Below are 72,089 nucleotides of genomic sequence, written 5' to 3'. Positions count from 1 at the left end.
TTCGTCAATGTGAGGGAGCGAGGGCTGCAGTAAAGGAGGAATAATGCATCGGATAAGAGATACTCGGTACCCCAAAAAAATCCTATCGTTTCCGTAGAAACGTATCTCGATTTAGAAGGACAATGCAGGGAATCCAGAGTGTTTCATATGGACGCAAATTGTGTATTAATTCGTCAATGTGAGGGAGCGAGGGATGCAGTAAAGGAGGAATAATGCATCGGAAAAGAGATACTCGGAACCCCAAAGAAAATCCTATCGTTTCCGTAGAAACGTATCTCGATTTAGAAGGACAATGCAGGGAATCCAGAGTATTCCATATGGACGCAAATTGTGTGTTAATTCGTCAATGTGAGGGAGCGAGGGATGCAGTAAAGGGGGAATAATGCATCGGAAAAGAGATACTCGGAACCCCAAAGAAAATCCTATCGTTTCCGTAGAAACGTATCTCGATTTAGAAGGACAATGCAGGGAATCCAGAGTATTTCATATGGACGCCAATTGTGTGTTAATTCGTCAATGTGAGGGAGCGAGGGATGCAGTAAAGGAGGAATAATGCATCGGAAAAGAGATACTCGACTCCCAAAAGAAAATCCTATCGTTTCCGTAGAAACGTATCTCGTTATAGAAAGATAATGCAGGGAACCCAGAGTATTTCATATGGACGCAAAGTGTGTGTTAATTCGGCAATGTGAGGGTGCGAGGGATGCAGTAAAGGAGGAATAATGCATCGGAAAGGAGATACTCGGAACCCCAAAGAAAATTCTATCGTTTCCGTAGAAACGTATCTCGATTTAGAAGGACAATGCAAGGAATCCAGAGTATTTCATATGGACGCAAATTGTGTGTTAATTCGTCAATGTGAGGGAGCGAGGGATGCAGTAAAGGAGGAATAATGCATCGGAAAAGAGATATTCGAAACCCCAAAGAAAATCCTATCGTTTCCGTAGAAACGTATCTCGATTTGGAAGGACAATATAGGGAATCCAGAGTATTCCATATGGACGCTAATTGTGTGTTAATTCGTCAATGTGAGGGAGCGAGGGATGCAGTAAAGGGGGCATAATGCATCGGAAAAGAGATACTCGGAACCCCAGAGAAAATCCTATCGTTTCCGTAGAAACGTATCTCGATTTAGAAGGACAATGCAGGGAATCCAGAGTATTTCATATGGACGCAAATTGTGTGTTAATTCGTCAATGTGAGGGAGCGAGGGATGCAGTAAAGGAGGAATAATGCATCGGAAAAGAGATACGCGGAACCCCAAAGAAAATCCTATCGTTTCCGTAAAAACGTATCTCGATTTAGAAGGACAATGCAGGGAATCCAGAGTATTTCATATGGGCGCAATTTGTGTGTTAATTCGGCAATGTGAGGGAGCGAGGGATGCAGTAAAGGAGGAATAATGCATCGGAAAAGAGATACTCGGAACCCCAAAGAAAATCCTATCGTTTCCGTAGAAACGAATCCCGATTTAGAAGGACAATGCAGGGAATCCAGAGTATTTCATATGGACGCAAATTGTGTGTTAATTCGTCAATGTGAGGGAACGAGGGATGCAGTAAAGGAGGAATAATGCATCGGAAAAGAGATACTCGACTCCCAAAAGAAATTCCTATCGTTTCCGTAGAATCGTATCTCGATTTAGAAAGATAATGCAGGGAACCCAGAGTATTTCATATGGACGCAATTTGTGTGTTAATTCGGCAATGTGAGGGAGCGAGGGATGCAGTATAGGAGGAATAATGCATCGGAAAAGAGATACTCGGAATCCCAAAGTAAATCCTGTCGTTTCCGTCGAAACGAATAAAGATTTATAAGGACAATGCAGGGAATCCAGAGTATTTCATATGGACGCAAATTGTGTGTTAATTCGTCAATGTGAGGGAGCGAGGGCTGCAGTAAAGGAGGAATAATGCATCGGATAAGAGATACTCGGTACCCCAAAAAAATCCTATCGTTTCCGTAGAAACGTATCTCGATTTAGAAGGACAATGCAGGGAATCCAGAGTGTTTCATATGGACGCAAATTGTGTATTAATTCGTCAATGTGAGGGAGCGAGGGATGCAGTAAAGGAGGAATAATGCATCGGAAAAGAGATACTCGGAACCCCAAAGAAAATCCTATCGTTTCCGTAGAAACGTATCTCGATTTAGAAGGACAATGCAGGGAATCCAGAGTATTCCATATGGACGCAAATTGTGTGTTAATTCGTCAATGTGAGGGAGCGAGGGATGCAGTAAAGGGGGAATAATGCATCGGAAAAGAGATACTCGGAACCCCAAAGAAAATCCTATCGTTTCCGTAGAAACGTATCTCGATTTAGAAGGACAATGCAGGGAATCCAGAGTATTTCATATGGACGCCAATTGTGTGTTAATTCGTCAATGTGAGGGAGCGAGGGATGCAGTAAAGGAGGAATAATGCATCGGAAAAGAGATACGCGGAAGCCCAAAGAAAATCCTATCGTTTCCGTAGAAACGTATCTCGATTTAGAAGGACAATGCAGGGAATCCAGAGTATTTCATATGGACGCAAATTGTGTGTTAATTCGTCAATGTGAGGGAGCGAGGGATGCAGTAAAGGAGGAATAATGCATCGGAAAAGAGATACTCGGAACCCCAAAGAAAATCCTATCGTTTCCGTAGAAACGTATCTCGATTTAGAAGGACAATGTAGGGAATCCAGAGTATTCCATATGGACGCAAATTGTGTGTTAATTCGTCAATGTGAAAGAGCGAGGGATGCAGTAAAGGGGGAATAATGCATCGGAAAAGAGATACTCGGAACCCCAAAGAAAATCCTATCGTTTCCGTAGAAACGTATCTCGATTTAGAAGGACAATGCAGTTAATCCAGAGTATATCATATGGACGCAAATTGTGTGTTAATTCGTCAATGTGAGGGAGCGAGGGATGCAGTAAAGGAGGAATAATGCATCGGAAAAGAGATACTCGACTCCCAAAAGAAAATCCTATCGTTTCCGTAGAAACGTATCTCGTTTTAGAAAGATAATGCAGGGAACCTAGAGTATTTCATGTGGACGCAAATTGTGTGTTAATTCGGCAATGTGAGAGAGCGAGGGATGCTGTAAAGGAGGAATAATGCATCGGAAAAGAGATACTCGGAACCCCAAAGAAAATCCTATCGTTTCCGTAGAAACGTATCTCGATTTAGAACGACAATCCAAGGAATCCAGAGTATTTCATATGGACGCAAATTGTGTGTTAATTCGTCAATGTGAGGGAGCGAGGGATGCAGTAAAGGAGGAGTAATGCATCGGAAAAGAGATACTCGGAACCCCAAAGGATATCCTATCGTTTCCGTAGAAACGTATCTCGATTTAGAAGGACAATGCAGGGAATCCAGAGTATTTCATATGGACGCAAATTGTGTGTTAATTCGTCAATGTGAGGGAGCGAGGGATGCAGTAAAAGAGGAATAATGCATCGGAAAAGAGATACTCGGAACCCCAAAGAAAATCCTATCGTTTCCGTAGAAACGTATCTCGATTTAGAAGGACAATGCAGGGAATCCAGAGTATTTCATATGGACGCCAATTGTGTGTTAATTCGTCAATGTGAGGGAGCGAGGGATGCAGTAAAGGAGGAATAATGCATCGGAAAAGAGATACGCGGAACCCCAAAGAAAATCCTATCGTTTTCGTAAAAACGTATCTCGATTTAGAAGGACAATGCAGGGAATCCAGAGTATTTCATATGGACGCAAATTGTGTGTTAATTCGTCAATGTGAGGGAGCGAGGGATGCAGTAAAGGAGGAATAATGCATCGGAAAAGAGATACGCGGAACCCCAAAGAAAATCCTATCATTTTCGTAAAAACGTATCTCGATTTAGAAGGACAATGCAGGGAATCCAGAGTATTTCATATGGACGCAAATTGTGTGTTAATTCGTCAATGTGAGGGAGCGAGGGATGGAGTAAAGGAGGAATAATGCATCGGAAAAGAGATACTCGGAACCCCAAAGAAAATCCTATCGTTTCCGTAGAAACGTATCTCGATTTAGAAGGACAATGTAGGGAATCCAGAGTATTCCATATGGACGCAAATTGTGTGTTAATTCGTCAATGTGAAAGAGCGAGGGATGCAGTAAAGGGGGAATAATGCATCGGAAAAGAGATACTCGGAACCCCAAAGAAAATCCTATCGTTTCCGTAGAAACGTATCTCGTTTTAGAAAGATAATGCAGGGAACCCAGAGTATTTCATATGGACGCAAATTGTGTGTTAATTCGGCAATGTGAGGGAGCGAGGGATGCTGTAAAGGAGGAATAATGCATCGGAAAAGAGATACTCGGAACCCCAAAGAAAATCCTATCGTTTCCGTAGAAACGTATCTCGATTTAGAAGGACAATGCAAGGAATCCAGAGTAATTTATATAGACGCAAATTGTGTGTTAATTCGTCAATGTGAGGGAGCGAGGGATGCAGTAAAGGCGGAATAATGCATCGGAAAAGAGATACTCGGAACCCCAAAGAAAATCCTATCCTTTCCGTAGAAACGTATCTCGATTTAGAAGGACAATGCAGGGAATCCAGAGTATTTCATATGGACGCAAATTGTGTGTTAATTCGTCAATGTGAGGGAGCGAGGGATGCAGTAAAGGAGGAATAATGCATCGGAAAAGAGATACTCGGAACCCCAAAGAAAATCCTATCGTTTTCGTAAAAACGTATCTCGAATTAGAAGGACAATGCAGGGAATCCAGAGTATTTCATATGGGCGCAATTTGTGTGTTAATTCGTCAATGTGAGGGAGCGAGGGATGCAGTAAAGGAGGAATAATCCATCGGAAAAGAGATACTCGGAACCCCAAAGAAAATCCTATCGTTTCCGTAGAAACGTATCTCGATTTAGAAGGACAATGCAGGGAATCCAGAGTATTCCATATGGACGCAAATTGTGTGTTAATTCGTCAATGTGAGGGAGCGAGGGATGCAGTAAAGGGGCAATAATGCATCGGAAAAGAGATACTCGGAACCCCAAAGAAAATCCTATCGTTTCCGTAGAAACGTATCTCGATTTAGAAGGACAATGCAGGGAATCCAGAGTATTTCATATGGACGCCAATTGTGTGTTAATTCGTCAATGTGAGGGAGCGAGGGATGGAGTAAAGGAGGAATAATGCATCGGAAAAGAGATACTCGGAACCCCAAAGAAAATCCTATCGTTTCCGTAGAAACGTATCTCGATTTAGAAGGACAATGTAGGGAATCCAGAGTATTCCATATGGACGCAAATTGTGTGTTAATTCGTCAATGTGAAAGAGCGAGGGTTGCAGTAAAGGGGGAATAATGCATCGGAAAAGAGATACTCGGAACCCCAAAGAAAATCCTATCGTTTCCGTAGAAACGTATCTCGATTTAGAAGGACAATGCAGGGAATCCAGAGTATATCATATGGACGCAAATTGTGTGTTAATTCGTCAATGTGAGGGAGCGAGGGATGCAGTAAAGGAGGAGTAATGCATCGGAAAAGAGATACTCGGAACCCCAAAGGAAATCCTATCGTTTCCGTAGAAACGTATCTCGATTTAGAAGGACAATGCAGGGAATCCAGAGTATTTCATATGGACGCAAATTGTGTGTTAATTCGTCAATGTGAGGGAGCGAGGGATGCAGTAAAAGAGGAATAATGCATCGGAAAAGAGATACTCGGAACCCCAAAGAAAATCCTATCGTTTCCGTAGAAACGTATCTCGATTTAGAAGGACAATGCAGGGAATCCAGAGTATTTCATATGGACGCAAATTGTGTGTTAATTCGTCAATGTGAGGGAGCGAGGGATGCAGTAAAGGAGGAATAATGCATCGGAAAAGAGATACGCGGAACCCCAAAGAAAATCCTATCGTTTTCGTAAAAACGTATCTCGATTTAGAAGGACAATGCAGGGAATCCAGAGTATTTCATATGGACGCAAATTGTGTGTTAATTCGTCAATGTGAGGGAGCGAGGGATGGAGTAAAGGAGGAATAATGCATCGGAAAAGAGATACTCGGAACCCCAAAGAAAATCCTATCGTTTCCGTAGAAACGTATCTCGATTTAGAAGGACAATGTAGGGAATCCAGAGTATTCCATATGGACGCAAATTGTGTGTTAATTCGTCAATGTGAAAGAGCTAGGGATGCAGTAAAGGGGGAATAATGCATCGGAAAAGAGATACTCGGAACCCCAAAGAAAATCCTATCGTTTCCGTAGAAACGTATCTCGATTTAGAAGGACAATGCAGGGAATCCAGAGTATATCATATGGACGCAAATTGTGTGTTAATTCGTCAATGTGTGGGAGCGAGGGATGCTGTAAAGGAGGAATAATGCATCGGAAAAGAGATACTCCGAACCCCAAAGAAAATCCTATCGTTTCCGTAGAAACGTATCTCGATTTAGAAGGACAATGCAGGGAATCCAGAGTATTCCATATGGACGCAAATTGTGTGTTAATTCGTCAATGTGAGGGAGCGAGGGATGCAGTAAAGGAGGAATAATGCATCGGAAAAGAGATACTCGACTCCCAAAAGAAAATCCTATCGTTTCCGTAGAAACGTATCTCGTTTTAGAAAGATAATGCAGGGAACCCAGAGTATTTCATATGGACGCAAATTGTGTGTTAATTCGGCAATGTGAGGGAGCGAGGGATGCAGTAAAGGAGGAATAATGCATCGGAAAAGAGATACTCGGAACCCCAAAGAAAATCCTATCGTTTCCGTAGAAACGTATCTCGATTTAGAAGGACAATGCAAGGAATCCAGAGTATTTCATATGGACGCAAATTGTGTGTTAATTCGGCAATGTGAGGGAGCGAGGGATGCAGTAAAGGAGGAATAATGCATCGGAAAAGAGATACTCGGAACCCCAAAGAAAATCCTATCGTTTCCGTAGAAACGAATCCCGATTTAGAAGGACAATGCAGGGAATCCAGAGTATTTCATACGGACGCAAATTGTGTGTTAATTCGTCAATGTGAGGGAACGAGGGATGCAGTAAAGGAGGAATAATGCATCGGAAAAGAGATACTCGGAACCCCAAAGAAAATCCTATCGTTTCCGTAGAAACGTATCTCGATTTAGAAGGACAATGCAGGGAATCCAGAGTATTTCACATGGACGCAAATTGTGTGTTAATTCGTCAATGTGAGTTAGCGAGGGATGCAGTAAAGGAGGAATAATGCATCGGAAAAGAGATACTCGGAACCCCAAAGGAAATCCTATCGTTTCCGTAGAAACGTATCTCGATTTAGAAGGACAATGCAGGGAATCCAGAGTATTTCATATGGACGCAAATTGTGTGTTAATTCGTCAATGTGAGGGAGCGAGGGATGCAGTAAAGGAGGAATAATCCATCGGAAAAGAGATACTCGGAACCCCAAAGAAAATCCTATCGTTTCCGTAGAAACGTATCTCGATTTAGAAGGACAATGCAGGGAATCCAGAGTATTTCATATGAACGCAAATTGTGTGTTAATTCGTCAATGTGAGGGAGCGAGGGATGCAGTAAAGGAGGAATAATGCATCGGAAAAGAGATACTCGGAACCCCAAAGAAAATCCTATCGTTTCCGTAGAAACGTATCTCGATTTAGAAGGACAATGCAAGGAATCCAGAGTATTTCATATGGACGCAAATTGTGTGTTAATTCGTCAATGTAAGGGAGCGAGGGATGCAGTAAAGGAGGAATAATGCATCGGAAAAGAGATACTCGTAACCCCAAAGAAAATCCTATCGTTTCCGTAGAAACGTATCTCGATTTAGAAGGACAATGCAGGGAATCCAGAGTATTTCATATGGACGCAAATTGTGTGTTAATTCGTCAATGTGAGGGAGCGAGGGATGCAGTAAAAGAGGAATAATGCATCGGAAAAGAGATACTCGGAACCCCAAAGAAAATCCTATCGTTTCCGTAGAAACGTATCTCGATTTAGAAGGACAATGCAGGGAATCCAGAGTATTTCATATGGACGCAAATTGTGTGTTAATTCGTCAATGTGAGGGAGCGAGGGATGCAGTAAAGGAGGAATAATGCATCGGAAAAGAGATACGCGGAACCCCAAAGAAAATCCTATCGTTTTCGTAAAAACGTATCTCGATTTAGAAGGACAATGCAGGGAATCCAGAGTATTTCATATGGACGCAAATAGTGTGTTAATTCGTCAATGTGAGGGAGCGAGGGATGCAGTAAAGGAGGAATAATGCATCGGATAAGCGATACACGGGACCCCAAAGAAAATCCTATCGTTTTCGTAGAAACGTATCTCGATTTTTGAAGGACAATGCAGGGAATCCAGAGTGTTTCATATTCACGCAAATTGTGTGTTAATTCGTCAATGTGAGGGAGCGAGGGATGCTGTAAAGGAGAAATAATGCATCGGAAAAGAGATACTCAGAACCCCAAAGAAAATCCTATCGTTTCCGTAGAAACGTATCTCGATTTAGAAGGACAATGCAGGGAATCCAGAGTATTCCATATGGACGCAAATTGTGTGTTAATTCGTCAATGTGAGGGAGCGAGGGATGCAGTAAAGGGGCAATAATGCATCGGAAAAGAGATACTCGGAACCCCAAAGAAAATCCTATCGTTTCCGTAGAAACGTATCTCGATTTGGAAGGACAATGCAGGGAATCCAGAGTATGTCATATGGACGCCAATTGTGTGTTAATTCGTCAATGTGAGGGAGCGAGGGATGCAGTAAAGGGGGAATAATGCATCGGAAAAGAGATACTCGGAACCCCAAAGAAAATCCTATCGTTTCCGTAGAAACGTATCTCGATTTAGAAGGACAATGCAGGGAATCCAGAGTATATCATATGGACGCAAATTGTGTGTTAATTCGTCAATGTGAGGGAGCGAGGGATGCAGTAAAGGAGGAGTAATGCATCGGAAAAGAGATACTCGGAACCCCAAAGGAAATCCTATCGTTTCGGTAGAAACGTATCTCGATTTAGAAGGACAATGCAGGGAATCCAGAGTATTTCATATGGACGCAAATTGTGTGTTAATTCGTCAATGTGAGGGAGCGAGGGATGCAGTAAAAGAGGAATAATGCATCGGAAAAGAGATACTCGGAACCCCAAAGAAAATCCTATCGTTTCCGTAGAAACGTATCTCGATTTAGAAGGACAATGCAGGGAATCCAGAGTATTTCATATGGACGCAAATTGTGTGTTAATTCGTCAATGTGAGGGAGCGAGGGATGCAGTAAAGGAGGAATAATGCATCGGAAAAGAGATACGCGGAACCCCAAAGAAAATCCTATCGTTTTCGTAAAAACGTATCTCGATTTAGAAGGACAATGCAGGGAATCCAGAGTATTTCATATGGACGCAAATTGTGTGTTAATTCGTCAATGTGAGGGAGCGAGGGATGCAGTAAAGGAGGAATAATGCATCGGATAAGCGATACACGGGACCCCAAAGAAAATCCTATCGTTTCCGTAGAAACGTATCTCGATTTAGAAGGACAATGCAGGGATTCCAGAGTATTTCATATGGACGCAAATTGTGTGTTAATTCGTCAATGTGAGGGAGCGAGGGATGGAGTAAAGGAGGAATAATGCATCGGAAAAGAGATACTCGTAACCCCAAAGAAAATCCTATCGTTTCCGTAGAAACGTATCTCGATTTAGAAGGACAATGTAGGGAATCCAGAGTATTCCATATGGACGCAAATTGTGTGTTAATTCGTCAATGTGAAAGAGCTAGGGATGCAGTAAAGGGGGAATAATGCATCGGAAAAGAGATACTCGGAACCCCAAAGAAAATCCTATCGTTTCCGTAGAAACGTATCTCGATTTAGAAGGACAATGCAGGGAATCCAGAGTATATCATATGGACGCAAATTGTGTGTTAATTCGTCAATGTGAGGGAGCGAGGGATGCAGTAAAGGAGGAATAATGCATCGGAAAAGAGATACTCGACTCCCAAAAGAAAATCCTATCGTTTCCGTAGAAACGTATCTCGTTTTAGAAAGATAATGCAGGGAACCCAGAGTATTTCATATGGACGCAAATTGTGTGTTAATTCGGCAATGTGAGGGAGCGAGGGATGCAGTAAAGGAGGAATAATGCATCGGAAAAGAGATACTCGGAACCCCAAAGAAAATCCTATCGTTTCCGTAGAAACGTATCTCGATTTAGAAGGACAATGCAAGGAATCCAGAGTATTTCATATGGACGCAAATTGTGTGTTAATTCGGCAATGTGAGGGAGCGAGGGATGCAGTAAAGGAGGAATAATGCATCGGAAAAGAGATACTCGGAACCCCAAACAAAATCCTATCGTTTCCGTAGAAACGAATCCCGATTTAGAAGGACAATGCAGGGAATCCAGAGTATTTCATATGGACGCAAATTGTGTGTTAATTCGTCAATGTGAGGGAACAAGGGATGCAGTAAAGGAGGAATAATGCATCGGAAAAGAGATACTCGGAACCCCAAAGAAAATCCTATCGTTTCCGTAGAAACGTATCTCGATTTAGAAGGACAATGCAGGGAATCCAGAGTATTTCACATGGACGCAAATTGTGTGTTAATTCGTCAATGTGAGTTAGCGAGGGATGCAGTAAAGGAGGAATAATGCATCGGAAAAGAGATACTCGGAACCCCAAAGGAAATCCTATCGTTTCCGTAGAAACGTATCTCGATTTAGAAGGACAATGCAGGGAATCCAGAGTATTTCATATGGACGCAAATTGTGTGTTAATTCGTCAATGTGAGGGAGCGAGGGATGCAGTAAAGGAGGAATAATCCATCGGAAAAGAGATACTCGGAACCCCAAAGAAAATCCTATCGTTTCCGTAGAAACGTATCTCGATTTAGAAGGACAATGCAGGGAATCCAGAGTATTTCATATGGACGCAAATTGTGTGTTAATTCGTCAATGTGAGGGAGCGAGGGATGCAGTAAAGGAGGAATAATGCATCGGAAAAGAGATACTCGGAACCCCAAAGAAAATCCTATCGTTTCCGTAGAAACGTATCTCGATTTAGAAGGACAATGCAAGGAATCCAGAGTATTTCATATGGACGCAAATTGTGTGTTAATTCGTCAATGTGAGGGAGCGAGAGATGCAGTAAAGGAGGAATAATGCATCGGAAAAGAGATACTCGGAACCCCAAAGAAAATCCTATCGTTTCCGTAGAAACGCATCTCGATTTAGAAGGACAATGCAGGGAATCCAGAGTATTCCATATGGACGCAAATTGTGTGTTAATTCGTCAATGTGAGGGAGCGAGGGATGCAGTAAAGGGGGATTAATGCATCGGAAAAGAGATACTCGGAACCCCAAAGAAAATCCTATCGTTTCCGTAGAAACGTATCTCGATTTAGAAGGACAATGCAGGGAATCCAGAGTATTCCATATGGACGCAAATAGTGTGTTAATTCGTCAATGTGAGGGAGCGAGGGATGCCGTAAAGGAGGAATAATGCATCGGATAAGCGATACACGGGACCCCAAAGAAAATCCTATCGTTTTCGTAGAAACGTATCTCGATTTAGAAGGACAATGCAGGGAATCCAGAGTATTTCATATGGACGCAAATTGTGTGTTAATTCGTCAATGTGTGGGAGCGAGGGATGCTGTAAAGGAGGAATAATGCATCGGAAAAGAGATACTCAGAACCCCAAAGAAAATCCTATCGTTTCCGTAGAAACGTATCTCGATTTAGAAGGACAATGCAGGGAATCCAGAGTATTCCATATGGACGCAAATTGTGTGTTAATTCGTCAATGTGAGGGAGCGAGGGATGCAGTAAAGGAGGAATAATGCATCGGAAAAGAGATACTCGACTCCCAAAAGAAAATCCTATCGTTTCCGTAGAAACGTATCTCGTTTTAGAAAGATAATGCAGGGAACCCAGAGTATTTCATATGGACGCAAATTGTGTGTTAATTCGGCAATGTGAGGGAGCGAGGGATGCAGTAAAGGAGGAATAATGCATCGGAAAAGAGATACTCGGAACCCCAAAGAAAATCCTATCGTTTCCGTAGAAACGTATCTCGATTTAGAAGGACAATGCAAGGAATCCAGAGTATTTCATATGGACGCAAATTGTGTGTTAATTCGGCAATGCGAGGGAGCGAGGGATGCAGTAAAGGAGGAATAATGCATCGGAAAAGAGATACTCGGAACCCCGAAGAAAATCCTATCGTTTCCGTAGAAACGAATCCCGATTTAGAAGGACAATGCAGGGAATCCAGAGTATTTCATATGGACGCAAATTGTGTGTTAATTCGTCAATGTGAGGGAACGAGGGATGCAGTAAAGGAGGAATAATGCATCGGAAAAGAGATACTCGGAACCCCAAAGAAAATCCAATCGTTTCCGTAGAAACGTATCTCGATTTAGAAGGACAATGCAGGGAATCCAGAGTATTTCACATGGACGCAAATTGTGTGTTAATTCGTCAATGTGAGTTAGCGAAGGATGCAGTAAAGGAGGAATAATGCATCGAAAAAGAGATACTCGGAACCCCAAAGAAAATCCTATCGTTTCCGTAGAAACGTATCTCGATTTAGAAGGACAATGCAAGGAATCCAGAGTATTTCATATGGACGCAAATTGTGTGTTAATTCGTCAATTTGAGGGAGCGAGGGATGCAGTAAAGGAGGAATAATGCATCGGAAAAGAGATACTCGTAACCCCAAAGAAAATCCTATCGTTTCCGTAGAAACGTATCTCGATTTAGAAGGACAATGCAGGGAATCCAGAGTATTCCATATGGACGCAAATTGTGTGTTAATTCGTCAATGTGAGGGAGCGAGGGATGCAGTAAAAGAGGAATAATGCATCGGAAAAGAGATACTCGGAACCCCAAAGAAAATCCTATCGTTTCCGTAGAAACGTATCTCGATTTAGAAGGACAATGCAGGGAATCCAGAGTATTTCGTATGGACGCCAATTGTGTGTTAATTCGTCAATGTGAGGGAGCGAGGGATGGAGTAAAGGAGGAATAATGCATCGGAAAAGAGATACTCGGAACCCCAAAGAAAATCCTATCGTTTCCGTAGAAACGTATCTCGATTTAGAAGGACAATGCAGGGAATCCAGAGTATTCCATATGGACGCAAATTGTGTGTTAATTCGTCAATGTGAGGGAGCGAGGGATGCAGTAAAGGGGCAATAATGCATCGGAAAAGAGATACTCGGAAACCCCAAAGAAAATCCTATCGTTTCCGTAGAAACGTATCTCGATTTAGAAGGACAATGCAGGGAATCCAGAGTATTTCGTATGGACGCCAATTGTGTGTTAATTCGTCAATGTGAGGGAGCGAGGGATGGAGTAAAGGAGGAATAATGCATCGGAAAAGAGATACTCGGAACCCCAAAGAAAATCCTATCGTTTCCGTAGAAACGTATCTCGATTTAGAAGGACAATGCAGGGAATCCAGAGTATATCATATGGACGCAAATTGTGTGTTAATTCGTCAATGTGTGGGAGCGAGGGATGCTGTAAAGGAGGAATAATGCATCGGAAAAGAGATACTCAGAACCCCAAAGAAAATCCTATCGTTTCCGTAGAAACGTATCTCGATTTAGAAGGACAATGCAGGGAATCCAGAGTATTCCATATGGACGCAAATTGTGTGTTAATTCGTCAATGTGAGGGAGCGAGGGATGCAGTAAAGGAGGAATAATGCATCGGAAAAGAGATACTCGACTCCCAAAAGAAAATCCTATCGTTTCCGTAGAAACGTATCTCGTTTTAGAAAGATAATGCAGGGAACCCAGAGTATTTCATATGGACGCAAATTGTGTGTTAATTCGGCAATGTGAGGGAGCGAGGGATGCAGTAAAGGAGGAATAATGCATCGGAAAAGAGATACTCGGAACCCCAAAGAAAATCCTATCGTTTCCGTAGAAACGTATCTCGATTTAGAAGGACAATGCAAGGAATCCAGAGTATTTCATATGGACGCAAATTGTGTGTTAATTCGGCAATGTGAGGGAGCGAGGGATGCAGTAAAGGAGGAATAATGCATCGGAAAAGAGATACTCGGAACCCCAAAGAAAATCCTATCGTTTCCGTAGAAACGAATCCCGATTTAGAAGGACAATGCAGGGAATCCAGAGTATTTCATATGGACGCAAATTGTGTGTTAATTCGTCAATGTGAGGGAACGAGGGATGCAGTAAAGGAGGAATAATGCATCGGAAAAGAGATACTCGGAACCCCAAAGAAAATCCTATCGTTTCCGTAGAAACGTATCTCGATTTAGAAGGACAATGCAGGGAATCCAGAGTATTTCACATGGACGCAAATTGTGTGTTAATTCGTCAATGTGAGTTAGCGAGGGATGCAGTAAAGGAGGAATAATGCATCGGAAAAGAGATACTCGGAACCCCAAAGGAAATCCTATCGTTTCCGTAGAAACGTATCTCGATTTAGAAGGACAATGCTGGGAATCCAGAGTATTTCATATGGACGCAAATTGTGTGTTAATTCGTCAATGTGAGGGAGCGAGGGATGCAGTAAAGGAGGAATAATCCATCGGAAAAGAGATACTCGGAACCCCAAAGAAAATCCTATCGTTTCCGTAGAAACGTATCTCGATTTAGAAGGACAATGCAGGGAATCCAGAGTATTTCATATGGACGCAAATTGTGTGTTAATTCGTCAATGTGAGGGAGCGAGGGATGCAGTAAAGGAGGAATAATGCATCGGAAAAGAGATACTCGGAACCCCAAAGAAAATCCTATCGTTTCCGTAGAAACGTATCTCGATTTAGAAGGACAATGCAAGGAATCCAGAGTATTTCATATGGACGCAAATTGTGTGTTAATTCGTCAATGTGAGGGAGCGAGGGATGCAGTAAAGGAGGAATAATGCATCGGAAAAGAGATACTCGTAACCCCAAAGAAAATCCTATCGTTTCCGTAGAAACGTATCTCGATTTAGAAGGACAATGCAGGGAATCCAGAGTATTTCATATGGACGCAAATTGTGTGTTAATTCGTCAATGTGAGGGAGCGAGGGATGCAGTAAAAGAGGAATAATGCATCGGAAAAGAGATACTCGGAACCCCAAAGAAAATCCTATCGTTTCCGTAGAAACGTATCTCGATTTAGAAGGACAATGCAGGGAATCCAGAGTATTTCATATGGACGCAAATTGTGTGTTAATTCGTCAATGTGAGGGAGCGAGGGATGCAGTAAAGGAGGAATAATGCATCGGAAAAGAGATACGCGGAACCCCAAAGAAAATCCTATCGTTTTCGTAAAAACGTATCTCGATTTAGAAGGACAATGCAGGGAATCCAGAGTATTTCATATGGACGCAAATAGTGTGTTAATTCGTCAATGTGAGGGAGCGAGGGATGCAGTAAAGGAGGAATAATGCATCGGATAAGCGATACACGGGACCCCAAAGAAAATCCTAACGTTTTCGTAGAAACGTATCTCGATTTAGAAGGACAATGCAGGGAATCCAGAGTGTTTCATATTCACGCAAATTGTGTGTTAATTCGTCAATGTGAGGGAGCGAGGGATGCTGTAAAGGAGGAATAATGCATCGGAAAAGAGATACTCAGAACCCCAAAGAAAATCCTATCGTTTCCGTAGAAACGTATCTCGATTTAGAAGGACAATGCAGGGAATCCAGAGTATTCCATATGGACGCAAATTGTGTGTTAATTCGTCAATGTGAGGGAGCGAGGGATGCAGTAAAGGGGCAATAATGCATCGGAAAAGAGATACTCGGAACCCCAAAGAAAATCCTATCGTTTCCGTAGAAACGTATCTCGATTTAGAATGACAATGCAGGGAATCCAGAGTATTTCATATGGACGCCAATTGTGTGTTAATTCGTCAATGTGAGGGAGCGAGGGATGCAGTAAAGGGGGAATAATGCATCGGAAAAGAGATACTCGGAACCCCAAAGAAAATCCTATCGTTTCCGTAGAAACGTATCTCGATTTAGAAGGACAATGCAGGGAATCCAGAGTATATCATATGGACGCAAATTGTGTGTTAATTCGTCAATGTGAGGGAGCGAGGGATGCAGTAAAGGAGGAGTAATGCATCGGAAAAGAGATACTCGGAACCCCAAAGGAAATCCTATCGTTTCGGTAGAAACGTATCTCGATTTAGAAGGACAATGCAGGGAATCCAGAGTATTTCATATGGACGCAAATTGTGTGTTAATTCGTCAATGTGAGGGAGCGAGGGATGCAGTAAAAGAGGAATAATGCATCGGAAAAGAGATACTCGGAACCCCAAAGAAAATCCTATCGTTTCCGTAGAAACGTATCTCGATTTAGAAGGACAATGCAGGGAATCCAGAGTATTTCATATGGACGCAAATTGTGTGTTAATTCGTCAATGTGAGGGAGCGAGGGATGCAGTAAAGGAGGAATAATGCATCGGAAAAGAGATACGCGGAACCCCAAAGAAAATCCTATCGTTTTCGTAAAAACGTATCTCGATTTAGAAGGACAATGCAGGGAATCCAGAGTATTTCATATGGACGCAAATTGTGTGTTAATTCGTCAATGTGAGGGAGCGAGGGATGCAGTAAAGGAGGAATAATGCATCGGATAAGCGATACACGGGACCCCAAAGAAAATCCTATCGTTTCCGTAGAAACGTATCTCGATTTAGAAGGACAATGCAGGGATTCCAGAGTATTTCATATGGACGCAAATTGTGTGTTAATACGTCAATGTGAGGGAGCGAGGGATGGAGTAAAGGAGGAATAATGCATCGGAAAAGAGATACTCGTAACCCCAAAGAAAATCCTATCGTTTCCGTAGAAACGTATCTCGATTTAGAAGGACAATGTAGGGAATCCAGAGTATTCCATATGGACGCAAATTGTGTGTTAATTCGTCAATGTGAAAGAGCTAGGGATGCAGTAAAGGGGGAATAATGCATCGGAAAAGAGATACTCGGAACCCCAAAGAAAATCCTATCGTTTCCGTAGAAACGTATCTCGATTTAGAAGGACAATGCAGGGAATCCAGAGTATATCATATGGACGCAAATTGTGTGTTAATTCGTCAATGTGAGGGAGCGAGGGATGCAGTAAAGGAGGAATAATGCATCGGAAAAGAGATACTCGACTCCCAAAAGAAAATCCTATCGTTTCCGTAGAAACGTATCTCGTTTTAGAAAGATAATGCAGGGAACCCAGAGTATTTCATATGGACGCAAATTGTGTGTTAATTCGGCAATGTGAGGGAGCGAGGGATGCAGTAAAGGAGGAATAATGCATCGGAAAAGAGATACTCGGAACCCCAAAGAAAATCCTATCGTTTCCGTAGAAACGTATCTCGATTTAGAAGGACAATGCAAGGAATCCAGAGTATTTCATATGGACGCAAATTGTGTGTTAATTCGGCAATGTGAGGGAGCGAGGGATGCAGTAAAGGAGGAATAATGCATCGGAAAAGAGATACTCGGAACCCCAAAGAAAATCCTATCGTTTCCGTAGAAACGAATCCCGATTTAGAAGGACAATGCAGGGAATCCAGAGTATTTCATATGGACGCAAATTGTGTGTTAATTCGTCAATGTGAGGGAACGAGGGATGCAGTAAAGGAGGAATAATGCATCGGAAAAGAGATACTCGGAACCCCAAAGAAAATCCTATCGTTTCCGTAGAAACGTATCTCGATTTAGAAGGACAATGCAGGGAATCCAGAGTATTTCATATGGACGCAAATTGTGTGTTAATTCGTCAATCTGAGTTAGCGAGGGATGCAGTAAAGGAGGAATAATGCATCGGAAAAGAGATACTCGGAACCCCAAAGGAAATCCTATCGTTTCCTTAGAAACGTATCTCGATTTAGAAGGACAATGCAGGGAATCCAGAGTATTTCATATGGACGCAAATTGTGTGTTAATTCGTCAATGTGAGGGAGCGAGGGATGCAGTAAAGGAGGAATAATCCATCGGAAAAGAGATACTCGGAACCCCAAAGAAAATCCTATCGTTTCCGTAGAAACGTATCTCGATTTAGAAGGACAATGCAGGGAATCCAGAGTATTTCATATGGACGCAAATTGTGTGTTAATTCGTCAATGTGAGGGAGCGAGGGATGCAGTAAAGGAGGAATAATGCATCGGAAAAGAGATACTCGGAACCCCAAAGAAAATCCTATCGTTTCCGTAGAAACGTATCTCGATTTAGAAGGACAATGCAAGGAATCCAGAGTATTTCATATGGACGCAAATTGTGTGTTAATTCGTCAATGTGAGGGAGCGAGGGATGCAGTAAAGGAGGAATAATGCATCGGAAAAGAGATACTCGGAACCCCAAAGAAAATCCTATCGTTTTCGTAGAAACGCATCTCGATTTAGAAGGACAATGCAGGGAATCCAGAGTATTCCATATGGACGCAAATTGTGTGTTAATTCGTCAATGTGAGGGAGCGAGGGATGCAGTAAAGGGGGAATAATGCATCGGAAAAGAGATACTCGGAACCCCAAAGAAAATCCTATCGTTTCCGTAGAAACGTATCTCGATTTAGAAGGACAATGCAGGGAATCCAGAGTATTCCATATGGACGCAAATAGTGTGTTAATTCGTCAATGTGAGGGAGCGAGGGATGCCGTAAAGGAGGAATAATGCATCGGATAAGCGATACACGGGACCCCAAAGAAAATCCTATCGTTTTCGTAGAAACGTATCTCGATTTAGAAGGACAATGCAGGGAATCCAGAGTGTTTCATATGGACGCAAATTGTGTGTTAATTCGTCAATGTGTGGGAGCGAGGGATGCTGAAAAGGAGGAATAATGCATCGGAAAAGAGATACTCAGAACCCCAAAGAAAATCCTATCGTTTCCATAGAAACGTATCTCGATTTAGAAGGACAATGCAGGGAATCCTGAGTATTCCATATGGACGCAAATTGTGTGTTAATTCGTCAATGTGAGGGAGCGAGGGATGCAGTAAAGGAGGAATAATGCATCGGAAAAGAGATACTCGACTCCCAAAAGAAAATCCTATCGTTTCCGTAGAAACGTATCTCGTTTTAGAAAGATAATGCAGGGAACCCAGAGTATTTCATATGGACGCAAATTGTGTGTTAATTCGGCAATGTGAGGGAGCGAGGGATGCAGTAAAGGAGGAATAATGCATCGGAAAAGAGATACTCGGAACCCCAAAGAAAATCCTATCGTTTCCGTAGAAACGTATCTCGATTTAGAAGGACAATGCAAGGAATCCAGAGTATTTCATATGGACGCAAATTGTGTGTTAATTCGGCAATGTGAGGGAGCGAGGGATGCAGTAAAGGAGGAATAATGCATCGGAAAAGAGATACTCGGAACCCCAAAGAAAATCCTATCGTTTCCGTAGAAACGAATCCCGATTTAGAAGGACAATGCAGGGAATCCAGAGTATTACATATGGACGCAAATTGTGTGTTAATTCGTCAATGTGAGGGAACGAGGGATGCAGTAAAGGAGGAATAATGCATCGGAAAAGAGATACTCGGAACCCCAAAGAAAATCCAATCGTTTCCGTAGAAACGTATCTCGATTTAGAAGGACAATGCAGGTAATCCAGAGTATTTCACATGGACGCAAATTGTGTGTTAATTCGTCAATGTGAGTTAGCGAAGGATGCAGTAAAGGAGGAATAATGCATCGGAAAAGAGATACTCGGAACCCCAAAGAAAATCCTATCGTTTCCGTAGAAACGTATCTCGATTTAGAAGGACAATGCAAGGAATCCAGAGTATTTCATATGGACGCAAATTGTGTGTTAATTCGTCAATGTGAGGGAGCGAGGGATGCAGTAAAGGAGGAATAATGCATCGGAAAAGAGATACTCGTAACCCCAAAGAAAATCCTATCGTTTCCGTAGAAACGTATCTCGATTTAGAAGGACAATGCAGGGAATCCAGAGTATTCCATATGGACGCAAATTGTGTGTTAATTCGTCAATGTGAGGGAGCGAGGGATGCAGTAAAAGAGGAATAATGCATCGGAAAAGAGATACTCGGAACCCCAAAGAAAATCCTATCGTTTCCGTAGAAACGTATCTCGATTTAGAAGGACAATGCAGGGAATCCAGAGTATTTCGTATGGACGCCAATTGTGTGTTAATTCGTCAATGTGAGGGAGCGAGGGATGGAGTAAAGGAGGAATAATGCATCGGAAAAGAGATACTCGGAACCCCAAAGAAAATCCTATCGTTTCCGTAGAAACGTATCTCGATTTAGAAGGACAATGCAGGGAATCCAGAGTATTCCATATGGACGCAAATTGTGTGTTAATTCGTCAATGTGAGGGAGCGAGGGATGCAGTAAAGGGGCAATAATGCATCGGAAAAGAGATACTCGGAAACCCCAAAGAAAATCCTATCGTTTCCGTAGAAACGTATCTCGATTTAGAAGGACAATGCAGGGAATCCAGAGTATTTCGTATGGACGCCAATTGTGTGTTAATTCGTCAATGTGAGGGAGCGAGGGATGGAGTAAAGGAGGAATAATGCGTCGGAAAAGAGATACTCGGAACCCCAAAGAAAATCCTATCGTTTCCGTAGAAACGTATCTCGATTTAGAAGGACAATGTAGGGAATCCAGAGTATTCCATATGCACGCAAAATGTGTGTTAATTCGTCAATGTGAAAGAGCGAGGGATGCAGTAAAGGGGGAATAATGCATTGGAAAAGAGATACTCGGAACCCCAAAGAAAATCCTATCGTTTCCGTAGAAACGTATCTCGATTTAGAAGGACAATGCAGGGAATCCAGAGTATATCATATGGACGCAAATTGTGTGTTAATTCGTCAATGTGAGGGAGCGAGGGATGCAGTAAAGGAGGAGTAATGCATCGGAAAAGAGATACTCGGAACCCGAAAGGAAATCCTAACGTTTCCGTAGAAACGTATCTCGATTTAGAAGGACAATGCAGGGAATCCAGAGTATTTCATATGGACGCAAATTGTGTGTTAATTCGTCAATGTGAGGGAGCGAGGGATGCAGTAAAAGAGGAATAATGCATCGGAAAAGAGATACTCGGAACCCCAAAGAAAATCCTATCGTTTCCGTAGAAACGTATCTCGATTTAGAAGGACAATGCAGGGAATCCAGAGTATTTCATATGGACGCAAATTGTGTGTTAATTCGTCAATGTGAGGGAGCGAGGGATGCAGTAAAGGAGGAATAATGCATCGGAAAAGAGATACGCGGAACCCCAAAGAAAATCCTATCGTTTTCGTAAAAACGTATCTCGATTTAGAAGGACAATGCAGGGAATCCAGAGTATTTCATATGGACGCAAATTGTGTGTTAATTCGTCAATGTGAGGGAGCGAGAGATGCAGTAAAGGAGGAATAATGCATCGGATAAGCGATACACGGGACCCCAAAGAAAATCCTATCGTTTCCGTAGAAACGTATCTCGATTTAGAAGGACAATGCAGGGAATCCAGAGTATTTCATATGGACGCAAATTGTGTGTTAATTCGTCAATGTGAGGGAGCGAGGGATGCAGTAAAGGAGGAATAATGCATCGGAAAAGAGATACGCGGAACCCCAAAGAAAATCCTATCGTTTTCGTAAAAACGTATCTCGATTTAGAAGAACAATGCAGGGAATCCAGAGTATTTCATATGGGCGCAATTTGTGTGTTAATTCGGCAATGTGAGGGAGCGAGGGATGCTGTAAAGGAGGAATAATGCATCGGAAAAGAGATACTCGGAACCCCAAAGAAAATCCTATCGTTTCCGTAGAAACGAATCCCGATTTAGAAGGACAATGCAGGGATTCCAGAGTATTTCATATGGACGCAAATTGTGTGTTAATTCGTCAATGTGAGGGAGCGAGGGATGCAGTAAAGGAGGAATAATCCATCGGAAAAGAGATACTCGGAACCCCAAAGAAAATCCTATCGTTTCTGTAGAAACGTATCTCGATTTAGACGGACAATGCAGGGAATCCAGAGTATTTCATATGGACGCAAATTGTGTGTTAATTCGTCAATGTGAGGGAGCGAGGGATGCAGTAAAGGAGGAATAATGCATCGGAAAAGAGATACTCGGAACCCCAAAGAAAATCCTATCGTTTCCGTAGAAACGTATCTCGATTTAGAAGGACAATGCAGGGAATCCAGAGTATTTCATATGGACGCAAATTGTGTGTTAATTCGTCAATGTGAGGGAGCGAGGGATGCAGTAAAGGAGGAATAATGCATCGGAAAAGAGATACTCGTAACCCCAAAGAAAATCCTATCGTTTCCGTAGAAACGTATCTCGATTTAGAAGGACAATGCAGGGAATCCAGAGTATTCCATATGGACGCAAATTGTGTGTTAATTCGTCAATGTGAGGGAGCGAGGGATGCAGTAAAGGGGGAATAATGCATCGGAAAAGAGATACTCGGAACCCCAAAGAAAATCCTATCGTTTCCGTAGAAACGTATCTCAATTTAGAAGGACAATGCAGGGAATGCAGAGTATTCCATATGGACGCAAATAGTGTGTTAATTCGTCAATGTGAGGGAGCGAGGGATGCAGTAAAGGAGGAATAATGCATCGGATAAGCGATACACGGGACCCCAAAGGAAATCCTATCATTTCCGTAGAAACGTATCTCGATTTAGAAGGACAATGCAGGGAATCCAGAGTATATCATATGGACGCAAATTGTGTGTTAATTCGTCAATGTGAGGGAGCGAGGGATGCAGTAAAGGAGGAATAATGCATCGGAAAAGAGATACTCGACTCCCAAAAGAAAATCCTATCGTTTCCGTAGAAACGTATCTCGTTTTAGAAAGATAATGCAGGGAACCCAGTGTATTTCATATGGACGCAAATTGTGTGTTAATTCGGCAATGTGAGGGAGCGAGGGATGCAGTAAAGGAGGAATAATGCATCGGAAAAGAGATACTCGGAACCCCAAAGAAAATCCTATCGTTTCCGTAGAAACGTATCTCGATTTAGAAGGACAATGCAGGGAATCCAGAGTATTTCATATGGACGCAAATTGTGTGTTAATTCGTCAATGTGAGGGAGCGAGGGATGCAGTAAAGGAGGAATAATGCATCGGAAAAGAGATACGCGGAACCCCAAAGAAAATCCTATCGTTTTCGTAAAAACGTATCTCGATTTAGAAGGACAATGCAGGGAATCCAGAGTATTTCATATGGGCGCAATTTGTGTGTTAATTCGGCAATGTGAGGGAGCGAGGGATGCAGTAAAGGAGGAATAATGCATCGGAAAAGAGATACTCGGAACCCCAAAGAAAATCCTATCGTTTCCGTAGAAACGTATCTCGATTTAGAAGGACAATGCAGGGAATCCAGAGTATTTCATATGGACGCAAATTGTGTGTTAATTCGTCAATGTGAGGGAGCGAGGGATGCAGTAAAGGAGGAATAATCCATCGGAAAAGAGATACTCGGAACCCCAAAGAAAATCCTATCGTTTCCGTAGAAACGTATCTCGATTTAGAAGGACAATGCAGGGAATCCAGAGTATTTCACATGGACGCAAATTGTGTGTTAATTCGTCAATGTGAGTTAGCGAGGGATGCAGTAAAGGAGGAATAATGCATCGGAAAAGAGATACTCGGAACCTCAAAGAAAATCCTATCGTTTCCGTAGAAACGTATCTCGATTTAGAAGGACAATGCAGGGAATCCAGAGTATTTCATATGGACGCAAATTGTGTGTTAATTCGTCAATGTGAGGGAGCGAGTGATGCAGTAAAGGAGGAATAATCCATCGGAAAAGAGATACTCGGAACCCCAAAGAAAATCCTATCGTTTCGGTAGAAACGTATCTCGATTTTGAAGGACAATGCAGGGAATCCAGAGTATTTCATATGGACGCAAATTGTGTGTTAATTCGTCAATGTGAGGGAGCGAGGGATGCAGTAAAGGAGGAATAATGCATCGGAAAAGAGATACTCGGAACCCCAAAGAAAATCCTATCGTTTCCGTAGAAACGTATCTCGATTTAGAAGGACAATGCAGGGAATCCAGAGTATTTCATATGGACGCAAATTGTGTGTTAATTCGTCAATGTGAGGGAGCGAGGGATGCAGTAAAGGAGGAATAATGCATCGGAAAAGAGATACTCGTAACCCCAAAGAAAATCCTATCGTTTCCGTAGAAACGTATCTCGATTTAGAAGGACAATGCAGGGAATCCAGAGTATTCCATATGGACGCAAATTGTGTGTTAATTCGTCAATGTGAGGGAGCGAGGGATGCAGTAAAGGGGGAATAATGCATCGGAAAAGAGATACTCGGAACCCCAAAGAAAATCCTATCGTTTCCGTAGAAACGTATCTCGATTTAGAAGGACAATGCAGGGAATCCAGAGTATTCCATATGGACGCAAATAGTGTGTTAATTCGTCAATGTGAGGGAGCGAGGGATGCAGTAAAGGAGGAATAATGAATCGGATAAGCGATACACGGGACCCCAAAGAAAATCCTATCGTTTCCGTAGAAACGTATCTCGATTTAGAAGGACAATGCAGGGAATCCAGAGTATATCATATGGACGCAAATTGTGTGTTAATTCGTCAATGTGAGGGAGCGAGGGATGCAGTAAAGGAGGAATAATGCATCGGAAAAGAGATACTCGACTCCCAAAAGAAAATCCTATCGTTTCCGTAGAAACGTATCTCGATTTAGAAAGATAATGCAGGGAACCCAGAGTATTTCATATGGACGCAAATTGTGTGTTAATTCGGCAATGTGAGGGAGCGAGGGATGCAGTAAAGGAGGAATAATGCATCGGAAAAGAGATACTCGGAACCCCAAAAGAAAATCCTATCGTTTCCGTAGAAACGTATCTCGTTTTAGAAAGATAATGCAGGGAACCCAGTGTATTTCATATGGACGCAAATTGTGTGTTAATTCGGCAATGTGAGGGAGCGAGGGATGCAGTAAAGGAGGAATAATGCATCGGAAAAGAGATACTCGGAACCCCAAAGAAAATCCTATCGTTTCCGTAGAAACGTATCTCGATTTAGAAGGACAATGCAGGGAATCCAGAGTATTTCATATGGACGCAAATTGTGTGTTAATTCGTCAATGTGAGGGAGCGAGGGATGCAGTAAAGGAGGAATAATGCATCGGAAAAGAGATACGCGGAACCCCAAAGAAAATCCTATCGTTTTCGTAAAAACGTATCTCGATTTAGAAGGACAATGCAGGGAATCCAGAGTATTTCATATGGGCGCAATTTGTGTGTTAATTCGGCAATGTGAGGGAGCGAGGGATGCAGTAAAGGAGGAATAATGCATCGGAAAAGAGATACTCGGAACCCCAAAGAAAATCCTATCGTTTCCGTAGAAACGTATCTCGATTTAGAAGGACAATGCAGGGAATCCAGAGTATTTCATATGGACGCAAATTGTGTGTTAATTCGTCAATGTGAGGGAGCGAGGGATGCAGTAAAGGAGGAATAATCCATCGGAAAAGAGATACTCGGAACCCCAAAGAAAATCCTATCGTTTCCGTAGAAACGTATCTCGATTTAGAAGGACAATGCAGGGAATCCAGAGTATTTCACATGGACGCAAATTGTGTGTTAATTCGTCAATGTGAGTTAGCGAGGGATGCAGTAAAGGAGGAATAATGCATCGGAAAAGAGATACTCGGAACCTCAAAGAAAATCCTATCGTTTCCGTAGAAACGTATCTCGATTTAGAAGGACAATGCAGGGAATCCAGAGTATTTCATATGGACGCAAATTGTGTGTTAATTCGTCAATGTGAGGGAGCGAGTGATGCAGTAAAGGAGGAATAATCCATCGGAAAAGAGATACTCGGAACCCCAAAGAAAATCCTATCGTTTCGGTAGAAACGTATCTCGATTTTGAAGGACAATGCAGGGAATCCAGAGTATTTCATATGGACGCAAATTGTGTGTTAATTCGTCAATGTGAGGGAGCGAGGGATGCAGTAAAGGAGGAATAATGCATCGGAAAAGAGATACTCGGAACCCCAAAGAAAATCCTATCGTTTCCGTAGAAACGTATCTCGATTTAGAAGGACAATGCAGGGAATCCAGAGTATTTCATATGGACGCAAATTGTGTGTTAATTCGTCAATGTGAGGGAGCGAGGGATGCAGTAAAGGAGGAATAATGCATCGGAAAAGAGATACTCGTAACCCCAAAGAAAATCCTATCGTTTCCGTAGAAACGTATCTCGATTTAGAAGGACAATGCAGGGAATCCAGAGTATTCCATATGGACGCAAATTGTGTGTTAATTCGTCAATGTGAGGGAGCGAGGGATGCAGTAAAGGGGGAATAATGCATCGGAAAAGAGATACTCGGAACCCCAAAGAAAATCCTATCGTTTCCGTAGAAACGTATCTCGATTTAGAAGGACAATGCAGGGAATCCAGAGTATTCCATATGGACGCAAATAGTGTGTTAATTCGTCAATGTGAGGGAGCGAGGGATGCAGTAAAGGAGGAATAATGAATCGGATAAGCGATACACGGGACCCCAAAGAAAATCCTATCGTTTCCGTAGAAACGTATCTCGATTTAGAAGGACAATGCAGGGAATCCAGAGTATATCATATGGACGCAAATTGTGTGTTAATTCGTCAATGTGAGGGAGCGAGGGATGCAGTAAAGGAGGAATAATGCATCGGAAAAGAGATACTCGACTCCCAAAAGAAAATCCTATCGTTTCCGTAGAAACGTATCTCGATTTAGAAAGATAATGCAGGGAACCCAGAGTATTTCATATGGACGCAAATTGTGTGTTAATTCGGCAATGTGAGGGAGCGAGGGATGCAGTAAAGGAGGAATAATGCATCGGAAAAGAGATACTCGGAACCCCAAAGAAAATCCTATCGTTTCCGTAGAAACGTATCTCGATTTAGAAGGACAATGCAGGGAATCCAGAGTATTTCATATGGACGCAAATTGTGTGTTAATTCGTCAATGTGAGGGAGCGAGGGATGCAGTAAAGGAGGAATAATGCATCGGAAAAGAGATACTCGTAACCCCAAAGAAAATCCTATCGTTTCCGTAGAAACGTATCTCGATTTAGAAGGACAATGCAGGGAATCCAGAGTATTCCATATGGACGCAAATTGTGTGTTAATTCGTCAATGTGAGGGAGCGAGGGATGCAGTAAAGGGGGAATAATGCATCGGAAAAGAGATACTCGGAACCCCAAAGAAAATCCTATCGTTTCCGTAGAAACGTATCTCGATTTAGAAGGACAATGCAGGGAATCCAGAGTATTCCATATGGACGCAAATAGTGTGTTAATTCGTCAATGTGAGGGAGCGAGGGATGCAGTAAAGGAGGAATAATGCATCGGATAAGCGATACACGGGACCCCAAAGAAAATCCTATCGTTTTCGTAGAAACGTAACTCGATTTAGAAGGACAATGCAGGGAATCCAGAGTGTTTCATATGGACGCAAATTGTGTGTTAATTCGTCAATGTGAGGGAGCGAGGGATGCTGTAAAGGAGGAATAATGCATCGGAAAAGAGATACTCAGAACCCCAAAGAAAAACCTATCGTTTCCGTAAAAACGTATCTCGATTTAGAAGGACTATGCAGGGAATCCAGATTATTCCATATGGACGCAAATTGTGTGTTAATTCGTCAATGTGAGGGAGCGAGGGATGCAGTAAAGGGGCAATAATGCATCGGAAAAGAGATACTCGGAACCCCAAAGAAAATCCTATCGTTTCCGTAGAAACGTATCTCGATTTAGAAGGACAACGCAGGGAATCCAGAGTATTTCATATGGACGCCAATTGTGTGTTAATTCGTCAATGTGAGGGAGCGAGGGATGGAGTAAAGGAGGAATAATGCATCGGAAAAGAGATACTCGGAACCCCAAAGAAAATCCTATCGTTTCCGTAAAAACGAATCCCGATTTAGAAGGACAATGCAGGAAATCCAGAGTATTTCATATGGACGCAAATTGTGTGTTAATTCGTCAATGTGAGGGAACGAGGGATGCAGTAAAGGAGGAATAAAGCATCGGAAAAGAGATACTCGGAACCCCAAAGAAAATCCTATCGTTTCCGTAGAAACGTATCTCGATTTAGAAGGACAATGCAGGGAATCCAGAGTATTTCACATGGACGCAAATTGTGTGTTAATTCGACAATGTGAGTTAGCGAGGGATGCAGTAAAGGAGGAATAATGCATCGGAAAAGAGATACTCGGAACCCCAAAGAAAATCCTATCGTTTCCGTAGAAACGTATCTCGATTTAGAAGGACAATGCAGGGAATCCAGAGTATTTCATATAGACGCAAATTGTGTGTTAATTCGTCAATGTGAGGGAGCGAGGGATGCAGTAAAGGAGGAATAATGCATCGGAAAAGAGATACGCGGAACCCCAAAGAAAATCCTATCGTTTTCGTAAAAACGTACCTCGATTTAGAAGGACAATGCAGGGAATCCAGAGTATTTCATATGGGCGCAATTTGTGTGTTTAATCGGCAATGTGAGGGAGCGAGGGATGCAGTAAAGGAGGAATAATGCATCGGAAAAGAGATACTCGGAACCCCAAAGAAAATCCTATCGTTTCCGTAGAAACGAATCCCGATTTAGAAGGACAATGCAGGGAATGCAGAGTATTTCATATGGACGCAAATTGTGTGTTAATTCGTCAATGTGAGGGAACGAGGGATGCAGTAAAGGAGGAATAATGCATCGGAAAAGAGATACTCGGAACCCCAAAGAAAATCCTATCGTTTCCGTAGAAACGTATCTCGATTTAGAAGGACAATGCAGGGAATCCAGAGTATTTCACATGGACGCAAATTGTGTGTTAATTCGTCAATGTGAGTTAGCGAGGGATGTAGTAAAGGAGGAATAATGCATCGGAAAAGATATACTCGGAACCCCAAAGAAAATCCTATCGTTTCCATAGAAACGTATCTCGATTTAGAAGGACAATGCAGGGAATCCAGAGTATTTCATATGGACGCAAATTGTGTGTTAATTCGTCAATGTGAGGCAGCGAGGGATGCAGTAAAGGAGGAATAATCCATCGGAAAAGAGATACTCGGAACCCCAAAGAAAATCCTATCGTTTCCGTAGAAACGTATCTCGATTTAGAAGGACAATGCAGGGAATCCAGAGTATTTCATATGGACGCAAATTGTGTGTTAATTCGTCAATGTGAGGGAGCGAGGGATGCAGTAAAGGAGGAATAATGCATCGGAAAAGAGATACTCGGAACCCCAAAGAAAATCCTATCGTTTCCGTAGAAACGTATCTCGATTTAGAAGGACAATGCAGGGAATCCAGAGTATTTCATATGGACGCAAATTGTGTGTTAATTCGTCAATGTGAGGAAGCGAGGGATGCAGTAAAGGAGGAATAATGCATTGGAAAAGAGATACTCGTAACCCAAAAGAAAATCCTATCGTTTCCGTAGAAACGTATCTCGATTTAGAAGGACAATGCAGGGAATCCAGAGTAATCCATATGGACGCAAATTGTGTGTTAATTCGTCAATGTGAGGGAGCGAGGGATGCAGTAAAGGGGGAATAATGCATCGGAAAAGAGATACTCGGAACCCCAAAGAAAATCCTATCGTTTCCGTAGAAACGTATCTCGATTTAGAAGGACAATGCAGGGAATCCAGAGTATTCCATATGGACGCAAATAGTGTGTTAATTCGTCAATGTGAGGGAGCGAGGGATGCAGTAAAGGAGGAATAATGCATCGGATAAGCGATACACGGGACCCCAAAGAAAATCCTATCGTTTTCGTAGAAACGTATCTCGATTTAGAAGGACAATGCAGGGAATCCAGAGTGTTTCATATGGACGCAAATTGTGTGTTAATTCGTCAATGTGAGGGAGCGAGGGATGCTGTAAAGGAGGAATAATGCATCGGAAAAGAGATACTCAGAACCCCAAAGAAAATCCGATCGTTTCCGTAAAAACGTATCTCGATTTAGAAGGACAATGCAGGGAATCCAGATTATTCCATATGGACGCAAATTGTGTGTTAATTCGTCAATGTGAGGGAGCGAGGGATGCAGTAAAGGGGCAATAATGCATCGGAAAAGAGATACTCGGAACCCCAAAGAAAATCCTATCGTTTCCGTAGAAACGTATCTCGATTTAGAAGGACAACGCAGGGAATCCAGAGTATTTCATATGGACGCCAATTGTGTGTTAATTCGTCAATGTGAGGGAGCGAGGGATGGAGTAAAGGAGGAATAATGCATCGGAAAAGAGATACTCGGAACCCCAAAGAAAATCCTATCGTTTCCGTAGAAACGTATCTCGATTTAGAAGGACAATGTAGGGAATCCAGAGTATTCCATATGGACGCAAATTGTGTGTTAATTCGTCAATGTGAAAGAGCGAGGGATGCAGTAAAGGGGGAATAATGCATCGGAAAAGAGATACTCGGAACCCCATAGAAAATCCTATCGTTTCCGTAGAAACGTATCTCGATTTAGAAGGACAATGCAGGGAATCCAGAGTATATCATATGGACGCAAATTGTGTGTTAATTCGTCAATGTGAGGGAGCGAGGGATGCAGTAAAGGAGGAATAATGCATCGGAAAAGAGATACTCGACTCCCAAAAGAAAATCCTATCGTTTCCGTAGAAACGTATCTCGTTTTAGAAAGATAATGCTGGGAACCCAGAGTATTTCATATAGACGCAAATTGTGTGTTAATTCGGCAATGTGAGGGAGCGAGGGATGCAGTAAAGGAGGAATAATGCATCGGAAAATAGATACTCGGAACCCCAAAGAAAATCCTATCGTTTCCGTAGAAACGTATCTCGATTTAGAAGGACAATGCAAGGAATCCAGAGTATTTCATATGGACGCAAATTGTGTGTTAATTCGTCAATGTGAGGGAGCGAGGGATGCAGTAAAGGAGGAATAATGCATCGGAAAAGAGATACTCGGAACCCCAAAGAAAATCCTATCGTTTCCGTAGAAACGTATCTCGATTTAGAAGGACAATGCAGGGAATCCAGAGTATTTCATATGGACGCAAATTGTGTGTTAATTCGTCAATGTGAGGGAGCGAGGGATGCAGTAAAGGAGGAATAATGCATCGGAAAAGAGATACTCGGAACCCCAAAGAAAATCCTATCGTTTCCGTAGAAACGTATCTCGATTTAGAAGGACAATGCAGGGAATCCAGAGTATTTCATATGGACGCAAATTGTGTGTTAATTCGTCAATGTGAGGGAGCGAGGGATGCAGTAAAGGAGGAATAATCCATCGGAAAAGAGATACTCGGAACCCCAAAGAAAATCCTATCGTTTCCGTAGAAACGTATCTCGATTTAGAAGGACAATGCAGGGAATCCAGAGTATTTCATATGGACGCAAATTGTGTGTTAATTCGTCAATGTGAGGGAGCGAGGGATGCAGTAAAGGAGGAATAATGCATCGGAAAAGAGATACTCGGAACCCCAAAGAAAATCCTATCGTTTCCGTAGAAACGTATCTCGATTTAGAAGGACAATGCAGGGAATCCAGAGTATTTCATATGGACGCAAATTGTGTGTTAATTCGTCAATGTGAGGGAGCGAGGGATGCAGTAAAGGAGGAATAATGCATCGGAAAAGAGATACTCGTAACCCCAAAGAAAATCCTATCGTTTCCGTAGAAACGTATCTCGATTTAGAAGGACAATGCAGGGAATCCAGAGTATTCCATATGGACGCAAATTGTGTGTTAATTCGTCAATGTGAGGGAGCGAGGGATGCAGTAAAGGGGGAATAATGCATCGGAAAAGAGATACTCGGAACCCCAAAGAAAATCCTATCGTTTCCGTAGAAACGTATCTCGATTTAGAGGGACAATGCAGGGAATCCAGAGTATTCCATATGGACGCAAATAGTGTGTTAATTCCTCAATGTGAGGGAGCGAGGGATGCAGTAAAGGAGGAATAATGCATCGGATAAGCGATACACGGGACCCCAAAGAAAGTCCTATCGTTTTCGTAGAAACGTATCTCGATTTAGAAGGACAATGCAGGGAATCCAGAGTGTTTCATATGGACGCAAATTGTGTGTTAATTCGTCAATGTGAGGGAGCGAGGGATGCAGTAAAGGAGGAATAATGCATCGGAAAAGAGATACTCGGAACCCCAAAGAAAATCCTATCGTTTCCGTAGAAACGTATCTCGATTTAGAAGGACAATGCAGGGAATCCAGAGTATATCATATGGACGCAAATTGTGTGTTAATTCGTCAATGTGAGGGAGCGAGGGATGCAGTAAAGGAGGAATAATGCATCGGAAAAGAGATACTCGACTCCCAAAAGAAAATCCTATCGTTTCCGTAGAAACGTATCTCGTTTTAGAAAGATAATGCTGGGAACCCAGAGTATTTCATATGGACGCAAATTGTGTGTTAATTCGGCAATGTGAGGGAGCGAGGGATGCAGTAAAGGAGGAATAATCCATCGGAAAAGAGATACTCGGAACACCAAAGAAAATCCTATCGTTTCCGTAGAAACGTATCTCGATTTAGAAGGACAATGCAATGAATCCAGAGTATTTCATATGGACGCAAATTGTGTGTTAATTCGTCAATGTGAGGGAGCGAGGGATGCAGTAAAGGAGGAATAATGCATCGGAAAAGAGATACTCGGAACCCCAAAGAAAATCCTATCGTTTCCGTAGAAACGTATCTCGATTTAGAAGGACAATGCAGGGAATCCAGAGTATTTCATATGGACGCAAATTGTGTGTTAATTCGTCAATGTGAGGGAGCGAGGGATGCAGTAAAGGAGGAATAATGCAGCGGAAAAGAGATACTCGGAACCCCAAAGAAAATCCTATCGTTTCCGTAGAAACGTATCTCGATTTAGAAGGACAATGCAGGGAATCCAGAGTATTTCATATGGACGCAAATTGTGTGTTAATTCGTCAATGTGAGGGAGCGAGTGATGCAGTAAAGGAGGAATAATTCATCGGAAAAGAGATACGCGGAACCCCAAAGAAAATCCTATCGTTTCCGTAGAAACGTATCTCGATTTAGAAGGACAATGTAGGGAATCCAGAGTATTCCATATGGACGCAAATTGTGTGTTAATTCGTCAATGTGAAAGAGCGAGGGATGCAGTAAAGGGGGAATAATGCATCGGAAAAGAGATACTCGGAACCCCATAGAAAATCCTATCGTTTCCGTAGAAACGTATCTCGATTTAGAAGGACAATGCAGGGAATCCAGAGTATATCATATGGACGCAAATTGTGTGTTAATTCGTCAATGTGAGGGAGCGAGGGATGCAGTAAAGGAGGAATAATGCATCGGAAAAGAGATACTCGACTCCCAAAAGAAAATCCTATCGTTTCCGTAGAAACGTATCTCGTTTTAGAAAGATAATGCTGGGAACCCAGAGTATTTCATATAGACGCAAATTGTGTGTTAATTCGGCAATGTGAGGGAGCGAGGGATGCAGTAAAGGAGGAATAATGCATCGGAAAATAGATACTCGGAACCCCAAAGAAAATCCTATCGTTTCCGTAGAAACGTATCTCGATTTAGAAGGACAATGCAAGGAATCCAGAGTATTTCATATGGACGCAAATTGTGTGTTAATTCGTCAATGTGAGGGAGCGAGGGATGCAGTAAAGGAGGAATAATGCATCGGAAAAGAGATACTCGGAACCCCAAAGAAAATCCTATCGTTTCCGTAGAAACGTATCTCGATTTAGAAGGACAATGCAGGGAATCCAGAGTATTTCATATGGACGCAAATTGTGTGTTAATTCGTCAATGTGAGGGAGCGAGGGATGCAGTAAAGGAGGAATAATGCATCGGAAAAGAGATACTCGGAACCCCAAAGAAAATCCTATCGTTTCCGTAGAAACGTATCTCGATTTAGAAGGACAATGCAGGGAATCCAGAGTATTTCATATGGACGCAAATTGTGTGTTAATTCGTCAATGTGAGGGAGCGAGGGATGCAGTAAAGGAGGAATAATCCATCGGAAAAGAGATACTCGGAACCCCAAAGAAAATCCTATCGTTTCCGTAGAAACGTATCTCGATTTAGAAGGACAATGCAGGGAATCCAGAGTATTCCATATGGACGCAAATTGTGTGTTAATTCGTCAATGTGAGGGAGCGAGGGATGCAGTAAAGGGGGAATAATGCATCGGAAAAGAGATACTCGGAACCCCAAAGAAAATCCTATCGTTTCCGTAGAAACGTATCTCGATTTAGAGGGACAATGCAGGGAATCCAGAGTATTCCATATGGACGCAAATAGTGTGTTAATTCCTCAATGTGAGGGAGCGAGGGATGCAGTAAAGGAGGAATAATGCATCGGATAAGCGATACACGGGACCCCAAAGAAAGTCCTATCGTTTTCGTAGAAACGTATCTCGATTTAGAAGGACAATGCAGGGAATCCAGAGTGTTTCATATGGACGCAAATTGTGTGTTAATTCGTCAATGTGAGGGAGCGAGGGATGCAGTAAAGGAGGAATAATGCATCGGAAAAGAGATACTCGGAACCCCAAAGAAAATCCTATCGTTTCCGTAGAAACGTATCTCGATTTAGAAGGACAATGCAGGGAATCCAGAGTATATCATATGGACGCAAATTGTGTGTTAATTCGTCAATGTGAGGGAGCGAGGGATGCAGTAAAGGAGGAATAATGCATCGGAAAAGAGATACTCGACTCCCAAAAGAAAATCCTATCGTTTCCGTAGAAACGTATCTCGTTTTAGAAAGATAATGCTGGGAACCCAGAGTATTTCATATGGACGCAAATTGTGTGTTAATTCGGCAATGTGAGGGAGCGAGGGATGCAGTAAAGGAGGAATAATCCATCGGAAAAGAGATACTCGGAACACCAAAGAAAATCCTATCGTTTCCGTAGAAACGTATCTCGATTTAGAAGGACAATGCAATGAATCCAGAGTATTTCATATGGACGCAAATTGTGTGTTAATTCGTCAATGTGAGGGAGCGAGGGATGCAGTAAAGGAGGAATAATGCATCGGAAAAGAGATACTCGGAACCCCAAAGAAAATCCTATCGTTTCCGTAGAAACGTATCTCGATTTAGAAGGACAATGCAGGGAATCCAGAGTATTTCATATGGACGCAAATTGTGTGTTAATTCGTCAATGTGAGGGAGCGAGGGATGCAGTAAAGGAGGAATAATGCAGCGGAAAAGAGATACTCGGAACCCCAAAGAAAATCCTATCGTTTCCGTAGAAACGTATCTCGATTTAGAAGGACAATGCAGGGAATCCAGAGTATTTCATATGGACGCAAATTGTGTGTTAATTCGTCAATGTGAGGGAGCGAGTGATGCAGTAAAGGAGGAATAATTCATCGGAAAAGAGATACGCGGAACCCCAAAGAAAATCCTATCGTTTTCGTAAAAACGTATCTCGATTTAGAAGGACAATGCAGGGAATCCAGAGTATTTCATATGGGCGCAATTTGTGTGTTAATTCGGCAATGTGAGGGAGCGAGGGATGCAGTAAAGGAGGAATAATGCATCGGAAAAGAGATACTCGGAACCCCAAAGAAAATCCTATCGTTTCCGTACAAACGAATCCCGATTTAGAAGGACAATGCAGGGAATCCAGAGTATTTCATATGGACGCAATTTGTGTGTTAATTCGTCAATGTGAGGGAACGAGGGATGCAGTAAAGGAGGAATAATGCATCGGAAAAGAGATACTCGGAACCCCAAAGAAAATCCTATCGTTTCCGTAGAAACGTATCTCGATTTAGAAGGACAATGCAGGGAATCCAGAGTATTTCACATGGACGCAAATTGTGTGTTAATTCGTCAATGTGAGTTAGCGAGGGATGCAGTAAAGGAGGAATAATGCATCGGAAAAGAGATACTCGGAACCCCAAAGAAAATCCTATCGTTTCCGTAGAAACGTATCTCGATTTAGAAGGACAATGCAGGGAATCCAGAGTATTTCATATGGACGCAAATTGTGTGTTAATTCGTCAATGTGAGGGAGCGAGGGATGCAGTAAAGGAGGAATAATCCATCGGAAAAGAGATACTCGGAACCCCAAAGAAAATCCTATCGTTTCCGTAGAAACGTATCTCGATTTAGAAGGACAATGCAGGGAATCCAGAGTATTTCATATGGACGCAAATTGTGTGTTAATTCGTCAATGTGAGGGAGCGAGGGATGCAGTAAAGGAGGAATAATGCATCGGAAAAGAGATACTCGGAACCCCAAAGAAAATCCTATCGTTTCCGTAGAATCGTATCTCGATTTAGAAGGACAATGCAGGGAGTCCAGAGTATTTCATATGGACGCAAATTGTGTGTTAATTCGTCAATGTGAGGGAGCGAGGGATGCAGTAAAGGAGGAATAATGCATCGGAAAAGAGATACTCGTAAGCCCAAAGAAAATCCTATCGTTTCCGTAGAAACGTATCTCGATTTAGAAGGACAATGCAGGGAATCCAGAGTATTCCATATGGACGCAAATTGTGTGTTAATTCGTCAATGTGAGGGAGCGAGGGATGCAGTAAAGGGGGAATAATACATCGGAAAAGAGATACTCGGAACCCCAAAGAAAATCCTATCGTTTCCGTAGAAACGTATCTCGATTTAGAAGGACAATGCAAGGAAACCAGAGTATTCCATATGGACGCAAATAGTGTGTTAATTCGTCAATGTGAGGGAGCGAGGGATGCAGTAAAGGAGGAATAATGCATCGGATAAGCGATACACGGGACCCCAAAGAAAATCCTATCGTTTTCGTAGAAACGTATCTCGATTTAGAAGGACAATGCGGGGAATCCAGAGTGTTTCATATGGACGCAAATTGTGTGTTAATTCGTCAATGTGAGGGAGCGAGGGATGCTGTAAAGGAGGAATAATGCATCGGAAAAGAGATACTCAGAACCCCAAAGAAAATCCTATCGTTTCCGTAGAAACGTATCTCGATTTAGAAGGACAATGCAGGGAATCCAGAGTATTCCATATGGACGCAAATTGTGTGTTAATTCGTCAATGTGAGGGAGCGAGGGATGCAGTAAAGGGGGAATAATGCATCGGAAAAGAGATACTCGGAACCCCAAAGAAAATCCTATCGTTTCCGTAGAAACGTATCTCGATTTAGAAGGACAATGCAGGGAATCCAGAGTATTTCATATGGACGCCAATTGTGTGTTAATTCGTCAATGTGAGGGAGCGAGGGATGCAGTAAAGGAGGAATAATGCATCGGAAAAGAGATACTCGGAACCCCAAAGAAAATCCTATCGTTTCCTTAGAAACGTATCTCGATTTAGAAGGACAATGCAGGGAATGCCGAGTATTTCATATGGACGCAAATTGTGTGTTAATTCGTCAATGTGAGGGAGCGAGGGATGGAGTAAAGGAGGAATAATGCATCGGAAAAGAGATACTCGGAACCCCAAAGAAAATCCTATCGTTTCCGTAGAAACGTATCTCGATTTAGAAGGACAATGCAGGGAATCCAGAGTATTCCATATGGACGCAAATTGTGTGTTAATTCGTCAATGTGAGGGAGCGAGGGATGCAGTAAAGGGGGAATAATGCATCGGAAAAGAGATACTCGGAACCCCAAAGAAAATCTTATCGTTTCCGTAGAAACGTATCTCGATTTAGAAGGACAATGCAGGGAATCCAGAGTATATCATATGGACGCTAATTGTGTGTTAATTCGTCAATGTGAGGGAGCGAGGGATGCAGTAAAGGAGGAATAATGCATCGGAAAAGAGATAGTCGACTCCCAAAAGAAAATCCTATTGTTTCCGTAGAAACGTATCTCGTTTTAGAAAGATAATGCAGGGAACCCAGAGTATTTCATATGGACGCAAAGTGTGTGTTAATTCGGCAATGTGAGGGTGTGAGGGATGCAGTAAAGGAGGAATAATGCATCGGAAAGGAGATACTCGGAACCCCAAAGAAAATCCTGTCGTTTCCGTAGAAACGTATCTCGATTTAGAAGGACAATGCAAGGAATCCAGAGTATTTCATATGGACGCAAATTGTGTGTTAATTCGTCAATGTGAGGGAGCGAGGGATGCTGTAAAGGAGGAATAATGCATCGGAAAAGAGATACTCAGAACCCCAAAGAAAATCCGATCGTTTCCGTAAAAACGTATCTCGATTTAGAAGGACAATGCAGGGAATCCAGATTATTCCATATGGACGCAAATTGTGTGTTAATTCGTCAATGTGAGGGAGCGAGGGATGCAGTAAAGGGGCAATAATGCATCGGAAAAGAGATACTCGGAACCCCAAAGAAAATCCTATCGTTTCCGTAGAAACGTATCTCGATTTAGAAGGACAACGCAGGGAATCCAGAGTATTTCATATGGACGCCAATTGTGTGTTAATTCGTCAATGTGAGGGAGCGAGGGATGGAGTAAAGGAGGAATAATGCATCGGAAAAGAGATACTCGGAACCCCAAAGAAAAGCCTATCGTTTCCGTAGAAACGTATCTCGATTTAGAAGGACAATGTAGGGAATCCAGAGTATTCCATATGGACGCAAATTGTGTGTTAATTCGTCAATGTGAAAGAGCGAGGGATGCAGTAAAGGGGGAATAATGCATCGGAAAAGAGATACTCGGAACCCCATAGAAAATCCTATCGTTTCCGTAGAAACGTATCTCGATTTAGAAGGACAATGCAGGGAATCCAGAGTATATCATATGGACGCAAATTGTGTGTTAATTCGTCAATGTGAGGGAGCGAGGGATGCAGTAAAGGAGGAATAATGCATCGGAAAAGAGATACTCGACTCCCAAAAGAAAATCCTATCGTTTCCGTAGAAACGTATCTCGTTTTAGAAAGATAATGCTGGGAACCCAGAGTATTTCATATGGACGCAAATTGTGTGTTAATTCGGCAATGTGAGGGAGCGAGGGATGCAGTAAAGGAGGAATAATGCATCGGAAAAGAGATACTCGGAACCCCAAAGAAAATCCTATCGTTTCCGTAGAAACGTATCTCGATTTAGAAGGACAATGCAAGGAATCCAGAGTATTTCATATGGACGCAAATTGTGTGTTAATTCGTCAATGTGAGGGAGCGAGGGATGCAGTAAAGGAGGAATAATGCATCGGAAAAGAGATACTCGGAACCCCAAAGAAAATCCTATCGTTTCCGTAGAAACGTATCTCGATTTAGAAGGACAATGCAGGGAATCCAGAGTATTTCATATGGACGCAAATTGTGTGTTAATTCGTCAATGTGAGGGAGCGAGGGATGCAGTAAAGGAGGAATAATGCATCGGAAAAGAGATACTCGGAACCCCAAAGAAAATCCTATCGTTTCCGTAGAAACGTATCTCGATTTAGAAGGACAATGCAGGGAATCCAGAGTATTTCATATGGACGCAAATTGTGTGTTAATTCGTCAATGTGAGGGAGCGAGGGATGCAGTAAAGGAGGAATAATGCATCGGAAAAGAGATACTCGGAACCCCAAAGAAAATCCTATCGTTTCCGTAGAAACGTATCTCGATTTAGAAGGACAATGCAGGGAATCCAGAGTATTTCATATGGACGCAAATTGTGTGTTAATTCGTCAATGTGAGGGAGCGAGGGATGCAGTAAAGGAGGAATAATGCATCGGAAAAGAGATACTCGTAACCCCAAAGAAAATCCTATCGTTTCCGTAGAAACGTATCTCGATTTAGAAGGACAATGCAGGGAATCCAGAGTATTCCATATGGACGCAAATTGTGTGTTAATTCGTCAATGTGAGGGAGCGAGGGATGCAGTAAAGGGGGAATAATGCATCGGAAAAGAGATACTCGGAACCCCAAAGAAAATCCTATCGTTTCCGTAGAAACGTATCTCGATTTAGAAGGACAATGCAGGGAATCCAGAGTATTCCATATGGACGCAAATAGTGTGTTAATTCCTCAATGTGAGGGAGCGAGGGATGCAGTAAAGGAGGAATAATGCATCGGATAAGCGATACACGGGACCCCAAAGAAAGTCCTATCGTTTTCGTAGAAACGTATCTCGATTTAGAAGGACAATGCAGGGAATCCAGAGTGTTTCATATGGACGCAAATTGTGTGTTAATTCGTCAATGTGAGGGAGCGAGGGATGCAGTAAAGGAGGAATAATGCATCGGAAAAGAGATACTCGGAACCCCAAAGAAAATCCTATCGTTTCCGTAGAAACGTATCTCGATTTAGATGGACAATGCAGGGAATCCAGAGTATATCATATGGACGCAAATTGTGTGTTAATTCGTCAATGTGAGGGAGCGAGGGATGCAGTAAAGGAGGAATAATGCATCGGAAAAGAGATACTCGACTACCAAAAGAAAATCCTATCGTTTCCGTAGAAACGTATCTCGTTTTAGAAAGATAATGCTGGGAACCCAGAGTATTTCATATGGACGCAAATTGTGTGTTAATTCGGCAATGTGAGGGAGCGAGGGATGCAGTAAAGGAGGAATAATCCATCGGAAAAGAGATACTCGGGACACCAAAGAAAATCCTATCGTTTCCGTAGAAACGTATCTCGATTTAGAAGGACAATGCAATGAATACAGAGTATTTCATATGGACGCAAATTGTGTGTTAATTCGTCAATGTGAGGGAGCGAGGGATGCAGTAAAGGAGGAATAATGCATCGGAAAAGAGATACTCGGAACCCCAAAGAAAATCCTAACGTTTCCGTAGAAACGTATCTCGATTTAGAAGGACAATGCAGGGAATCCAGAGTATTTCATATGGACGCAAATTGTGTGTTAATTCGTCAATGTGAGGGAGCGAGGGATGCAGTAAAGGAGGAATAATGCAGCGGAAAAGAGATACTCGGAACCCCAAAGAAAATCCTATCGTTTCCGTAGAAACGTATCTCGATTTAGAAGGACAATGCAGGGAATCCAGAGTATATCATATGGACGCAAATTGTGTGTTAATTCGTCAATGTGAGGGAGCGAGGGATGCAGTAAAGGAGGAATAATTCATCGGAAAAGAGATACGCGGAACCCCAAAGAAAATCCTATCGTTTTCGTAAAAACGTATCTCGATTTAGAAGGACAATGCAGGGAATCCAGAGTATTTCATATGGGCGCAATTTGTGTGTTAATTCGGCAATGTGAGGGAGCGAGGGATGCAGTAAAGGAGGAATAATGCATCGGAAAAGAGATACTCGGAACCCCAAAGAAAATCCTATCGTTTCCGTACAAACGAATCCCGATTTAGAAGGACAATGCAGGGAATCCAGAGTATTTCATATGGACGCAATTTGTGTGTTAATTCGTCAATGTGAGGGAACGAGGGATGCAGTAAAGGAGGAATAATGCATCGGAAAAGAGATACTCGGAACCCCAAAGAAAATCCTATCGTTTCCGTAGAAACGTATCTCGATTTAGAAGGACAATGCAGGGAATCCAGAGTATTTCACATGGACGCAAATTGTGTGTTAATTCGTCAATGTGAGTTAGCGAGGGATGCAGTAAAGGAGGAATAATGCATCGGAAAAGAGATACTCGGAACCCCAAAGAAAATCCTATCGCTTCCGTAGAAACGTATCTCGATTTAGAAGGACAATGCAGGGAATCCAGAGTATTTCATATGGACGCAAATTGTGTGTTAATTCGTCAATGTGAGGGAGCGAGGGATGCAGTAAAGGAGGAATAATCCATCGGAAAAGAGATACTCGGAACCCCAAAGAAAATCCTATCGTTTCCGTAGAAACGTATCTCGATTTAGAAGGACAATGCAGGGAATCCAGAGTATTTCATATGGACGCAAATTGTGTGTTAATTCGTCAATGTGAGGGAGCGAGGGATGCAGTAAAGGAGGAATAATGCATCGGAAAAGAGATACTCGGAACCCCAAAGAAAATCCTATCGTTTCCTTAGAATCGTATCTCGATTTAGAAGGACAATGCAGGGAGTCCAGAGTATTTCATATGGACGCAAATTGTGTGTTAATTCGTCAATGTGAGGGAGCGAGGGATGCAGTAAAGGAGGAATAATGCATCGGAAAAGAGATACTCGTAAGCCCAAAGAAAATCCTATCGTTTCCGTAGAAACGTATCTCGATTTAGAAGGACAATGCAGGGAATCCAGAGTATTCCATATGGACGCAAATTGTGTGTTAATTCGTCAATGTGAGGGAGCGAGGGATGCAGTAAAGGGGGAATAATACATCGGAAAAGAGATACTCGGAACCCCAAAGAAAATCCTATCGTTTCCGTAGAAACGTATCTCGATTTAGAAGGACAATGCAAGGAAACCAGAGTATTCCATATGGAGGCAAATAGTGTGTTAATTCGTCAATGTGAGGGAGCGAGGGATGCAGTAAAGGAGGAATAATGCATCGGATAAGCGATACACGGGACCCCAAAGAAAATCCTATCGTTTTCGTAGAAACGTATCTCGATTTAGAAGGACAATGCGGGGAATCCAGAGTGTTTCATATGGACGCAAATTGTGTGTTAATTCGTCAATGTGAGGGAGCGAGGGATGCTGTAAAGGAGGAATAATGCATCGGAAAAGAGATACTCAGAACCCCAAAGAAAATACTATCGTTTCCGTAGAAACGTATCTCGATTTAGAAGGACAATGCAGGGAATCCAGAGTATTCCATATGGACGCAAATTGTGTGTTAATTCGTCAATGTGAGGGAGCGAGGGATGCAGTAAAGGAGGAATAATGCATCGGAAAAGAGATACTCGGAACCCCAAAGAAAATCCTATCGTTTCCGTAGAAACGTATCTCGATTTAGAAGGACAATGCAGGGAATCCAGAGTATTTCATATGGACGCCAATTGTGTGTTAATTCGTCAATGTGAGGGAGCGAGGGATGCAGTAAAGGAGGAATAATGCATCGGAAAAGAGATACTCGGAACCCCAAAGAAAATCCTATCGTTTCCGTAGAAATGTATCTCGATTTAGAAGGACAATGCAGGGAATGCCGAGTATTTCATATGGACGCAAATTGTGTGATAATTCGTCAATGTGAGGGAGCGAGGGATGGAGTAAAGGAGGAATAATGCATCGGAAAAGAGATACTCGGAACCCCAAAGAAAATCCTATCGTTTCCGTAGAAACGTATCTCGATTTAGAAGGACAATGCAGGGAATCCAGAGTATTCCATATGGACGCAAATTGTGTGTTAATTCGTCAATGTGAGGGAGCGAGGGATGCAGTAAAGGGGGAATAATGCATCGGAAAAGAGATACTCGGAACCCCAAAGAAAATCTTATCGTTTCCGTAGAAACGTATCTCGATTTAGAAGGACAATGCAGGGAATCCAGAGTATATCATATGGACGCTAATTGTGTGTTAATTCGTCAATGTGAGGGAGCGAGGGATGCAGTAAAGGAGGAATAATGCATCGGAAAAGAGATAGTCGACTCCCAAAAGAAAATCCTATTGTTTCCGTAGAAACGTATCTCGTTTTAGAAAGATAATGCAGGGAACCCAGAGTATTTCATATGGACGCAAAGTGTGTGTTAATTCGGCAATGTGAGGGTGCGAGGGATGCAGTAAAGGAGGAATAATGCATCGGAAAGGAGATACTCGGAACCCCAAAGAAAATCCTATCGTTTCCGTAGAAAAGTATCTCGATTTAGAAGGACAATGCAAGGAATCCAGAGTATTTCATATGGACGCAAATTGTGTTTTAATTCGTCAATGTGAGGGAGCGAGGGTTGCAGTAAAGGGGGCATAATGCATCGGAAAAGAGATACTCGGAACCCCAAAGAAAATCCTATAGTTTCCGTAGAAACGTATCTCGATTTAGAAGGACAATGCAGGGAATCCAGAGTATTTCATATGGACGCAAATTGTGTGTTAATTCGTCAATGTGAGGGAGCGAGGGATGCAGTAAAGGAGGAATAATGCAACGGAAAAGATATACGCGGAACCCCAAAGAAAATCCTATCGCTTCCGTAAAAACGTATCTCGATTTAGAAGGACAATGCAGGGAATCCAGAGTATTTCATATGGTCGCAATTTGTGTGGTAATTCGGCAATGTGAGGGAGCGAGGGATGCAGTAAAGGAGGAATAATGCATCGGAAAAGAGATACTCGGAACCCCAAAGAAAATCCTATCGTTTCCGTAGAAACGTATCTCGATTTAGAAGGACAATGCAGGGAATCCAGAGTATTTCATATGTACGCAAATTGTGTGTTAATTCGTCAATGTGAGGGAACGAGGGATGCAGTAAAGGAGGAATAATGCATCGGAAAAGAGACACTCGGAACCCCATAGAAAATCCTACCGTTTCCGTAGAAACATATCTCGATTTAGAAGGACAATGCAGGGAATCCAGAGTATTTCACATGGATGCAAATTGTGTGTTAATTCGTCAATGTGAGTTAGCGAGGGATGCAGTAAAGGAGGAATAATGCATCGGAAAAGAGATACTCGGAATCCCAAAGAAAATCCAGGCGTTTCCGTAGAAACGTATCTCGATTTAGAACGACAATGCAGGGAATCCAGAGTATTTCATATGGACGCAAATTGTGTGTTAATTCGTCAATGTGAGGGAGCGAGGGATGCAGTAAAGGAGGAATAATGCATCGGAAAAGAGATACTCGGAACCCCAAAGAAAATCCTATCGTTTCCGTAGAAACGTATCTCGATTTAGAAGGACAATGCAGGGAATCCAGAGTATTTCATATGGACGCAAATTGTGTGTTAATTCGTCAATGTGAGGGAGCGAGGGATGCAGTAAAGGAGGAATAATGCATCGGAAAAGAGATACTCGGAACCCCAAAGAAAATCCTATCGTTTCCATAGAAACGTATCTCGATTTGGAAGGACAATGCAGGGAATCCAGAGTATTTCATATGGACGCAAATTGTGTGTTAATTCGTCAATGTGAGGGAGCGAGGGATGCAGTAAAGGAGGAATAATGCATCGGAAAAGAGATACTCGGAACCCCAAAGAAAATCCTATCGTTTCCGTAGAAACGTATCTCGATTTAGAAGGACAATGCAGGGAATCCAGAGTATTCCATATGGACGCAAATTGTGTGTTAATTCGTCAATGTGAGGGAGCGAGGGATGCAGTAAAGGGGGAATAATGCATCGGAAAAGAGATATTTGGAACCCCAAAGATAATCCTATCGTTTCCTTAGATACGTATCTCGATTTACAAGGACAATGCAGGGAATCCAGAGTATTCCATATGGACGCAAATTGTGTGTTAATTCGTCAATGTGAGGGAGCGAGGGATGCAGTAAAGGAGGAATAATGCATCGGATAAGCGATACACGGAACCCCAAAGAAAATCCTATCGTTTCCGTAGAAACGTATCTCGATTTAGAAGGACAATGCAGGGAATCCAGAGTATTCCATATGGACGCAAATTGTGTGTTAATTCGTCAATGTGAGTGAGCGAGGGATGCAGTAAAGGGGGAATAATGCATCGGAAAAGAGATACTCGGAACCCAAAAGAAAATCCTATCGTTTCCGTAGAAACGTATCTCGATTTAGAAGGACAATGCAGGGAATCCAGAGTATTTCATATGGACGCAAATTGTGTGTTAATTCGTCAATGTGAGGGAGCGAGGGATGCAGTAAAGGAGGAATAATGCATCGGAAAAGAGATACTCGGAACCCCAAAGAAAATCCTATCGTTTCCGTAGAAACGTATCTCGATTTAGAAGGACAATGCACGGAATCCAGAGTATTTCATATGGACGCAAATTGTGTGTTAATTCGTCAATGTGAGGGAGCGAGGGATGCAGTAAAGGAGGAATAATGCATCGGAAAAGATATACTCGGAACCCCAAAGAAAATCCTATCGTTTACATAGAAACGTATCTCGATTTAGAAGGACAATGCAGGGAATCCAGAGTATTTCATATGGACGCAAATTGTGTGTTAATTCGTCAATGTGAGGGAGCGAGGGATGCAGTAAAGGAGGAATAATGCATCGGAAAAGAGATACTCGGAACCCCAAAGAAAATCCTATCGTTTCCGTAGAAACGTATCTCGATTTAGAAGGACAATGCAGGGAATCCAGAGTATTCCATATGGACGCAAATTGTGTGTTAATTCGTCAATGTGAGGGAGCGAGGGATGCAGTAAAGGGGGAATAATGCATCGGAAAAGAGATATTTGGAACCCCAAAGATAATCCTATCGTTTCCTTAGATACGTATCTCGATTTACAAGGACAATGCAGGGAATCCAGAGTATTCCATATGGACGCAAATTGTGTGTTAATTCGTCAATGTGAGGGAGCGAGGGATGCAGTAAAAGAGGAATAATGCATCGGATAAGCGATACACGGAACCCCAAAGAAAATCCTATCGTTTCCGTAGAAACGTATCTCGATTTAGAAGGACAATGCAGGGAATCCAGAGTATTCCATATGGACGCAAATTGTGTGTTAATTCGTCAATGTGAGTGAGCGAGGGATGCAGTAAAGGGGGAATAATGCATCGGAAAAGAGATACTCGGAACCCAAAAGAAAATCCTATCGTTTCCGTAGAAACGTATCTCGATTTAGAAGGACAATGCAGGGAATCCAGAGTATTTCATATGGACGCAAATTGTGTGTTAATTCGTCAATGTGAGGGAGCGAGGGATGCAGTAAAGGAGGAATAATGCATCGGAAAAGAGATACTCGGAACCCCAAAGAAAATCCTATCGTTTCCGTAGAAACGTATCTCGATTTAGAAGGACAATGCACGGAATCCAGAGTATTTCATATGGACGCAAATTGTGTGTTAATTCGTCAATGTGAGGGAGCGAGGGATGCAGTAAAGGAGGAATAATGCATCGGAAAAGAGATACTCGGAACCCCAAAGAAAATCCTATCGTTTCCGTAGAAACGTATCTCGATTTAGAAGAACAATGCAGGGAATCCAGAGTATTTCATATGGACGCAAATTGTGTGTTAATTCGTCAATGTGAGGGAGCGAGGGATGCAGTAAAGGAGGAATAATGCATCGGAAAAGAGATACTCGGAACCCCAAAGAAAATCCTATCGTTTCCGTAGAAACGTATCTCGATTTAGAAGGACAATGCAGGGAATCCAGAGTATTTCATATGGACGCAAATTGTGTGTTAATTCGTCAATGTGAGGGAGCGAGGGATGCAGTAAAGGAGGAATAATGCATCGGAAAAGAGATACTCGGAACCCCAAAGAAAATCCTATCGTTTCCGTAGAAACGTATCTCGATTTAGAAGGACAATGCAGGGAATCCAGAGTATTTCATATGGACGCAAATTGTGTGTTAATTCGTCAATGTGAGGGAGCGAGGGATGCACTAAAGGAGGAATAATGCATCGGAAAAGAGATACTCGGAATCCCAAAGAAAATCCAGGCGTTTCCGTAGAAACGTATCTCGATTTAGAACGACAATGCAGGGAATCCAGAGTATTTCATATGGACGTAAATTGTGTGTTAATTCGTCAATGTGAGGGAGCGAGGGATGCAGTAAAGGAGGAATAATGCATCGGAAAAGAGATACTCGGAACCCCAAAGAAAATCCTATCGTTTCCGTAGAAACGTATCTCGATTTAGAAGGACAATGCAGGGAATCCAGAGTATTTCATATGGACGCAAATTGTGTGTTAATTCGTCAATGTGAGGGAGCGAGGGATGCACTAAAGGAGGAATAATGCATCGGAAAAGAGATACTCGGAACCCCAAAGAAAATCCTATCGTTTCCGTAGAAACGTATCTCGATTTAGAAGAACAATGCAATGAATCAAGAGTATTCCATATGGACGCAAATTGTGTGTTTATTCGTCAATGTGAGGGAGCGAGGGATGCAGTAAAGGGGGAATAATGCATCGGAAAAGAGATACTCGGAACCCCAAAGAAAATCCTATCGTTTCCGTAGAAACGTATCTCGATTTAGAAGGACATTGCAGGGAATCCAGAGTATTCCATATGGACGCAAATAGTGTGTTAATTCGTCAATGTGAGGCAGCGAGGGATGCAGTCAAGGAGGAATAATGCATCGGATAAGCGATACACGGGACCCCAAAGAAAATCCTATCGTTTCCGTAGAAACGTAGCTCGATTTAGAAGGACAATGCAGGGAATCCAGAGTATTTCATATGGACGCAAATTGTGTGTTAATTCGTCAATGTGATGGAGCGAGAATTGCAGTAAAGGAGGAATAATGCATTGGAAAAGTGATACTCGGAACCCCAAAGAAAATCCTATCGTTTCCGTAGAAACGTATCTCGATTTAGAAGGACTATGCAGGGAATCCAGAGTATATCATATGGACGCAAATTGTGTGTTAATTCGTCAATGTGAGGGAGCGAGGGATGCAGTAAAGGAGGAATAATGCATCGGAAAAGAGATACTCGACTCCCAAAAGAAAATCCTATCGTTTCCGTAGAAACGTATCTCGTTTTAGAAAGATAATGCAGGGAACCCAGAGTATTTCATATGGACGCAAATTGTGTGTTAATTCGTCAATGTGAGGGAGCGAGGGATGCAGTAAAGGAGGAATAATGCATCGGAAAAGAGATACTCGGAACCCCAAAGAAAATCCTATCGTTTCCATAGAAACGTATATCGATTTAGAAGGATAATGCAGGGAATACAGAGTATTTCATATGGACGCCAATTGTGTGTTAATTCGTCAATGTGAGGGAGCGAGGGATGCAGTAAAGGAGGAATAATGCATCGGAAAAGAGATACGCGGAACCCCAAGGAAAATCCTATCGTTTCCGCAGAAACGTATCTCGATTTAGAAGGACATTGCAGGGAATCCAGAGTATTTCATATGGTCGAAAATTGTGTGTTAATTCGTCAATGTGAGGGAACGAGGGATGCAGTAAAGGAGGAATAATGCATCGGAAAAGAGATACTCGGAACCCCAAAGAAAATCCTATCGTTTCCGTAGAAACGTATCTCGATTTAGATGGACAATGCAGGGAATCCAGAGTATTTCATATGGTCGCAAATTGTGTGTTAATTCGTCAATGTGAGGGAACGAGGGATGCAGTAAAGGAGGAATAATGCATCGGAAAAGAGATACTCGGAACCCCAAAGAAAATCCTATCGTTTCCGTAGGAACGTATCTCGATTTAGAAGGACAATGCAGGGAATCCAGAGTATTTCACAAGGACGCAAATTGTGTGTTAATTCGTCAATGTGAGGGAGCGAGGTATGCAGTAAAGGAGGAATAATGCATCGGAAAAGAGATACTCGGAACCCCAAAGAAAATCCTATCGTTTCCGTAGGAACGTATCTCGATTTAGAAGGACAATGCAGGGAATCCAGAGTATTTCATATGGACGCAAATTGTGTGTTAGTTCGTCAATGTGAGGGAGCGAGGGATGCAGTAAAGGAGGAATAATGCATCGGAAAAGAGATACGCGGAAACCCAAAGAAAATCCTATCGTTTCCGTAGAAACGTATCTCGATTTAGAATGACAATGCAGGGAATCCAGAGTATTTCATATGGACGCAAATTGTGTGTTAATTCGTCAATGTGAGGGAGCGAGGGATGCAGTAAAGGAGGAATAATGCATCGGAAAAGAGATACTCGGATCCCCAAAGAAAATCCTATCGTTTCCGTAGAAACGTATCTTGATTTAGAAGGACAATGCAGGGAATCCAGAGTATTTCATATGTACGCAAATTGTGTGTTAATTCGTCAATGTGAGGGAGCGAGGGATGCAGTAAAGGAGGAATAATGCATCGGAAAGAGATTCTCGGAACCCCAAAGAAAATCCTATCGTTTCCGTAGAAACGTATCTCGATTTAGAAGGACAATGCAGGGAATCCAGAGTATTTCACATGGACGCAAATTGTGTGTTAATTCGTCAATGTGAGTTAGCGAGGGATGCAGTAAAGGAGGAATAATGCAGCGGAAAAGAGATACTCGGAATCCCAAAGAAAATCCAGGCGTTTCCGTAGAAACGTATCTCGATTTAGATCGACAATGCAGGGAATCCAGAGTATTTCATATGGACGCAAATTGTGTGTTAATTCGTCAATGTGAGGGAGCGAGGGATGCAGTAAAGGAGGAATAATGCATCGGAAAAGAGATACTCGGAACGCCAAAGAAAATCCTATCGTTTCCGTAGAAACGTATCTCGATTTAGAAGGACAATGCAGGGAATCCAGAGTATTTCATATGGACGCAAATTGTGTGTTAATTCGTCAATGTGAGGGAGCGAGGGATGCAGTAAAGGTGGAATAATGCATCGGAAAAGAGATACTCGGAACCCCAAAGAAAATCCTATCGTTTCCGTAGAAACGTATCTCGATTTAGAAGGACAATGCAGGGAATCCAGAGTATTCCATATGGACGCAAATAGTGTGTTAATTCGTCAATGTGAGGCAGCGAGGGATGCAGTAAAGGAGGAATAATGCATCGGATAAGCGATACACGGGACCCCAAAGAAAATCCTATCGTTTCCGTAGAAACGTAGCTCGATTTAGAAGGACAATGCAGGGAATCCAGAGTATTTCATATGGACGCAAATTGTGTGTTAATTCGTCAATGTGATGGAGCGAGAATTGCAGTAAAGGAGGATAAATGCATTGGAAAAGTGATACTCGGAACCCCAAAGAAAATCCTATCGTTTCCGTAGAAACGTATCTCGATTTAGAAGGACTATGCAGGGAATCCAGAGTATATCATATGGACGCAAATTGTGTGTTAATTCGTCAATGTGAGGGAGCGAGGGATGCAGTAAAGGAGGAATAATGCATCGGAGAAGAGATACTCGACTCCCAAAAGAAAATCCTATCGTTTCCGTAGAAACGTATCTCGTTTTAGAAAGATAATGCAGGGAACCCAGAGTATTTCATATGGACGCAAATTGTGTGTTAATTCGGCAATGTGAGGGAGCGAGGGATGCAGTAAAGGAGGAATAATGCATCGGAAAAGAGATACTCGGAACCCCAAAGAAAATCCTATCGTTTCCTTAGAAACGTATCTCGATTTAGAAGGACAATGCAAGGAATCCAGAGTATTTCATATGGACGCAAATTGTGTGTTAATTCGTCAATGTGAGGGAGCGAGGGATGCAGTAAAGGAGGAATAATGTATCGGAAAAGAGATACTCGGAACCCCAAAGAAAATCCTATCGTTTCCGTAGAAACGTATCTCGATTTAGAAGGACAATGCAGGGAATACAGAGTATTTCATATGGACGCCAATTGTGTGTTAATTCGTCAATGTGAGGGAGCGAGGGATGCAGTAAAGGAGGAATAATGCATCGGAAAAGAGATACGCGGAACCCCAAAGAAAATCCTATCGTTTCCGTAGAAACGTATCTCGATTTAGAAGGACATTGCAGGGAATCCAGAGTATTTCATATGGTCGAAAATTGTGTGTTAATTCGTCAATGTGAGGGAACGAGGGATGCAGTAAAGGAGGAATAATGCATCGGAAAAGAGATACTCGGAACCCCAAATAAAATCCTATCGTTTCCGTAGAAACGTATCTCGATTTAGAAGGACAATGCAGGGAATCCAGAGTATTTCATATGGTCGCAAATTGTGTGTTAATTCGTCAATGTGAGGGAGCGAGGGATGCAGTAAAGGAGGAATAATGCATCGGAAAAGAGATACTCGGAATCCCAAAGAAATTCCAGTCGTTTCCGTAGAAACGTATCTCGATTTAGAAGGTCAATGCAGGGAATCCAGAGTATTTCATATGGACGCAAATTGTGTGTTAATTCGTCAATGTGAGGGAGCGAGGGATGCCGTAAAGGAGGAATAATGCATCGGAAAAGAGATACTCGGAACCCCAAAGAAAATCCTATCGTTTCTGTAGAAACGTATCTCGATATAGAAGGACAATGCAGGGAATCCGGAGTATATCATATGGACGCAAATTGTGTGTTAATTCGTCAATGTGAGGGAGCGAGGGATGCAGTAAAGGAGGAATAGATGCAGTAAAGGAGGAATAATGCATCGGAGAAGAGATACTCGACTCCCAAAAGAAAATCCTATCGTTTCCGTGGAAACGTATCTCGTTTTAGAAAGATAATGCAGGGAACCCAGAGTATTTCATATGGACGCAAATTGTGTGTTAATTCGGCAATGTGAGGGAGCGAGGGATGCAGTAAAGGAGGAATAATGCATCGGAAAAGAGATACTCGGAACCCCAAAGAAAATCCTATCGTTTCCGTAGAAACGTATCTCGATTTAGAAGGACAATGCAAGGAATCCAGAGTATTTCATAAGGACGCAAATTGTGTGTTAATTCGTCATTGTGAGGGAGCGAGGGATGCAGTAAAGGAGGCATAATGCATCGGAAAAGAGATACTCGGAACCCCAAAGAAAATCCTATCGTTTCCGTAGTAACGTATCTCGATTTAGAAGGACAATGCAGGGAATCCAGAGTATTTCATATGGACGCAAATTGTGTGTTAATTCGTCAATGTGAGGGAGCGAGGGATGCAGTAATGGAGGAATAATGTATCGGAAAAGAGATACTCGGAACCCCAAAGAAAATCCTATCGTTTCCGTAGAAACGTATCTCGATTTAGAAGGACAATGCAGGGAATACAGAGTATTTCATATGGACGCCAATTGTGTGTTAATTCGTCAATGTGAGGGAGCGAGGGATGCAGTAAAGGAGGAATAATGCATCGGAAAAGAGATACGCGGAACCCCAAAGAAAATCCTATCGTTTCCGTAGAAACGTATCTCGATTTAGAAGGACCTTGCAGGGAATCCAGAGTATTTCATATGGTCGAAAATTGTGTGTTAATTCGTCAATGTGAGGGAACGAGGGATGCAGTAAAGGAGGAATAATGCATCGGAAAAGAGATACTCGGAACCCCAAAGAAAATCCTATCGTTTCCGTAGAAACGTACCTCGATTTAGAAGGACAATGCAGGGAATCCAGAGTATTTCATATGGACGCAAATTGTGTGTTAATTCGTCAATGTGAGGGAGCGAGGGATGCCGTAAAGGAGGAATAATGCATCGGAAAAGAGATACTCGGAACCCCAAAGAAAATCCTATCGTTTCCGTAGAAACGTATCTCGATATAGAAGGACAATGCAGGGAATCCGGAGTATATCATATGGACGCAAATTGTGTGTTAATTCGTCAATGTGAGGGAGCGAGGGATGCAGAAAAGGAGGAATAGATGTAGTAAAGGAGGAATAATGCATCGGAAAAGAGATACTCGACTCCCAAAAGAAAATCCTATCGTTTCTGTAGAAACGTATCTCGTTTTAGAAAGATAATGCAGGGAACCCAGAGTATTTCATATGGACGCAAATTGTGTGTTAATTCGGCAACGTGAGGGAGCGAGGGATGCAGTAAAGGAGGAATAATGCATCGGAAAAGAGATACTCGGAACCCCAAAGAAAATCCTATCGTTTCCGTAGAAACGTATCTCAATCTAGAAGGACAATGCAAGGAATCAAGAGTATTTCATATGGACGCAAATTGTGTGTTAATTCGTCAATGTGAGGGAGCGAGGTATGCATTAAAGGAGGAATAATGCATCGGAAAAGAGATACTCGGAACCCCAAAGAAAATCCTATCGTTTCCGTAGGAACGTATCTCGATTTAGAAGGACAATGCAGGGAATCCAGAGTATTTCATATGGACGCAAATTGTGTGTTAATTCGTCAATGTGAGGGAGCGAGGGATGCAGTAAAGGAGGAATAATGCATCGGAAAAGAGATACGCGGAAACCCAAAGAAAATCCTCTCGTTTCCGTAGAAACGTATCTCGATTTAGAATGACGATGCAGGGAATCCAGAGTATTTCATATGGACGCAAATTGTGTGTTAATTCGTCAATGTGAGGGAGCGAGGGATGCAGTAAAGGAGGAATAATGCATCGGAAAAGAGATACTCGGATCACCAAAGAAAATCCTATTGTTTCCGTAGAAACGTATCTTGATTTAGAAGGACAATGCAGGGAATCCAGAGTATTTCATATGGACGCAAATTGTGTGTTAATTCGTCAATGTGAGGGAGCGAGGGATGCAGTAAAGGAGGAATAATGCATCGGAAAGAGATACTCGGAACCCCAAAGAAAATCCTATCGTTTCCGTAGAAACGTATCTCGATTTAGAAGGACAATGCAGGGAATCCAGAGTATTTCACATGGACGCAAATTGTGTGTTAATTCGTCAATGTGAGTTAGCGAGGGATGCAGTAAAGGAGGAATAATGCAGCGGAAAAGAGATACTCGGAATCCCAAAGAAAATCCAGGCGTTTCCGTAGAAACGTATCTCGATTTAGAACGACAATGCAGGGAATCCAGAGTATTTCATATGGACGCAAATTGTGTGTTAATTCGTCAATGTGAGGGAGCGAGGGATGCAGTAAAGGAGGAATAATGCATCGGAAAAGAGATACTCGGAACCCCAAAGAAAATCCTATCGTTTCCGTAGAAACGTATCTCGATTTAGAAGGACAATGCAGGGAATCCAGAGTATTTCATATGGACGCAAATTGTGTGTTAATTCGTCAATGTGAGGGAGCGAGGGATGCAGTAAAGGAGGAATAATGCATCGGAAAAGAGATACTCGGAACCCCAAAGAAAATCCTATCGTTTCCGTAGAAACGTATCTCGATTTAGAAGGACAATGCAGGGAATCCAGAGTATTTCATATGGACGCAAATTGTGTGTTAATTCGTCAATGTGAGGGAGCGAGGGATGCAGTAAAGGAGGAATAATGCATCGGAAAAGAGATACTTGGAACCCCAAAGAAAATCCTATCGTTTCCGTAGAAACGTATCTCGATTTAGAAGGACAATGCAGGGAATCCAGAGTATTCCATATGGACGCAAATTGTGTGTTAATTAGTCAATGTGAGGGAGCGAGGGATGCAGTAAAGGGGGAATAATGCATCGGAAAAGAGATACTCGGAACCCCAAAGAAAATCCTATCGTTTCCGTAGGAACGTATCTCGATTTAGAAGGACAATGCAGGGAATCCAGAGTATTCCATATGGACGCAAATAGTGTGTTAATTCGTCAATGTGAGGGAGCGAGGGATGCAGTAAAGGAGGAATAATGCATCGGATAAGCGATACACGGGACCCCAAAGAATATCCTATCGTTTCCGTAGAAACGTAGCTCGATTTAGAAGGACAATGCAGGGAATCCAGAGTATTTCATATGGACGCAAATTGTGTGTTAATTCGTCAATGTGATGGAGCGAGAAATGCAGTAAAGGAGGAATACTGCATTGGAAAAGTGATACTCGGAACCCCAAAGAAAATCCTATCGTTTCCGTAGAAACGTATCTCGATTTAGAAGGACAATGCAGGGAATCCAGAGTATTTCATATGGACGCAAATTGTGTGTTAATTCGTCAATGTGAGGGAGCGAGGGATGCAGTAAAGGAGGAATAATGCATCGGAAAAGAGATACTCAACTCCCAAAAGAAAATCCTATCGTTTCCGTAGAAACGTATCTCGTTTTGGAAAGATAATGCAGGGAACCCAGAGTATTCCATATGGACGCAAATTGTGTGTTAATTCGTCAATGTGATGGAGCGAGAAATGCAGTAAAGGAGGAATAATGCATCGGAAAAGAGATACTCGGAACCCCAAAGAAAATCCTATCGTTTCAGTAGAAACGTATCTCGATTTAGAAGGACAATGCAGGGAATCCAGAGCATTTCACATGGACGCAAATTGTGTGTTAATTCGTCAATGTGAGTTAGCGAGGGATGCAGTAAAGGAGGAATAATGCATCGGAAAAGAGATACTCGGAATCCCAAAGGAAATCCTATCGTTTCCGTAGAAACGTATCTCGATTTAGAAGGACAATGCAGGGAATCCAGTGTATTTCATATGGGATCAAATTGTGTGTTAATTCGTCAATGTGAGGGAGCGAGGGATGCAGTAAAGGATTAATAATGCATCGGAAAAGAGATACTCGGAACCCCAAAGAAAATCCTATCGTTTCCGTAGAAACGTATCTCGATATAGAAGGACAATGCAGGGAATCCGGAGTATATCATATGGACGCAAATTTTGTGTTAATTTGGCAATGTGAGGGAGCGAGGGATGCAGTAAAGGAGGAATAGATGCAGTAAAGGAGGAATAATGCATCGGAAAAGAGATACTCGACTCTTAAAAGAAAATCCTATCTTTTCCGTAGAAACGTATCTCGTTTCAGAAAGATAATGCAGGGAACCCAGAGTATTTCATATGGACGCAAATTGTGTGTTAATTCGGCAACGTGAGGGAGCGAGGGATGCAGTAAAGGACGAATAATGCATCGGAAAAGAGATACTCGGAACCCCAAAGAAAATCCTATCGTTTCCGTAGAAACGTATCTCGATCTAGAAGGACAATGCAAGGAATCCAGAGTATTTCATATGGACGCAAATTGTGTGTTAATTCGTCATTGTGAGGGAGCGAGGTATGCAGTAAAGGAGGAATAATGCATCGGAAAAGAGATACTCGGAACCCCAAAGAAAATCCTATCGTTTCCGTAGGAACGTATCTCTATTTAGAAGGACAATGCAGGGAATTCAGAGTATTTCATATGGACGCAAATTGTGTGTTAATTCGTCAATGTGAGGGAGCGAGGGATGCAGTGAAGGAGGAATAATGCATCGGAAAAGAGATACTCGGAAACCCAAAGAAAATCCTATCGTTTCCGTAGAAACGTATCTCGATTTAGAAGGACAATGCAGGGAATCCAGAGTATTTCATATGGACGCAAATTGTGTGTTAATTCGTCAATGTGAGGGAGCGAGGGAATCAGTAATGGAGGAATAATGCATCGGAAAAGAGATACTCGGAACCCCAAAGATAATCCTATCGTTTCCGTAGAAACGTATCTCGATTTAGAAGGACAATGCAGGGAATCCAGAGTATTTCATATGGACGCAAATTGTGTGTTAATTCGTCAATGTGAGGAAGCGGGGGATGCAGTAAAGGAGGAATAATGCATCGGAAAAGAGATACGCGGAACCCCAAAGAAAATCCTATCGTTTCCGTAGAAACGTATCTCGATTTAGAAGGACAATGCAGGGAATCCAGAGTATTTCATATGGACGCAAATTGTGTGTTAATTCGTCAATGTGAGGGAGCGAGGAATGCAGTAAAGGAAGAATTATGCATCAGAAAAAGAGATATTTGGAACCCCAAAGAAAATCCTATCGTTTCCGTAGAAAAGTACCTCGATTTAGAAGGACAATGGAGGGAATCCAGAGTATTTCATATGGACGCAAATTGTGTGTTAATTCGTCAATGTGAGGGAGCGAGGGATGCAGTAAAGGAGGAATAATGCATCGGAAAAGAGATACTCGACTCCCAAAAGAAAATCCTATCGTTTCTGTAGAAACGTATCTCGATTTAGAAAGATAATGCAGGGAATCCAGAGTATTTCATATGGACGCAAATTGTGTGTTAATTCGTCAATGTTAGGGAGCGAGGGATGCAGTAAAGGAGGAATAATGCATCGGAAAAGAGATACTCGGAACCGCAATGAAAATCCTATCGTTTCCGTAGAAACGTATCTCGTTTTAGAAAGATAATGCAGGGAACCCAGAGTATTTCATATGGACGCAAATTGTGTGTTAATTCGGCAACGTGAGGGAGCGAGGGATGCAGTAAAGGAGGAATAATGCATCGGAAAAGAGATACTCGGAACCCCAAAGAAAATCCTATCGTTTCCGTAGAAACGTATCTCGATCTAGAAGGACAATGCAAGGAATCCAGAGTATTTCATATGGACGCAAATTGTGTGTTAATTCGTCAATGTGAGGGAGCGAGGTATGCAGTAAAGGAGGAATAATGCATCGGAAAAGAGATACTCGGAACCCCAAAGAAAATCCTATCGTTTCCGTAGGAACGTATCTCGATTTAATAGGACATTGCAGGGAATGCAGAGTATTTCATATGGACGCAAATTGTGTGTTAATTTGTCAATGTGAGGGAGCGAGGGATGCAGTGAAGGAGGAATAATGCATCGGAAAAGAGATACTCGGAACCCCAAAGAATATCCTATCGTTTCCGTAGAAACGTATCTCGATTTAGAAGGACAATGCAGGGAATCCCGAGTATTTCATATGGACGCAAATTGTGTGTTAATTCGTCAATGTGAGGGAGCGTGGGATGCAGTAAAGGAGGAATAATGCATCGGAAAAGAGATACTCGGAACCCCAAAGAAAATCCTGTCGTTTCCGTAGAAACGAATCCTGATTTAGAAGGACAATGCAGGGAATCCAGAGTATTTCATATGGACGCAAATTGTGTGTTAATTCGTCAATGTGAGGGAGCGAGGGATGCAGTAAAGGAGGAATAATGCATCGGAAAAGAGATACTCGACTCCCAAAAGAAAATCCTATCGTTTCTGTAGAAACGTATCTCGATTTAGAAAGATAATGCAGGGATCCCAGAGTATTTCATATGGACGCAATTTGTGTGTTAATTCGTCAATGTGAGGGAGCGATGGATGCAGTAAAGGAGGAATAATGCATCGGAAAAGAGATACTCGGAACCCCAAAGAAAATCTTATCGATTCCGTAGAAACGAATCCCGATTTAGAAGGACAATGCAGGGAATCCAGAGTATTTCATATGGACGCAAATTGTGTGTTAATTCGTCAATGTGAGGGAGCGAGGGATGCAGTAAAGGAGGAATAATGCATCGGAAAAGAGATACACGGAACCGCAATGAAAATCCTATCGTTTCCGTAGAAACGTTTCTCGTTTTAGAAAGATAATGCAGGGAACCCAGAGTATTTCATATGGACGCAAATTGTGTGTTAATTCGGCAATGTGAGGGAGCGAGGGATGCAGTAAAGGACGAATAATGCATTGGAAAAGAGATACTCGGAACCCCAAAGAAAATCCTATCGTTTCCGTAGAAACGTATCTCGATCTAGAAGGACAATGCAAGGAATCCAGAGTATTTCATATGGACGCAAATTGTTTGTTAATTCGTCAATGTGAGGGAGCGAGGTATGCAGTAAAGGAGGAATAATGCATCGGAAAAGAGATACTCGGAACCCCAAAGAAAATCCTATCGTTTCCGTAGAAACGTATCTTGATTTAGAAGGACAATGCAGGGAATCCAGAGTATTTCATATGGACGCAAATTGTGTGTTAATTCGTCAATGTGAGGGAGCGAGGAATGCAGTAAAGGAAGAATTATGCATCAGAAAAAGAGATACTCGGAACCCCAAAGAAAATCCTATCGTTTCCGTAGAAAAGTATCTCGATTTAGAAGGACAATGCAGGGAATCCAGAGTATTTCATATGGACGCAAATTGTGTGTTAATTCGTCAATGTGAGGGAGCGAGGGATGCAGTAAAGGAGGAATAATGCATCGGAAAAGAGATACTCGGAACCCCAAAGAAAATCCTATCGTTTCCGTAGAAACGTATCTCGATCTAGAAGGACAATGCAAGGAATCCAGAGTATTTCATATGGACGCAAATTGTGTGTTAATTCGTCAATGTGAGGGAGCGAGGTATGCAGTAAAGGAGGAATAATGCATCGGAAAAGAGATACTCGGAACCCCAAAGAAAATCCTATCGTTTCCGTAGGAACGTATCTCGATTTAATAGGAAAATGCAGGGAATGCAGAGTATTTCATATGGACGCAAATTGTGTGTTAATTTGTCAATGTGAGGGAGCGAGGGATGCAGTGAAGGAGGAATAATGCATCGGAAAAGAGATACTCGGAACCCCAAAGAAAATCCTATCGTTTCCGTAGAAACGTATCTCGATTTAGAAGGACAATGCAGGGAATCCCGAGTATTTCATATGGACGCAAATTGTGTGTTAATTCGTCAATGTGAGGGAGCGAGGGATGCAGTAAAGGAGGAATAATGCATCGGAAAAGAGATACTCGGAACCCCAAAGAAAATCCTGTCGTTTCCGTAGAAACGAATCCTGATTTAGAAGGACAATGCAGGGAATCCAGAGTATTTCATATGGACGCAAATTGTGTGTTAATTCGTCAATGTGAGGGAGCGAGGGATGCAGTAAAGGAGGAATAATGCATCGGAAAAGAGATAGTCGACTCCCAAAAGAAAATACTATCGTTTCTGTAGAAACGTATCTCGATTTAGAAAGATAATGCAGGGATCCCAGAGTATTTCATATGGACGCAATTTGTGTGTTAATTCGGCAATGTGAGGGAGCGATGGATGCAGTAAAGGAGGAATAATGCATCGGAAAAGAGATACTCGGAACCCCAAAGAAAATCCTATCGTTTCCGTAGAAACGAATCCCGATTTAGAAGGACAATGCAGGGAATCCCTAGTATTTCATATGGACGCAAATTGTGTGTTAATTCGTCAATGTGAGGGAGCGAGGGATGCAGTAAAGGAGGAATAATGCATCGGAAAAGAGATACTCGGAACCGCAATGAAAATCCTATCGTTTCCGTAGAAACGTATTTCGTTTTAGAAAGATAATGCAGGGAACCCAGAGTATTTCATATGGACGCAAATTGTGTGTTAATTCGCAACGTGAGGGAGCGAGGGATGCAGTAAAGGACGAATAATGCATCGGAAAAGAGATACTCGGAACCCCAAAGGAAATCCTATCGTTTCCGTAGAAACGTATCTCGATCTAGAAGGACAATGCAAGGAATCCAGAGTATTTCATATGGACGCAAATTGTGTGTTAATTCGTCAATGTGAGGGAGCGAGGTATGCAGTAAAGGAGGAATAATGCATCGGAAAAGAGATACTCGGAACCCCAAAGAAAATCCTATCGTTTCTGTAGGAACGTATCTCGATTTAGAAGGACAATGCAGGGAATGCAGAGTATTTCATATGGACGCAAATTGTGTGTTAATTCGTCAATGCGAGGGAGCGGGGGATGCAGTGAAGGAGGAATAATGCATCGGAAAATACTCGGAACCCCAAAGAAAATCCTATCGTTTCCGTAGAAACGTATCTCGATTTAGAAGGACAATGCAGGGAATCCAGAGTATTTCATATGGACGCAAATTGTGTGTTAATTCGTCAATGTGAGGGAGCGAGGGATGCAGTAAAGGAGGAATGATGCATCGGAAAAGAGATACGCGGAACCCCAAAGAAAATCCTATCGTTTCCGTAGAAACGTATCTCGATTTAGAATGACAATGCAGGGAATACAGAGTATTTCATATGGACGCAAATTGTGTGTAAATTCGTCAATGTGAGGGAGCGAGGGATGCATTAAAGGAGGAATAATGCATCGGAAAAGAGATACTCGGAACCCCAAAGAAAATCCTATCGTTTCCGTAGAAACGTATCTTGATTTAGAAGGACAATGCAGGGAATCCAGAGTATTTCATATGGACGCAAATTGTGTGTTAATTCGTCAATGTGAGGGAGCGAGGAATGCAGTAAAGGAAGAATTATGCATCAGAAAAAGAGATACTCGGAACCCCAAAGAAAATCCTATCGTTTCCGTAGAAAAGTATCTCGATTTAGAAGGACAATGCAGGGAATCCAGAGCATATCATATGGACGCAAATTGTGTGTTAATTCGTCAATGTGAGGGAGCGAGGGATGCAGTAAAGGAGGAATAATGCATCGGAAAAGAGATACTCGACTCCCAAAAGAATATCCTATCGTTTCTGTAGAAACGTATCTCGATTTAGAAAGATAATGCAGGGATCCCAGAGTATTTCATATGGACGCAATTTGTGTGTTAATTCGGCAATGTGAGGGAGCGAGGGATGCAGTAAAGGAGGAATAATGCATCGGAAAAGAGATACTCGGAACCCCAAAGAAAATCCTGTCGTTTCCGTAGAAACGAATCCCGATATAGAAGGACAATGCAGGGAATACAGAGTATTTCATATGGACGCAAATTGTGTGTTAATTCGTCAATGTGAGGGAGCGAGGGATGCAGTGAAGGAGGAATAATGCATCGGAAAAGAGATACTCGACTCCCAAAAGAAAATCCTATCGTTTCTGTAGAAACGTATCTCGATTTAGAAAAATAATGCAGGGATCACAGTGTATTTCATATGGACGCAATTTGTGTGTTAATTCTGCAATGTGAGGGAGCGATGGATGCAGTAAAGGAGGAATAATGCATCGGAAAAGAGATACTCGGAACCCCAAAGAAAATCCTATAGTTTCCGTAGAAACGAATCCCGATTTAGAAGGACAATGCAGGGAATCCAGAGTATTTCATATGGACGCAAATTGTGTGTTAATTCGTCAATGTGAGGGAGCGAGGGATGCAGTAAAGGAGGAATATTGCATCGGAAAAGAGATACTCGGAACCGCAATGAAATTCCTATCGTTTCCGTAGAAACGTATCTCGTTTTAGAAAGATAATGCAGGGAACCCAGAGTATTTCATATGGACGCAAATTGTGTGTTAATTCGGCAACGTGAGGGAGCGAGGGATGCAGTAAAGGAGGAATAATGCATCGGAAAAGAGATACACGGAACCACAAAGAAAATCCTATCGTTTCCGTAGAAACGTATCTTGATTTAGAAGGACAATGCAGGGAATCCAGAGTATCTCATATGGACGCAAATTGTGTGTTAATTCGTCAATGTGAGGGAGCGAGGGATGCAGTAAAGGAGGAATAATGCATCAGAAAGAGATACTCGGAACCCCAAAGAAAATCCTATCGTTTCCGTAGAAACGTATCTCGATTTAGTAGGACAATGCAAGGAATCCAGAGTATTTCATATGGACGCAAATTGTGTGTTATTTCGTCAATGTGAGGGAGCGAGGGATGCAGTAAAGGAGGAATAATGCATCGGAAAAGAGATACTCGACTCCCAAAAGAAAATCCTATCGTTTCCGTAGAATCGTATCTCGATTTAGAAAGATAATGCAGGGAACCCAGAGTATTTCATATGGACGCAATTTGTGTGTTAATTCGTCAATGTGAGGGAGCGAGGGATGCAGTATAGGAGGAATAATGCATCGGAAAAAAGATACTCGGAACCCCAAAGAAAATCCTATCGTTTCCGTAGAAACGAATCCCGATTTAGAAGGACAATGCAGGGAATCCAGAGTATTTCATATGGACGCAAATTGTGTGTTAATTCGTCAATGTGAGGGAGCGAGGGATGCAGTAAAGGAGGAATAATGCATCGGAAAAGAGATACTCGGAACCGCAATGAAAATGCTATCGTTTCCGTAGAAACGTATCTCGTTTTAGAAAGATAATGCAGGGAACCCAGAGTATTTCATATGGACGCAAATTGTGTGTTAATTCGGCAACGTGAGGGAGCGAGGGATGCAGTAAAGGAGGAATAATGCATCAGAAAGAGATACTCGGAACCCCAAAGAAAATCCTATCGTTTCCGTAGAAACGTATCTCGATTTAGTAGGACAATGCAAGGAATCCAGAGTATTTCATATGGACGCAAATTGTGTGTTATTTCGTCAATGTGAGGGAGCGAGGGATGCAGTAAAGGAGGAATAATGCATCGGAAAAGAGATACTCGACTCCCAAAAGACAATCCTATCGTTTCCGTAGAATCGTATCTCGATTTAGAAAGATAATGCAGGGAACCCAGAGTATTTCATATGGACGCAATTTGTGTGTTAATTCGTCAATGTGAGGGAGCGAGGGATGCAGTATAGGAGGAATAATGCATCGGAAAAAAGATACTCGGAACCCCAAAGAAAATCCTATCGTTTCCGTAGAAACGAATCCCGATTTAGAAGGACAATGCAGGGAATCCAGAGTATTTCATATGGACGCAAATTGTGTGTTAATTCGTCAATGTGAGGGAGCGAGGGATGCAGTAAAGGAGGAATAATGCATCGGAAAAGAGATACTCGGAACCGCAATGAAAGTGCTATCGTTTCCGTAGAAACGTATCTCGTTTTAGAAAGATAATGCAGGGAACCCAGAGAATTTCATATGGACGCAAATTGTGTGTTAATTCGGCAACGTGAGGGAGCGAGGGATGCAGTAAAGGAGGAATAATGCATCGGAAAAGAGATACTCGGAACCCCAAAGAAAATCCTATCGTTTCCGTAGAAACGTATCTTGATTTAGAAGGACAATGCAAGGAATCCAGAGTATTTCATATGGACGCAAATTGTGTGTTAATTCGTCAATGTGAGGGAGCGACGGATGCAGTAAAGGAGGAATAATGCATCGGAAAAGAGATACTCGGAACCCCAAAGAAAATCCTGTCGTTTCCGTAGAAACGAATCCCGATTTACAAGGACAATGCAGGGAATACAGAGTATTTCATATGGACGCAAATAGTGTGTTAATTCGTCAATGTGAGGGAGCGAGGGATGCAGTAAAGGAGGAATAATGCATCGGAAAAGAGATACTCGACTCCCAAAAGAAAATCCTATCGTTTCTGTAGAAACGTATCTCGATTTAGAAAGATAATGCAGGGATCCCAGAGTATTTCATATGGACGCAATTTGTGTGTTAATTCGGCAATGTGAGGGAGCGATGGATGCAGTAAAGGAGGAATAATGCATCGGAAAAGAGATACTCGGAACCCCAAAGAAAATCCTATCGTTTCCGTAGAAACGAATCCCGATTTAGAAGGACAATGCAGGGAATCCAGAGTATTTCATATGGACGCAAATTGTGTGTTAATTCGTCAATGTGAGGGAGCGAGGGATGCAGTAAAGGAGGAATAATGCATCGGAAAAGAGATACTCGGAACCGCAATGAAATTCCTATCGTTTTCGTAGAAACGTATCTCGTTTTAGAAAGATAATGCAGGGAACCCAGAGTATTTCATATGGACGCAAATTGTGTGTTAATTCGGCAACGTGAGGGAGCAAGGGATGCAGTAAAGGAGGAATAATGCATCGGAAAAGAGATACTCGGAACCCCAAAGAAAATCCTATCGTTTCCGTAGAAACGTATCTCGATTTAGAAGGACAATGCAGGGAATCCAGAGTATTTCATATGGACCCAAATTGTGTGTTAATTCGTCAATGTGAGGGAGCGAGGGATGCAGTAAATGAGGAATAATGCATCGGAAAGAGATACTCGGAACCCCAAAGAAAATCCTATCGTTTCCGTAGAAACGAATCCCGATTTAGAAGGACAATGCAGGGAATCCAGAGTATTTCATATGGACGCAAATTGTGTGTTAATTCGTCAATGTGAGAGAGCGAGGGATGCAGTAAAGGAGGAATAATGCATCGGAAAGAGATACTCGGAACCCCAAAGAAAATCCTATCGTTTCCGTAGAAACGTATCTCGATTTAGAAGGACAATGCAGGGAATCCAGAGTATTTCATATGGACGCAAATTGTGTGTTATTTCGTCAATGTGAGGGAGCGAGGGATGCAGTAAAGGAGGAATAATGCATCGGAAAAGAGATACTCGACTCCCAAAAGAAAATCCTATCGTTTCCGTAGAATCGTATCTCGATTTAGAAAGATAATGCAGGGAACCCAGTGTATTTCGTATGGACGCAACTTGTGTGTTAATTCGTCAATGTGAGGGAGCGAGGGATGCAGTATAGGAGGAATAATGCATCGGAAAAGAGATACTCGGACCCCAAAGAAAATCCTATCGTTTCCGTAGAAACAAATCCCGATTTAGAAGGACAATGCAGGGAATCCAGAGTATTTCATATGGACGCAAATTGTGTGTTAATTCGTCAATGTGAGGGAGCGAGAGATGCAGTAAAGGAGGAATAATGCATCGGAAAAGAGATACTCGGAACCGCGATGAAAATCCTATCGTTTCCGTAGAAACGTATCTCGTTTTAGAAAGATAATGCAGGGAACCCAGAGTATTTCATATGGACGCAAATTGTGTGTTAATTCGGCAACGTGAGGGAGCGAGGGATGCAGTAAAGGAGGAATAATGCATCGGAAAAGAGATACTCGGAACCCCAAAGAAAATCCTATCGTTTCCGTAGAAACGTATCTCGATCTAGAAGGACAATGCAAGGAATCCAGAGTATTTCATATGGACGCAAATTGTGTGTTAATTCGTCAATGTGAGGGAGCGAGGGATGCAGTAAAGGAGGAATAATGCATCGGAAAAGAGATACTCGCAACCCCAAAGAAAATCCTGTCGTTTCCGTAGAAACGAATCCCGATTTAGAAGGACAATGCAGGGAATACAGAGTATTTCATATGGACGCAAATTGTGTGTTAATTCGTCAATGTGAGGGAGCGAGGGATGCAGTAAAGGAGGAATAATGCATCGGAAAAGAGATACTCGACTCCCAAAAGAAAATCCTGTCGTTTCTGTATAAACGTATCTCGATTTAGAAAGATAATGCAGGGATGCCAGAGTATTTCATATGGACGCAATTTGTGTGTTAATTCGGCAATGTGAGGGAGCGAGGGATGCAGTAAAGGAGGAATAATGCATCGGAAAAGAGATACTCGGAACCCCAAAGAAAATCCTATCGTTTCCGTAGAAACGAATCCCGATTTAGAAGGACAATGCAGGGAATCCAGAGTATTTCATATGGACGCAAATTGTGTGTTAATTCGTCAATGTGAGGGAGCGAGGGATGCAGTAAAGGAGGAATAATGCATCGGAAAAGAGATACTCGGAACCGCAATGAAATTCCTATCGTTTCCGTAGAAACGTATCTCGTTTTAGAAAGATAATGCAGGGAACCCAGAGTATTTCATATGGACGCAAATTGTGTGTTAATTCGGCAACGTGAGGGAGCGAGGGATGCAGTAAAGGAGGAATAATGCATCGGAAAAGAGATACTCGGAACCCCAAAGAAAATCCTATCGTTTCCGTAGAAACGTATCTTGATTTATAAGGACAATGCAGGGAATCCAGAGTATTTCATATGGACGCAAATTGTGTGTTAATTCATCAATGTGAGGGAGCGAGGGATGCAGTAAAGGAGGAATAATGCATCGGAAAGAGATACTCGGAACCCCAAAGAAAATCCTATCGTTTCCGTAGAAACGTGTCTCGATTTAGAAGGACAATGCAGGGAATCCAGAGTATTTCATATGGACGCAAATTGTGTGTTATTTCGTCAATGTGAGGGAGCGAGGGATGCAGTAAAGGAGGAATAATGCATCGGAAAAGAGATACTCGACTCCCAAAAGAAAATCCTATCGTTTCCGTAGAATCGTATCTCGATTTAGAAAGATAATGCAGGGAACCCAGAGTATTTCATATGAACGCAATTTGTGTGTTAATTCGTCAATGTGAGGGAGCGAGGGATGCAGTATAGGAGGAATAATGCATCGGAAAAGAGATACTCGGAACCGCAATGAAATTCCTATCGTTTCCGTAGAAACGTATCTCGTTTTAGAAAGATAATGCAGGGAACCCAGAGTATTTCATATGGACGCAAATTGTGTGTTAATTCGGCAACGTGAGGGAGCGAGGGATGCAGTAAAGGAGGAATAATGCATCGGAAAAGAGATACTCGGATCCCCAAAGAAAATCCTATCGTTTCCGTAGAAACGTATCTTGATTTATAAGGACAATGCAGGGAATCCAGAGTATTTCATATGGACGCAAATTGTGTGTTAATTCATCAATGTGAGGGAGCGAGGGATGCAGTAAAGGAGGAATAATGCATCGGAAAGAGATACTCGGAACCCCAAAGAAAATCCTATCGTTTCCGTAGAAACGTATCTCGATTTAGAAGGACAATGCAGGGAATCCAGTGTATTTCATATGGACGCAAATTGTGTGTTATTTCGTCAATGTGAGGGAGCGAGGGATGCAGTAAAGGAGGAATAATGCATCGGAAAAGAGATACTCGACTCCCAAAAGAAAATCCTATCGTTTCCGTAGAATCGTATCTCGATTTAGAAAGATAATGCAGGAAACCCAGAGTATTTCATATGGACGCAATTTGTGTGTTAATTCGTCAATGTGAGGGAGCGAGGGATGCAGTATAGGAGGAATAATGCATCGGAAAAGAGATACTCGGAACCCCAAAGAAAATCCTATCGTTTCCGTAGAAACGAATCCCGATTTAGAGGGACAATGCAGGGGATCCAGAGTATTTCATATGGACGCAAATTGTGTGTTAATTCGTCAATGTGAGGGAGCGAGGGATGCAGTAAAGGAGGAATAATGCATCGGAAAAGAGATACTCGGAACCGCAATGAAAATCCTATCGTTTCCGTAAAAACGTATCTCGTTTTAGAAAGATAATGCAGGGAACCCAGAGTATTTCATATGGACGCAAATTGTGTGTTAATTCGGCAACGTGAGGGAGCGAGGGATGCAGTAAAGGAGGAATAATGCATCGGAAAAGAGATACTCGGAACCCCAAAGAAAATCCTATCGTTTCCGTAGGAACGTATCTCGATTTAGAAGGACAATGCAGGGAATCCAGAGTATTTCATATGGACGCAAATTGTGTGTTAATTCGTCAATGCGAGGGAGCGAGGGATGCAGTGAAGGAGGAATAATGCATCGGAAAAGAGATACTCGGAACCCCAAAGAAAATCCTATCGTTTCCGTAGAAACGTATCTCGATTTAGAAGGACAATGCAGGGAATCCAGAGTATTTCATATGGACGCAAATTGTGTGTTAATTCGTCAATGTGAGGGTGCGAGGGATGCAGTAAAGGAGGAATAATGCATCGGAAAGAGATACTCGGAACCCCAAAGAAAATCCTATCGTTTCCGTAGAAACGAATCCCGATTTAGAAGGACAATGCAGGGAATCCAGAGTATTTCATATGGACGCAAATTGTGTGTTAATTCGTCAATGTGAGGGAGCGAGGGATGCAGTAAAGGAGGAATAATGCATCGGAAAAGAGATACTCGGAACCGCAATGAAATTCCTATCGTTTCCGTAGAAACGTATCTCGTTTTAGAAAGATAATGCAGGGAACCCAGAGTATTTCATATGGACGCAAATTGTGTGTTAATTCGGCAACGTGAGGGAGCGAGGGATGCAGTAAAGGAGGAATAATGCATCGGAAAAGAGATACTCGGAACCCCAAAGAAAATCCTATCGTTTCCGTAGAAACGTATCTTGATTTAGAAGGACAATGCAGGGAATCCAGAGTATTTCATATGGACGCAAATTGTGTGTTAATTCGTCAATGTGAGGGAGCGAGGGATGCAGTAAAGGAGGAATAATGCATCGGAAAGAGATACTCGGAACCCCAAAGAAAATCCTATCGTTTCCGTAGAAACGTATCTCGATTTAGAAGGACAATGCAGGGAATCCAGAGTATTTCATATGGACGCAAATTGTGTGTTATTTCGTCAATGTGAGGGAGCGAGGGATGCAGTAAAGGAGGAATAATGCATCGGAAAAGATATACTCGGAACCCCAAAGAAAATCCTGTCGTTTCCGTAGAAACGAATCCCGATTTAGAAGGACAATGCAGGGAATACAGAGTATTTCATATGGACGCAAATTGTGTGTTAATTCGTCAATGTGAGGGAGCGAGGGATGCAGTAAAGGAGGAATAATGCATCGGAAAAGAGATACTCGACTCCCAAAAGAAAATCCTATCGTTTCTGTATAAACGTATCTCGATTTAGAAAGATAATGCAGGGATCCCAGAGTATTTCATATGGACGCAATTTGTGTGTTAATTCGTCAATGTGAGGGAGCGATGGATGCAGTAAAGGAGGAATAATGCATCGGAAAAGAGATACTCGGAACCCCAAAGAATATCCTATCGTTTCCGTAGAAACGAATCCCGATTTAGAAGGACAATGCAGGGAATCCAGAGTATTTCATATGGACGCAAATTGTGTGTTAATTCGTCAATGTGAGGGAGCGAGGGATGCAGTAAAGGAGGAATAATGCATCGGAAAGAGATACTCGGAACCCCAAAGAAAATCCTATCGTTTCCGTAGAAACGTATCTCGATTTAGAAGGACAATGCAGGGAATCCAGAGTATTTCATATGGACGCAAATTGTGTGTTATTTCGTCAATGTGAGGGAGCGAGGGATGCAGTAAAGGAGGAATAATGCATCGGAAAAGAGATACTCGACTCCCAAAAGAAAATCCTATCGTTTCCGTAGAATCGTATCTCGATTTAGAAAGATAATGCAGGGAACCCAGAGTATTTCATATGAACGCAATTTGTGTGTTAATTCGTCAATGTGAGGGAGCGAGGGATGCAGTATAGGAGGAATAATGCATCGGAAAAGAGATACACGGAACCGCAATGAAATTCCTATCGTTTCCGTAGAAACGTATCTCGTTTTAGAAAGATAATGCAGGGAACCCAGAGTATTTCATATGGACGCAAATTGTGTGTTAATTCGGCAACGTGAGGGAGCGAGGGATGCAGTAAAGGAGGAATAATGCATCGGAAAAGAGATACTCGGAACCCCAAAGAAAATCCTATCGTTTCCGTAGAAACGTATCTTGATTTATAAGGACAATGCAGGGAATCCAGAGTATTTCATATGGACGCAAATTGTGTGTTAATTCATCAATGTGAGGGAGCGAGGGATGCAGTAAAGGAGGAATAATGCATCGGAAAGAGATACTCGGAACCCCAAAGAAAATCCTATCGTTTCCGTAGAAACGTATCTCGATTTAGAAGGACAATGCAGGGAATCCAGAGTATTTCATATGGACGCAAATTGTGTGTTATTTCGTCAATGTGAGGGAGCGAGGGATGCAGTAAAGGAGGAATAATGCATCGGAAAAGAGATACTCGACTCCCAAAAGAAAATCCTATCGTTTCCGTAGAATCGTATCTCGATTTAGAAAGATAATGCAGGAAACCCAGAGTATTTCATATGGACGCAATTTGTGTGTTAATTCGTCAATGTGAGGGAGCGAGGGATGCAGTATAGGAGGAATAATGCATCGGAAAAGAGATACTCGGAACCCCAAAGAAAATCCTATCGTTTCCGTAGAAACGAATCCCGATTTAGAGGGACAATGCAGGGGATCCAGAGTATTTCATATGGACGCAAATTGTGTGTTAATTCGTCAATGTGAGGGAGCGAGGGATGCAGTAAAGGAGGAATAATGCATCGGAAAAGAGATACTCGGAACCGCAATGAAAATCCTATCGTTTCCGTAAAAACGTATCTCGTTTTAGAAAGATAATGCAGGGAACCCAGAGTATTTCATATGGACGCAAATTGTGTGTTAATTCGGCAACGTGAGGGAGCGAGGGATGCAGTAAAGGAGGAATAATGCATCGGAAAAGAGATACTCGGAACCCCAAAGAAAATCCTATCGTTTCCGTAGGAACGTATCTCGATTTAGAAGGACAATGCAGGGAATCCAGAGTATTTCATATGGACGCAAATTGTGTGTTAATTCGTCAATGCGAGGGAGCGAGGGATGCAGTGAAGGAGGAATAATGCATCGGAAAAGAGATACTCGGAACCCCAAAGAAAATCCTATCGTTTCCGTAGAAACGTATCTCGATTTAGAAGGACAATGCAGGGAATCCAGAGTATTTCATATGGACGCAAATTGTGTGTTAATTCGTCAATGTGAGGGTGCGAGGGATGCAGTAAAGGAGGAATAATGCATCGGAAAGAGATACTCGGAACCCCAAAGAAAATCCTATCGTTTCCGTAGAAACGAATCCCGATTTAGAAGGACAATGCAGGGAATCCAGAGTATTTCATATGGACGCAAATTGTGTGTTAATTCGTCAATGTGAGGGAGCGAGGGATGCAGTAAAGGAGGAATAATGCATCGGAAAAGAGATACTCGGAACCGCAATGAAATTCCTATCGTTTCCGTAGAAACGTATCTCGTTTTAGAAAGATAATGCAGGGAACCCAGAGTATTTCATATGGACGCAAATTGTGTGTTAATTCGGCAACGTGAGGGAGCGAGGGATGCAGTAAAGGAGGAATAATGCATCGGAAAAGAGATACTCGGAACCCCAAAGAAAATCCTATCGTTTCCGTAGAAACGTATCTTGATTTAGAAGGACAATGCAGGGAATCCAGAGTATTTCATATGGACGCAAATTGTGTGTTAATTCGTCAATGTGAGGGAGCGAGGGATGCAGTAAAGGAGGAATAATGCATCGGAAAGAGATACTCGGAACCCCAAAGAAAATCCTATCGTTTCCGTAGAAACGTATCTCGATTTAGAAGGACAATGCAGGGAATCCAGAGTATTTCATATGGACGCAAATTGTGTGTTATTTCGTCAATGTGAGGGAGCGAGGGATGCAGTAAAGGAGGAATAATGCATCGGAAAAGATATACTCGGAACCCCAAAGAAAATCCTGTCGTTTCCGTAGAAACGAATCCCGATTTAGAAGGACAATGCAGGGAATACAGAGTATTTCATATGGACGCAAATTGTGTGTTAATTCGTCAATGTGAGGGAGCGAGGGATGCAGTAAAGGAGGAATAATGCATCGGAAAAGAGATACTCGACTCCCAAAAGAAAATCCTATCGTTTCTGTATAAACGTATCTCGATTTAGAAAGATAATGCAGGGATC

This window comes from Schistocerca nitens, chromosome 2 (assembly GCF_023898315.1).
Source record: "Schistocerca nitens isolate TAMUIC-IGC-003100 chromosome 2, iqSchNite1.1, whole genome shotgun sequence".
Lineage (NCBI taxonomy): Eukaryota > Metazoa > Arthropoda > Insecta > Orthoptera > Acrididae > Schistocerca > Schistocerca nitens.
Note: the sequence above shows the minus strand (reverse complement) of the source record.